Raw genomic sequence first — 67,310 nt, 5'->3', positions numbered from 1 at the left:
AGACGTTTGTTTAGCTTATGGGTCTGCAGGCTGGGAAGTCCAAGTTTGGGCAGCTCATCCAGTGAGGGCACCATGCTTCTTCAAGTCATGGAGCAAGAAAGGGGGAAGCTGAGAATGCACAAAGGAACTGTGAGCCAGAAATAAAATTATACATCCCTCACTGACTAAATGGACCCCCCTCTTGGCCAAGGGGACCTGAAAGAAACCTGAAAAACTAGTTCCGACCATAATGGGAAGGAGAGGTAGGACAGGCCTCATTATACCCTACTCCTTTTGGAGTTTAGGCAAAACTGGACAGCATTAATATTAAAATAGAGATCACAAGACTGAAAAACAGACTCATTGCAGCAATAAGATACCAAATTCCAACCTGACTCTGGAATAGCATCACATGACAGATTGTTAACCCTGAAGGAAATTGAAATATTTTACCCCAAAATACAGTCTTTTGACATATTTTGAAATGGCCCTGCAAAGCTGTCTCTTGTGGGGGAAAATTTGCCTTCTGCAGAGAATCCCTCCACTTATTCAGTCTATTCTGGAGAATCTAACACCTTTTAAATTCCAAAAAGAGACATTTACCATCTATTCTCTCTGAAGCCTGGAGGCTTCATCCATATGACAAGAATCTTGGCTTCTACAACCCCCCCTATCTTAACTCAAGCATTTCTTTTTGCTAACTTCAACTCTTCAGGCAAAGCCTCTTTCAACCAGTCACCAATTAGGAAATTTTTGAATCCACCTGATGTGGTTTGGCTCTGTGTCCCCACTCAAATCTCATCGTGAACTGTACTCCCATAATTCCCACATATTGTGAGAGGGAACCATTGGGAGATAATTGCATCATGGGGGTGGTTTCCCTCATACTATTCTCATGGTAGTGAATAAGTCCCACGAGATCTGATGGTTTTATCAGGGATTTCCGCTTTTGCAGCTTCCTCATTTTTCTCTTGCTGCTGCCATGTAAGAAGTGCCTTTTAGTCCAGGCACAGTGGCTCATGCCTGTAATCCCAGCACTTTTGGAGGCTGAGGCAGTGGATCACCAAAGTCAGAAATTCGAGACCAGCCTGACCAACACGGAAAAACCCCGTCTCTACTAAAAATACAAAATTAGCCAAACATGGTGGCGCATACCTGTAATCCCAGCTACTCAGGAGGCTGAGGCAGGAGAATCGCTTGAAACCAGGAGGCAGACGTTGCAGTGAGCTGAGATCGTGCCATTGCACTCCAGCCTGAGCAACAAGAGCAAAACTCCATCTTGGAAAAAAAAAAAAAAGTGCCTTTTGCCTCCTGCTGTGATTCTGAGGCCTCCCCAGCCATGTGGAACTGTAAGTCCAATTAAACCTCTTTTTCTTCCCATTCTTGGGTATGTCTTTATCAGCAGTGTGAAAACAAACTAATACAGTAAATTGGTACCAGGAGTGGGGTATTGCTAAAAAAGATACCCAAAAATTTGGAAGCAACTTTGGAACTTGGTAACAGGCAGAGGTTGGAACAGTTTGGAGGGCTCAGAAGAAGACATGAAAATGTGGGAAAGTTTGGAACCTCCCAGAGATTTGTTGAATAGCTTTGACAAAAATGCTGATAGTAATATGAACAATAAGGTTCAGGCTGAGGTGGTCTCAGATGGAGATGAGGAACTTTCTGGGAACTGGAGCAAAGGTGGCTCTTGTTATGTTTTAGCAAAGAGATGGCAGCATTTTGCCCCTGCCCCAGAGATTTGTGGAACTCTGAACTTAAGAGAGATGATTTAGGGTATCTCATGGAAGAAATTTCTAAGCAGCAAAGCATTCAAGAGGTAACTTGGGTGTTGTTAAAAGCATTCCGTTTTAAAAGGAAAACAGAGCATAAACGTTCAGAAAATTAGCAGCCTTACAATGCAGTAGAAAAGGAAAACCTATTTTCTGAGGAGAAATTCAAGCTGGCTGCAGAAATTTTCAAAAGTAACAAGAAGCCAAATGTTAATCCCCAAGACAATGGGGAAAATGTTTCTAGGGCATGACACAGGTCTTCATGGCAGCCCCTCCCATCATATATCTGGAAGCCTAGGAGGAAAAAATGGTTTCATGGGTGGGCCCAGGGTCCCCATGGTGTGTGCAGCCTAAGAACTTGGTGCCCTGCATCCCAGTCACTCCAACCATTGCTAAAAGGGGCTACGGTACAGCTCAGTCCATGGCTTCAAAGGGTGCAAGCCCCAAACCTTGGCAGCTTCCACATGGTGTTGAGCCTACAGGTGCACAAAAGTGAAGAACTAAGGTTGGGAACCTCCACCTAGATTTCAGAAATGTATGGAAACTCCTGAATGCCCAGGCAAAAGTTACCTGCGGGGGTGGGGTCCTCATGAAGAACCTCTGCTAGGGCAGTGCGGAAGGGAAATGTCAGAGCCCGCACACAGAGTCCCTACTGGGCACCACCTAGTGGAGCTGTGAGAAGAGGGCCACTGTCCTCCAGACCCCAGAATGGTAGATCCACCGACAGCTTGCACTGTGCACCTGGAAAAGCTGCAGATACTCAATGCCAGCTGTGAAAGCAGCCAGATGGGGGGTGCTATACCCTGCAAAGCCACAGAAGTGGAGCTGCCCAAGACTATGGAAACCTACCTCTTGCATCAATGTGACCTGGATGTGAGGCATGGAGTCAAAGGAGATCATTTTGGAGCTTTAAACTTTGACTACCCAGCTGGATTTTGGACTTGCATGGGTCCTGTAACCCCTTTGTTTTGGCCAATTTCTCCCATTTGGAATGGCTGTATTTACCCATTACCTGCACCCTTATTGTACCTAGGAAGTAACTAGCTTGCTTTGGATTTTATAGGCTTATAGGTAGAAGGGATTTGCCCTGTCTCAGATGAGACTTTGGACTGTGGACTTTTGGGTTAATGCTGAAATGAGTTAAAGCTAGGGGGACTGTTGGGAAGGCATGATTGGTTTTGAAATGTGAGGACATGAGATTTGGAAGGGCCAAGGGCAGAATGATATGGTTTGGCTCTGTGTCCTGACTCAAATCTTATCTTGAATTGTATTCCCATAATTCCCATGTATTGAGGGAGAGATCCAGTGGGAGATAATTGAATCCTGGTGGTAGTTTTCCCCATATTTTTCTTGTGGTAGTGAATAAGTCTCACGAGATATGATGGTTTTATCAGGGGTTTCCACTTTTGCATCTTGCCAATTTTTCTCTTGCCACCACCATGTAAGAAGTGTCTTTTGCTTCTGGCCATGATTCTGAGGCCTCCCTAGCCATGTGGAACTGTTCAGTTAAACCTCTCTTTCTTCCCAGTCTCAGGTGTGTCTTTATCAGCAGCATGAAAACGAACTAATACACCACCTAAGACCTGGAAGCCCCCGTCACTTTGAGAAGTCCTGCCTTTGTGGGCTGAACCAAGGTATATCTTCCATGCATTGACTTATGTCTTTGCCTATAGCTTCTGTCTCCCTAAAATATATAAAACCAAGCTGTAACCCAACCTCGGGCACATGTTCTCAGGGCCTCCTGAGGCTGTGTCACAGGCCGTGGTCCTTAACCTTGGCAAAACTAACCGCTAAATTAATCTGACCTGTCTCGGATACTTTTTGGTTTACTCTGTTAAATCTGCTCTCTTCCTGCCAGAGTGAGAACTCACTCACTCCGTTGAACATCATGAATCTTTCATGAAGGTGGATACCTCAAGACCCAAACTTCTCTCAACACAATCACATTGTCAAGGACAAGTCACATCCAAACCATAGCAGATGAGAAATTATATTCATGGGACTATTACTCTTCTATAACTTCTACAAGACAACTTGTTACAGTAGGTAGCTAGTCAAGCATGAGCAGGGCAGGACAGGGCTCCCCCAACCCACCAGGAATGTCAGGCAACCATCAGGTGATAGTCTGGCAGTTGGCACCCTGCCTCTCTAAAATGATAATTGGCAAGCCCACTTGCCTAATTCCTGAGATCTTATTGGAAGCTGCCAATTACCAATTTCATGTATTTCATCTATTGGCAAACCACCTCTCCCTGGTGCTGGCTGCGACCAGAGCACGTACATTAAGAGGCAAAATGGTAGAGTATGCACTTCCAAGGGCATTCCACCGGAAAGGGGAAGAAAGCCTCAGGTGAGCCTGCATACAACTCCAGTAAACACACCATGCATGCTCACCTACCAAGCACAAGCAGGGCACCACTCTTGCTGGCAGCTCACCCTATGGGAAGAATGAAGGGAAAGGGGAGCAAGATGCCTGAAGTAGGCCAGTATATAAAATCCTAGGTTCAACGTTAAACCAAGCACTTGACCTCCAAGATGCCCACTTGGGTCTCTTCCAAGTATACTTCCCTGCTCTAAAGCTTTTTGATAAACTTCACCTCCTACTCTGAAACTTGCTTTGGTCTCTTTTTTCTGCCTATGTCCCTCTGTCAAATTCTTTCTTCTGAGGAGGCAAGAATTGAGGTTGCCGCAGACCCATATGCATTTGCTGCCAGTAACTGGGATATTTGCCACAGCTAACAAACTGTTAACATATACTTAAAATTTTTCCAGATCAAAATTATGTTACCATGCTTGAGGTTTAGAACTTTAGGGATTCCACCAAACATGTACTGATCTAAAATTACTTATGAAGAAAAGTGTGACTTTGTCTACAGATGCCTTTTTATCCAGGCCACTTAATTTTTGTAATTTTGTAGTTAGATATCAACTCTTCCTCTGCTGAAGTGGATTCCAAAGCACTTAGAATCTTCCGGTGGGCAATATAAGACACTAGCATTTCGCTCTCTCATTAGAGAAGTGTCTCCTTTCTAGCCCCTAGCAAAAGCTAGGCTGGGAACAATGACATTTAGAGAAGACTAAACAGCAAGTAAGCACCCATTTACTCCTCCAAAATCTCTAAATTCATTCCTTCAGTGAAAGTTTGGACACCTAATGGATAAATATTACATTTAATATATTTATCATCTTACTTAGTTATCTTCACTGAGCCACAAGTTGATGTCATTCCCTCAGCTTTTCCTAAGAAACAACCATTTTCATCAGTGATATGTGTTTGATGAAAATTTCAAGTGATTTTCATTCTCTTCCATGAGTAAAAGAATTTTTTTCTAATAAGAGAAGAAGTTTCCAGTCCAAGCATATAAAGAGCTTAGAAGCAGTAACTCCCATCCTCACAAGAAAAAATGCTGAACAAACTGAAAATTAACATTTTTTTTTAGATCCATCAGAAAATGGAGGTCACAGGGCAAGTTGCCACCTCAACAAATGGAGAGACGGGGGATATAGAGAATCATGGCTTACAGGTGCAGAAGCCACTGCTGGAGCCTGTATGGTAGGAACACTTGTCAGAGGCTCAATGTGGACCCACAGGCAAGGTAACCTCTCCCCACCAGGGGAGGGGCAGTTGTAGTGGAGCCCCCACACATTCAGAAGTTTTACCTCCAGAAGCTCCATCAGGTTCTCAGGGTTAAAATCCGAGAAAGTTCCCCTAATGCTTCTGGCAAGGGGAACGGGACATCTAACCCTTTTGAAACAATCCCAGAGCATTCTGTTCTCAACTACAGCCTGCCCTCAAGGGAAACTATTTTATCAGAGCCTAACCAACATGGGTTTTACCAGAGTCTACCAGACCTGGGGAAGGGAAATGCCAAAATCCAGCCCGCTCTTCTTGTCTCACTTAGTGGGGAATGGGAGGAAGCTGAGAAGCCCTTGTGAAGGTCCCAGCCCAGGGACACAGGCTCACTAAGACTGAGACCTAATCTTAGGATCAAAGAATGCTTCTTCTCCCTCCAAATCCTACCACCATGTCAATCAGGCACCTGTCTAGTAACAGCGGCTTACAGATAAAAGAAATGCAAGCCTCAGACTGTATTTAGGAAAGAGTCTACAGAAATCCAAAGATGGCAGTGCAGACAAAAACACAGGCATGAGAGGAAATTTTAGACTCCAACACTACAAGCACAGCAAACAATAAACCCAGCCTAACTCCCAGCCACATATACATGAAACCTCACACTGAAGGCCTATTCATCTCAGTTCCTTTTACCTAATAGATCTAGTCTGGTTTTCAACAAAAAAAATTACAAGGCATGGTAAAGGGCAAAAACAAAAACACACAGTTTGAAAAGATAAAGCAAGCATTAGAACCAGATTCAAACATGGCAGATAGTTGGGAATTATGAAAATTGAGATTTAAAATAACTATGATTAATATGCTTAGAGATCTAATGGAAAAAGTAAACAACAAAGAAGAACAAATGGGTAATGTCAGCAGAGAGATGGAAGTTGGAAGAAAGAGGAAATTCTAGAAATAAAAACTATCATAACAGAAATAAAGAATGTTTTAATGGGCTCATTAGTGGACTGGACACAGCCAAGGAAAGAATCAGTGAACTTGAAGATATGTCAAAAGAAACTTCCCAAACTGAAAATTAAAAAAAAAAAAACAGAAAAGAAAAAAATACCAGAACTACGGGAAAATTACAAAAGGTATAATACACACATAATGGAAATACCAGAAGGAGAAGACAGAAAGAGAGAAACAGAAAAAAATAGCTGAGAATTTCCCGTAATTAGCAATTGACACCAAACCAAACAGATCCAGGAAACTCAGAGAACACCAAGCAGAATAAATATCAAAAAGTTTACACCTAGAAATATCATACCTGTGATGGCTAATTTTATATGTCAACGTGACTAGGCTAAGAGATGCTCAGATAGCTGGTAAAACATTATTTATGGGTGTTCCTGTGAGGGTATTTCTGGAAGAGATTAGTATTTGAATTCGCCCTCACCAACATAGGCAGGTATCACCCAATCCACTAAGGGTCTGAACAGAACAAAAAGTTTTTATTGAGCTGGGTGTCCATCTTCTCTTGCCCTCAGACACTGGTGCTCCTGGTTCTCAGGCCTTCACACTCAGGTTGAATTATAACACCAGCTTTCCTGCCTCTCCAAATTGCAGACAGCACACTATGAGACTCAGCCTCCATAATCACATGAGCCAATTCCCTTCTTCTTCTTTCTTCTTCTTTCTTCTTCTTCCTTCCTTCCTCCTTCTTCTTCTTTCCTTCCTCCTTCTTCTTCTTCTGCTTCTGCTTCTTCTCCTTCTCCTCCTTCTCCTTCTTCTCTCTCTCTCTCCCTCCCTTCCTCCCTCCCTCCTTCCTCCCCTCCCTCCCTCTACTCCCTTTCTATATAGAGATAATACACACATTTTCCAAACTTCTCTCATACAGGTGTGACCATGTAACTGATCCCAACCAATGGAATGTGAATAAAAGAGACATGTGTCACTGTAGGGGCAAGAAAAGGTTGTGCCTTCTTTGTTTTCTCTCCCCTTCACTCTGGCAGATGGAGAAAACCACAGGCCCCAGGTGGCGACAAAGCCAAAAGACAGAAGGAACACGGATCCTAAATCACGGCATCAGGAGTCACCTGTGGCAGAAACACGCTGGACTATTACATCAACCACACTTCTGTTGTGTTTGTGCCTTTATGCATTTGGGGTCTGTTTGTTACAGTAGCTATAATAGTATGACCCTAAGTGTTATAATTCCCTTTCCTCTTCTAAAAAAACCACTGAGTGTTCCTTAACTCTCTGAGGTGCTCTAACAACACACCTCCTCTCCAAGAACTTCTAAGTCCTTCCAAGGAACTGACCAGAGCAGGATTTTCCTTACCATTTTATCAAGATGTCCCAGGAATAACTTCTGGCTTTATTGGGTAATATTTTTGAAAAAAGATAGGGTCTCACTATGTTGCTCAGGCTGGTTTTGAACTCCTGGCCTCAAGCAATCCTCCTACAGCCTCCTGAGTAGCTGGGATTACAGATACAAGCCAGCATGCCTGGCTTCTTATGGGGTAATTTCTAGGGCTAGGGCTCATATCTTGCTCTTCCTCTGAAGTGCCAGAATCCCAGGAAAGAGAAAGATACAGTCAGCAGTGATGCTCCTTCCCCATTTGGTTCTCTCCTCCTTTCCTCCCCATCTAGGATTTCCTTGTCCACATACCTGAGGACATCTACCACAAAATGGTCAATTCTCCTTCTCCTGCTTCAGAGCAACTCCTTGAGGGCCAAGGTTGCCTCTTGTCATCATCTCAATAAGCTACACCCTCAAAATTGCTCTATAACAAGGCACCCCAGAACTCAGTAGCTTAAAACAACAATAATCTCTTCTAATGGTCACTGGTCTTCATATTAGCAAGGATAGCTCTGTAACACATGCCTCCTTCTGATGCCTAAGTTGGAGGGGCAGTGACTACTTAAGCATGCTTTTGTCATAGCAGAGATCAAAAGCTCCCAGAGGTGCAAAGAGAAACTTCTGAGGCCTCTTTGGACTCAGGACTCACACACAGTCACTTCCTCCCACATTCCATTGGCCGAAGCTCACCATAGAAGCAGGCCAAGTGAAGGCGCATTGAAGTACATTCTGCACATGACACTTCAGCAAAGGTGTGGCTTATAACACTACCACAGGGACACAAAGTACCAAGACTATTAATTCAGTCTACAGCAGTCCCCGAGGAACAGACGTATGTGGGCCCGTGGCTATATTGACCCGGCCATGGGGCCTCTGCTGAAGGAAATCAGAAATGTGTATTCACCAGGGAACAGTACAGTTAGAAATGAGTATTTTGTAAAATTTGAGGCTCTTTGGAATTCCTATGGTTTGGGTACTATAATAATTCAATAGGAGGAAGGATGAAGTCAGACCAACAGCATCATTAAAGAACTATTATGTTGATCAAATGGATGTTCGGCTGATATTAGCCACCAACTAAGAGAAACCCATCCTATTGAATTACCAGAGTAATGCACTGTCTCAAAGACTGGCTTCAATCACTCCCCATTCAGACTCAGATAAAGTCTTATGGAGAATGGGAACAATAACAGAGCTGAGAGAATGTTAGGACAATATATGGTTCAACTCTCTTTTTGCAGATGAAACACCAGCAGAGAGAAGCACAATGACTTAGAAAACCACTTAAACATGAGTCTGCAGTGTATTGTGCCTAGGCCAGCACGTTGCTCCTTAAGTCTTGTTAGCAATTACAGACCCGTAAAAAAGTGGATCCTCTAAGATCCTCTAACAGTAATTGAGATCATGGGGCTGTGGGCTCAAAGTCAAGAATTCGGGTGGGTCACTGTTAATTTCTTCCCAGGGACACCTAATCCAAGCCCATGAGAACATTAGGGCTCTCAGAGACTAAAACTCTAACATAGTAGGGTTTTTCGTGTGTGTGTGTGTGTGTGTGTGTGTGTGTATCTCAAAACTGTATTAATTTCTTTTCTAAGATGCTGGGGTGCCAGCAACATCCCTATTACTCTTCTCCCTTCCTAATGTCCTCCTCACTTTCTGTTTGAATCTGCCATTTCCTCAGAAAAATTAAGAGGGCAATGTCAATCAATTCAAACTAAGATGTCACTCCTGTTCTACAAATACTTACTTTTACACAAAAATAATTGTTCATTAAAACAAAAAAATAAATTCTAGCCTCCCTCCCAATATTTGAACGATCTTTTCCACCCACAGATTAGATCTTCTACGGTCTTGGGTTGTCACCGTGATTGCACTTCCAAGATGTGTACGTTATGTCATGCTACATTTTACGTGTTAAGAGCACAGTGCACAGTGACCTCTCCCATGACTGAGAGAAGTAAAATTCACATGTAAGTAGTAGTGGCCACGAAAACTTGGAAAGACAAGTCTTTTCCAACAGATATTCAGGTCTCAGAGACAATCTGAAGAGTTTGACGGACTCTTTCCTTGACCAAAGTTTAATCAGGCTTAAGTCCTCTTCAGCAGGCCTCCACCCTGGTCCCCTGACCACTCACCCCGAACCTTTGGCCTGCCCAGCTCTATTTTAGCAAGAACCCTGCTAAGTTAGGTTAGAGAGAAATCACCACCCTTGATATCTGATCACCCTGGATATCTGATCAAATTTCTCATTCCCCCACCCTTGATATCTGATCGCCCTAGCCTGCCTTCAGCAAGAATCCTGTTAAGTGGGTTCAGCAAGAATCCTTCTAGGTGCTTGATGTCTCGTATCAGTAACTTTCCATCTACTGACCCCTTCGTTCTGCTCCTTGGCTATACATCCCCAGCTGTCCTTACTGTATTCCGTGTTAGACCTCATCTCTCCCCCCAGTGTGATCATCTTTACACCTATAGCAATAACCCTGTATAAAGTCTTCCTTACTGTTTTAACAAGTGTCAGAATAATTTTTTCTTCAACAAGTTCTCAACAAAAACCCATACCCAGAATCTTTTTCTGGAATGAAAAGGGCTTCAGGGCTTCTCGGGTCACTTTTGTTGTATTGTCCACAGAGCTGAGAGTAAACAACTCCTTTGGACATTTTGGAGAAGAAAGGTCCTTCTATACACCCACTTCATCCAAGGCATTACATGCTTGGGATATTAAGCAACAGCTACAAAAATCAGGAAGTTCCTTCTCCATGTATATGACGAAGTTCTGGACAGGAGCCTGCTGCCAGAATACGAATACTCTTCCCCAAAGACCCCTCCTCATGCCCCTACACGCTCTTGCCGGTCTAGCCTTTCATTCCCTGAAGCACGGCGAGAACGCCTGGAGAGCTCGTCCAAGCAAGTGCAACCCGCTGGTGACTGCAAATGAGCACATGGAACTGTGCGCCCACGCTACGCTCGGTTAAAATCAATCTGGGCTCTTCCTGCCTCGTCCACGCCGAGGTCACACGCAGCACTGGAAGCGGCCTGCATCGGGCGGGGCGGGGAAGGCCGAGGGCACGGCTGCCCAGGCCCGCCAGGGACTGCCCGGACGGGCCGGAAGCCGCGCCTAGAGGAGGGCCCCGGAGCTCGCGCGGGCGCCGTCCCCCGGCGCCGCCGAGGCCTGCTGACATCAGCCGCGCTCCTCCCCTCGCCTCCCAACACCCTCAGCTCCGGGCCGGACCCTCCCTCCTCCCACCACGTGTCCTCCCCGCTCCCTCCCGAGGGGCCGCGCGCACGGGAGGACGGAGAGGCGGAAAGGATGGCGCTGTGACAGCCGGGCCGGAGCCCTCGCGTCCCCACCCCGCGCCCTGGCCGCTGGGCCCGGCGGTGAGTGCGCGCGGGCGGGGGCGGCGGCGGCGCGGCCCCTCCCCCGGGTCCCGGGCGGCTGGGCCGCGGCAGAGGCGGGGGCGCCGAGGCTGCGCCGCCGCCGCCGCCGCCTTTGTTGCGGGCCCGCCGGGGAGGCGGGCGGCGCCGGCTCTCGCCGCCCGGCAGGTGCGCTGGGGCCGGGAGGGGGCCAGGTGGGGAGGCGGGCCGGGCGGAGGGGGCAGCGGAAGCGCTCCCGGCGCGGGGCCGCGGAGAAAGGGAAATGGGGCAAGATGGCTGGAGAAATCCGAACGCGCCCGGGGGCGCGGCGGCGGTGGCGCAGGCGGGGCAGGGCGGGCGGCGGCCCTGGTTGCGGCACCTTAGCGCGGGGAGGCGGCCCCTCCCACCTCTGCCCCGGAGCCGGCAGGGAGACCGCGGCCAAGTTCGGGCCCCAGCTGCAGGCATCTGAAGCCTAGACCCATCCATGCCGCGTTCGCCTATCTTTTTTGGAAATATCGAAGGAACCGACTTTGAACTCCAGAGGGATCTTTTCTTTGGAGGTCCCCCGATGCAGCCCTCAAGATGCATCCGCACTCCACACCTAGGAATTGCCCGCGCCCATAGAGGGCAGGAGCGCGGCCCTTTGTACTGGCCAAGAATCAGCGAATGGAGAATTTGCAGCCCAGAGGCAATGGGTTATTTCCCTGTCGGGGTGGGCCCCAGCCGATTTCTGCACCTTTTTGGGTATCCAGGCATAACCCTCACTATGTTTCACTGACTCCTGGGTTTGCAAAGTCCCTTAAGGTAGAATGACCCTATTTTCTGAACCAGCTCGTGGACAGAACCTTTGAATTTGGAAAATCCAGGCAATGGGCCTACTGAGCCAACCGCTCCGCCCATGCTTAACTGGCTTCTAGCACCCATTCCAGTTGAGTAAGTGTCCAATCTGTGTTCAGACACCTTCACTGATAGGAAATCAGCACCTTTCCCCTGCCTCTGATTCCTGTTTGGGTGGCACTGGCTGTGAGAAAGTACTGCCTTTCTCACTGCTTAAAACCTTTTCCAGGAGTATTAACCCACTGGCCGGCCTCTGTTCTGCCGTCCAGTCTCTACAAACCAGTCTGGGTTCTCTTCCCCAGATAGCTTTTTAAATATTTGAAGGCAGCCAGATACGTTATCTACCCACAGCCTCTCTTATCATAATTAAACATGTCACCCTGTAGCTTCCTGGCCGACTCTTGTTTCCTTACTTCCCTCCAGCGGGAACAGTGCTTGGGGCTAAAGAGGTTTGTATGTGGCTCAGCCTCCCCCATCATAGGCTTTGGGGAGGTCACAGTGACACCTGGTTTTTCTGAACCTGAATCTTGCTTGCAGAGATGGAGTCCACAGCCTACCCTCTCAATTTGAGCCTGAAAGAAGAGGAAGAGGAAGAAGAGATTCAGAGCCGGGAACTAGAGGACGGCCCGGCAGACATGCAGAAAGTACGAATCTGCTCTGAGGGCGGATGGGTAAGTAAGAAGGTGTGGAGTCCACACAGCCAGCAGATGCAGGCCTGAGAGCCCAGCTTGCTTTAAGTCTCCTCCTCAGACAGACGTGGGAAGTAAAAATAGCCCAGCCCGGTGTGTTTGCATTCCTGAGAAAACAGCTCTGTGGCTTTAAAAGGCAGCGCAAAGAATGGAGGAGGTGGTTATGGAAACAGTCCCTCAGCCATGTAGCTTGTCATCGTTCAATTGGAAGTCCTAGAAGCCAGGACCTTGTCTCTCTCGTTCACCCACTTATCCTGCACTGCGTTTGATGCCAGGCACATTGTAGGCACCAAGTAAATGTTTGTTGACTTACTGCTGGTTGAAGGGAACCATTTTAAATAAGACTCGAGTCATTGGGTTGACATGAGAGGTTAGGCTAGTTGGTTCTGTGTGAGCACCTCTTACCACAGTTGACACAGGAGAGCTGCCTGTCCAGCTGACCTGGATAGAAATGGTGGGCAGCAGGGAATACAGAGATTCAGGGTATACACGCAGAATAGTATGATAGAGGTCAGTTTATACAAATGCAAATGCAGTAGATACTTATAGTTACAGATAGTTATTCACCGTAGTTACTGGACTTCGTGGTAATTAGGCATGAATAGTAAACATTTTAAATAAGCAACAAATTGACATTCCTTTTCTCTGCTTATTTTCCGTTGTGTATAAACATTGTCAGTATACATAGTATCCTTTGCTTCCATGAAGAGCCCCTATCCATACAAGCATGGTACTTCTAAATTGTTCCCTACCAGAGGAGAGAACTGGGATGCAGAAAGATTATCTGCCTTGCCCTAAGGTTACACATGAACACTGACATTTGTTCTTCAAAACAGGTCTCCTGAGCTGCACCCTTAAAAGTAATGCATTTTACCATATGTATGCTATACCTTAATTTAAAAAAAAAAAAAAAACAGTGCAACCACAGGCTCTCAGTTTGCCAGTCTAGCTGTGGACACTGCGCTGCCTTTGTCTCATCAGTGTTCTTTGCCCACCACATCCTTCTTCCCAATTGTGATCCAAGCAGGCGTCAGGTCTATTTAGCCTGGAACAAGAACTCAAGGCAGTCAAAACTCAGGGCTTTGAGGCTAAATTGGTCAACCCAGAACATCTAAATGGAGAGCCTTGGAGAACAGGTGCAATGAAAGTGAATGTGTTGGGACAGTGAGGAAGGAGCAAGATGAAGACCAACCATGCTTAGGTGGGAAAAGAAGGAAGTAACCAGAAGGGCTGGAGGAGGGAGTCCAGCAGCTGGTGGTGCTGGGGATTGGGCATTTGTGGCCTCCAGGCAATCAGCCATCCATCCACAGTTACCAAGCACAGTGCTGGGCGTAAAGAGAGACTCTTTTCCTCATGGAATTTCCAGTCTTGTGAGCAAGGCAGGAAAGTAAACATAAGTAATAGTAAGCACAGTGTGCAGAGTGCAGTGGTGGAAGTCTGCAAGGATGCACCAGGAGCCAAGATGAGGGGATGCCTCATTCAGGCTGAGAACTCCGGGGCTTCCTGGACAAGGCCTAATCTTGAGCAGTGAGCAATTTTGCCCCCACCCCTGGACATTTGGCAACATGTAGAAACACTACCCCCTTTCCCCACCCCTGGATATTTGGCAATATCTGGAAACACTTTTGTTGGTCTGACTTGGTGGGGGTGCGTTGGGGACTGGGAGATCCTCCTGGCATCTAGTGGATAGAAGCCAGGGGAGCTGCTAGGTATCTACAGTGCACAGGATGCCCCCCCACCGCCACACACACACACACACATACACACACAACAAAGAAGTAACTGGCCCAAAATGTCAGTTGTGCTGAGGTTGAGAAACCCTGCTCTAGAGCATTAGAAGAAAAGAATCTGTTTTTAAAATATGTATTTTGGTTATAGAGAATTATGTTAGGGTGATCAGTGAAAGCTTTTCAAGCATAAGAACTATGATAATATATTAGGATAAAATTCCATAGAATTGAAATAGAAATACAATTTTAAGTAGAAAAAATAAAAAATGTGCTTTGAACTGAGTCTTAGTCATTATGGAATCAGCCAAGGGAAGGGAAGCGGGTTGCATTCCAGGCAAGAGGACAGCACAGGCAAAAGCACTGAGGAGAAGAGCTTGGGTGCAGAGTTAGGAGCAGCTCCTGCAGCTAGAACCTGAAACTCATGGCAGGGAGTGGAAGGGGATCAGGTATAGGAGGCCAGGCCAGGGGCCAGAGCCAGCCAGGAGGACATGCAGTGCTACGCCAGCGAGTTTGAGCTTTCTCCTTAGCTCTGTGGAATGAGGCCTTAGCCCATCTTTCTAAGGGAGGCCTCAGGCTCTCTACAGCCACCATGCTAAGGCCTGAGTGGCCTGCTAAGAAAGCAAAGCTTTGGCATCAGACTTTCTAGCTCTGTGACCTTGGACAAGTTACTTAACCACTCTGTTTCCTTACCTATAAAAGTGAGGTAGTGATCCCCATGTCCCTAGTTTAGCAGATTCGGTGAGAGAATATATTTATATGATTGAGTGTCCTATACAGTGCTTGGCACATAGCAGGCACTCCATCAGTGGATCAGTACAAACTACCCCAACCTCTTCCCCCGAGATCCCTGCGTCTTTGCTGGGTGGCTGCAAGGCTTTAGCGAGGCTGTGCAAGGTGTAAGCACTTTACAACATTTACCCTTTGAGGATAGCATTGGAATGCCAACTTCCTGAGCAGAGCAAGGCAGTGCACACAAGCTAGAGGAAGAACACTTATCCAGTGAGCCCTTGATCTTCTGAGGAAAGGGAGGAGGGCAGGGATTGAGGGTCCCTACCTGCAAGGCCAAGAAGGGGTGTCTGGAGGTGGTACACAGACTGCCTGATTTCTCAGTTTTGCCCGGGGCCGGCCCTGTTTACCTTCTGCTATGTTGAGCCAGATAAAAGGCCTCTGTGGAGCGAGGGGAGGCCTGCGCGGCAGGGCCTGGCTGAAGGATCGCTCCATTCTCACAGAGGCTTGCTGTGAGGAGAATGTCTAAGCCACTACACTGTGCCTCTGGAGCATAATGTGGGCTTGTTTGAAGATCCTCCGTGGCTCAGTCATTAATAGGAGGAGATGAATCCTGCACCAGCCCCCAGCTTTCTTCCTGCAGCTTCAGGGCTCCTGGTACCTGATGTTTTTACCAGGCCTAGAATATGTTACCCCCTCTAAGAGTATTGATGGCCCCTCTGAAATGACAGGCATAGACAGTCCTGTTCCCATTTTATCAGCAAAGGGAAAGGGACTATAAATAGGTATGACCTAGATCTGGAACTTCCCAGGGAGAAAAAAAGGCCAAAGAGACAGTTCTTTAAAAGCCTGGGAATTGGGAAAGGAGTAGGGTGGAAAATTCCTGGGCTGACTGGCTTTCCAGGGTGAGGAAGTCTGAGGAAAGCCTGAAGACGAATCCATTTTACCTCCTCATATTTCACACTTAGGGATGTTTGTCCATTCTTACTCCAAAGAGTAGGTTTGGTTTTATGACAGATAAAATTTAATGATTCTTTGAAACAGTTCCAAGTAGAACAAGAGAAGGGAAATCCAGAGATTTGCCTAGATCGTATATTCAAAAGCACATTTTTCAGTGACTACTAGCTACAGGAAGTGTCCTAGGCTTAGGGAAGCAAAAAGGAGTAAGTACAGGTCCTGCTTTCAACAAGCTCAGATTCTAGTGGAGGGAGCAGACAAGTCAACCAAAAGAATTCTGCAGTGTGATGAGTGCCCCGGGAGTGTGGAGCCCAGGACATTTCAGGGGCATGTGGGTGTGCTCACAGCGTGGCACAGAGTGGGCTTCCTCGGGAGCAGGGATTTTGGGCTGAGTCCTGGAAGATGGGTGGGTGTCAGCCAGACCAAGAAAGGGGAGGCCCTCCAAGGCCAGGGGAGAATATGGGCCAAGGTGTGGGGGCGTCGGGGAATGGTTGTTCAGGGAACTGCACACAGCTGAGTACAAGTGGAGCACAGAGCTGGGGAGAGTTGAGGGTTAGTCATCAGGGAGGCAGCTGTGCTCGGTATTGCTGGATCCTTGGGGTCAGGCAGTGGTGGCCCCAAAACGCAACCCCACCATTTATTGGCTATGACATTAGCCTGGAAATGAGACCTCTCCAAGCCCATATTCTCCTTGATTAAGTAGGGGCATGGTGGCTTGTGCCTCTAATCCCAGCTACTAGGGAGGCTGAGGCAGGAGAATGGCTTGAACTCAGGAGGCAGAGGTTGCAGTGAGCCAAGATCGTGCCACTGCACTCCAGCCTGGGCAACAGAGCAAGACTCCATCTCAAAAAAAAAAAAAAAAAAAATAGGCGTATCTACTCCTCCACAGGCCCATTGCGGGGAATAAATGAAGCAGTTACAGGCCCTTTCCTAGTACTTGCTTCCTATGTATGAGGTGCTGTGGAGGTGGGGAGAGAACAAGGGGGCTTCCTTGGGTCAGGGAGGAAAGGCCAATGTATGTAAGTGACTGTTGGCCTGACCCCTGAAGTGGCTGCAGGCTATATAGCATATGGACACTAATTTTCTAAGCTGAGGAAAAACAGTATCATAATCAACCAGACCCAAGATACAGCTTTGGGAAATAGCTTCGAAGGCAAGAATACAAAATAACCAGCCTGAAACAAGCCATCCAGTGCCTTCTTATCACTAAATAGGATGAGCTTTGGAGTAGGATTTTTAATGACTGTAATAAGAAATACAGTTAAAAACAAAAAGAGGAGGTTGGTTTGGGTGGCTTGGCTGCCTTGGGCTACTGAGGAGCCCCCTGGTGCTGGGCCAGGAAGCAGAGGAACAGGGGAGGGATGCGGTCCTTTGGGCTTTCTGCCTACCTGGTCCAGGATCAAAGTGAATGAGTTTGCTCTGGCATCTCATTACATATATTAAGCTGTAATTAGCCCTTCTTTCTTCCTCTTCATGCTCTTGTGGATTGGAAAGGCCAAGTAGGGCCCCTTCTCTCAGTGGCTCCTCCCTGGGCAGCTGTGGGTTCCAAGTCTAACACTTTGGTTAGTACCCTTGGAAATGCAGTGCCCTGGAAACCCACAAAGATCCCACGGAGGGCAGTGATCCTATTCAGATTTACAAACCCAACTCACCCCGCCCGGGGCCGAGGGTCTTTTTCTGGGGTGGGAGGGAATTGGGGGTGCTTGTGTTGGTGGGACACTTTGTCTGGGTGTGGGTGGCTTAAGTCTTGGGTCAGAGGTGAGCCGTGAGCAGCTCTCACCACAGTGCATGAGGTACGATGTCCCAGTGTCCTCCAACCGGTGATCATGGTAGGGAGTTAGTTTTCTTCTCAAAGTGCTGCTTACCTTATCTGAACTGAGGGTGGCAGCCGCTGTGGTGGGCACAGAAGGACTGTGCTCTTGCCCTTGTTGGCTTCCAGCAGCTGTATGAATGTGGACAGTCCGTTTTCCCCTGGGTCAGGGTCCCTCACCTGACCTGTGAGAGGACAGGCTGTGCTGGGCTGTCTGTAAGGTCCTGTCCGCTCTGAAAGTCTGTCTGCATATGCCTGTTTGTCATTGTGAAAGGGCTGTTCACTCTTCCAGGTACCGGCCCTATTTGATGAGGTGGCCATATATTTTTCCGATGAGGAATGGGAAGTTTTGACGGAGCAACAAAAGGCCCTCTACCGGGAAGTCATGAGGATGAATTATGAAACTGTCCTGTCCCTGGGTAAAGCTGTGTTTTCCTTTGTCTCCTGGAAGCTCTGAGCCCAGAGAATTGTTTCCATGCCTCTCTTCTCTGGTATATCCAATGTCCCTCTCTCCTGAACTTAGACTCTGCCTCCTCAATGTCCGTGCCCATTTATTCCAATTTTTGATTTGGGCAGTATATCAATATTGTGTCACCCTACTCGGCAATCCGTGCTGCCTCAGAACTGCCCCCATTCAACCCAGGCATTCACATTTAAGGATAAAAACCATGTAACCTTAGAAATGTCACCATGGATCTGGGCCTGTGCCTCACTGTTCCTTACGAGAGAAGGCAGGCGTTAATGTTACCCTGTCAGCCTCAGAAGTTTGGGGACATACCCTCCCAAAGACTGTTTGCTCCTCTCCCCAACTTCCACCCCAAATTGATATCACACATCTTATCAGCAGAATGTAATCATTTCAAGAGATTTCCCAGTTTGCTTATACAGGTACCAAAATGTTAATTGGATCAGCAGCTGCATTCACCCTTCTCCCTGCTAAATGCAGTTCTTTTATTGTTGGTGCCAATACCATCCCTCATTAGGAGAGATCTACCCATTCCTTTAGACAGACCTATTTTCCATTATCTTTTTTCTTTAAGTATCCCTGAGCCTCTTTCCCCTTGTTTTTCACAAAGAAGGGGAGAGTGGCTCTTAAGTATTTTGAAGTACTTATTTTGGTAGTGCTCCAGGACAGTAACACACAGCTGTTACCTATTTTATTTCCTATAAACAGAATTCCCATTCCCTAAGCCAGACATGATCACCCGTTTGGAAGGGGAGGAGGAGTCTCAGAATTCTGACGAGTGGCAGCTCCAAGGAGGCACCTCTGCAGGTACTACAAGTAAAGCAGTTCAGCGTCCATCCAGCTGGGAACATTGTGGAGTGGGATTTTCAGTGTACATTCCACGGGGTATTTAAGAGGTAGAAGGATTATGGGTTTTGGAGTTTTGAAATCTCCCTCTTTGCAGTGCTAAATGTGTGACAGTGTGTGACAGGCAACTGCTTTTACCTCAGAGCTTCCATTCTTCCTCTATCAGCTCTGAGTAACAAGACTGGTGTATGACCTTGTTTGTGGATGAAGCAAAATGAGGCTTGTGCAGCATTTGGTCTAGTGCACCTTCTGGCTGAACAGGGCTCCCTCAGTGGCGTACCATGTGCCTCTGCAAACTAAGAATAGTGAGAGGAAGCACACTTCCTGAGTTACCTGGCTCCCTGTCCATCTCATACTGGATAGAAAAAGCAATAGCAGTCATAGCATACATTTGAGCAAATGTATCTAAGAAGTACCTAGTCCTTTGTCAAGAAAAATGGTTATTGAGGCCACAGTTGAATAAATATAGCATTGCCTCCAGACGGCCAAAATAGTTTTGTCTTTTCTCCGGAAGTAAGAGTTTAAAATGCCATATTTCACTGACTCTGAGACATGTTTTTCTCCCATTGCTTTACTGTCTCTGAAATTGAGAATGCCTCTTAAAATCAGTGGCATGTCATAGCTTAATTAGTAGTGTTTTCTTTCTTAATGGCACATAATGATGCATCCTACAACTGATGACATTTTAGTTTGGGTGAGATAGGGTAATTTCCCCAAATCATATTCAACTTCTGTGACCACCTTCTAAATATAAAGTGAAACCTGTTTGCACCATTAATGTGCAAGAACTAATTTTCTGCCTTATAAGCTTAACTTTGCTAAGTGTGGTTTTTGCTGTAGGTTTTCTTGGTTCTAAAGGGATATGATTCAGCCCTTGATGCATCTCTGTAATATTATATGGTAGTATGGTTAACATTTGGCTTCTCATTCACATAAAAAGTATTTTGATGCAAACATGGCCCCCAAATTATTTGGTCCAAGCTTGGTTCCTCTGTTGAGTTCCCAGCTCTGCCACTTTCTGGCTTGGCTACCTTGGTGCATTATGTAACCTCTGTAGCCTCCCCTTCTTCATCTGCAAAGAAGGAACAGTGATTAAACTTAGAGTTATTAAGAGAACTAGGTGTGGGTAGTCCACATAAATTGGCATATGGATAAGGACTTAGGCAATGTTACCTGTTATTAAAGTTACTACTTTTGGTGAACTTCAGATTAAGGTATTCTTAGCATTTCAACCCCCCAAAATCAGGGTATAAGCCATTTTACTTACTGCCATTATTTTTGCCCCTCACTATTTGTCTCCCAGAAAATGAAGAATCTGACGTAAAGCCTCCAGACTGGCCAAACCCAATGAATGCTACCTCCCAGTTTCCTCAGCCTCAGCACTTTGACAGCTTTGGCCTCCGTCTGCCTCGGGATATCACAGAGCTGCCCGAGTGGAGTGAGGGGTACCCCTTCTACATGGCCATGGGCTTCCCAGGGTATGACCTCTCGGCTGATGACATAGCTGGGAAGTTTCAGTTCAGCCGGGGCATGCGCCGCAGTTACGACGCAGGGTTCAAGCTGATGGTAGTGGAATATGCTGAGAGCACCAACAACTGCCAGGCTGCCAAGCAGTTTGGAGTATTGGAAAAAAACGTTCGAGACTGGCGCAAAGTGAAGCCACAGCTTCAAAACGCCCACGCCATGCGGCGGGCATTCCGAGGCCCCAAGAATGGGAGATTTGCTCTGGTGGACCAGCGTGTGGCTGAATATGTCAGATACATGCAGGCCAAAGGGGACCCCATCACCCGGGAGGCGATGCAGCTGAAAGCTCTCGAAATCGCCCAGGAAATGAACATTCCAGAGAAAGGGTTCAAGGCAAGCTTGGGTTGGTGTCGAAGAATGATGAGAAGGTATGACCTGTCTCTGAGGCATAAAGTGCCCGTGCCCCAGCACCTGCCGGAAGACCTGACTGAGAAACTCGTCACTTACCAGCGCAGTGTCCTGGCTCTGCGCAGGGCTCATGACTATGAGGTAGCTCAGATGGGGAATGCAGATGAGACGCCCATTTGTTTAGAGGTGCCATCACGGGTAACTGTTGATAACCAGGGCGAAAAGCCTGTCTTGGTCAAGACACCAGGCAGGGAAAAACTGAAAATCACAGCAATGCTTGGTGTCTTGGCTGATGGGAGGAAGTTACCACCGTACATCATTTTGAGGGGAACATATATCCCCCCGGGGAAGTTTCCCAGTGGGATGGAAATCCGCTGCCACCGGTATGGGTGGATGACTGAAGACTTGATGCAGGACTGGTTGGAAGTGGTGTGGAGACGGAGGACAGGAGCAGTGCCCAAGCAGCGAGGGATGCTGATCTTGAATGGCTTCCGGGGCCATGCCACAGATTCCGTGAAGAACTCCATGGAAAGCATGAACACTGACATGGTGATCATCCCAGGGGGTCTGACCTCACAGCTTCAGGTGCTGGATGTCGTGGTCTACAAGCCACTGAATGACAGTGTGCGGGCCCAGTACTCCAACTGGCTTCTGGCTGGGAACCTGGCGCTGAGCCCAACCGGGAATGCTAAGAAGCCACCGCTGGGCCTCTTTCTGGAGTGGGTCATGGTCGCGTGGAATAGCATCTCAAGTGAGTCCATCGTCCAAGGGTTCAAGAAGTGCCATATCTCCAGCAACTTGGAGGAGGAAGACGATGTCCTGTGGGAAATCGAGAGTGAGTTGCCAGGAGGAGGAGAACCACCAAAAGATTGTGACACCGAAAGCATGGCTGAGGGCAACTGAAGGGAAAGGGAAAGGTAACCACTCAGGAGTAGATACTCAGTGCCTTTGCTGACATGTCTGTGTTCTACAAACACCTTCTCTCCATTATTTTTCTGTTTTTAAGTTCCCTTAGAGCCTACAGTGCAGTAGTGTAGATCAGGGGTCCCCAACCCCCAGGTCACGGACCATACTGGCCCATGGCCTGTCAGGAACTGGGCTGCACAGCAGGAGGTGAGTGGCAGGTGAGCAAGCATTACCACCTGAGCTCCACCCGCTGTCACAGCAGCGGCATTAGATTCTCATAGGAGCACGAACCCTGTTGTGAACTGCACATGTGAGGGATCTAGGTTGCAGGCTCCTCAATGCCTGAGGATCTGAGGCGGAACCGTTTCATCCCAAAGCCATCCTACTGCCCACTACCCCGCACTTCCTGGGTCCCTGCAAAAATCGTCTTCCATGAAACCAGTCCCTGGTGCCAAAAAAGTTGGGGACTGCTGGTATAGATAACAGACCATTAGCATTTTCTCCTTTATATGAAACATTTATTATTTGATTTATGTGTGTCTATTTTGCTCTGTGGCTTGGACCCAGAAACACTTGTATAATAGGTGAAATGAACAAAGAATGAGCTGCCAGAACATCTGAGAGCTGTAAAGTTGAAATTATTTGGACCCAAAGAAGCATAGTCTGACATTGTTCAGTTCACACAAAATTTTGTCTGAAAAGCCAACTTTTTTCTTTCCCTTTTAAATTATGCTGAACATTTAGGGCCAGTATGTGTAACTGACATGCTGGGACAGTTGTACTCACTTTTGCTGGCCTGTAGGACTGTGACATAGGGAGAGCACTAAGTGTGCCTTCAGTACAGTGTCCTCCGGGCCTCGGGTCTCAGTCCTGGAGCTATCTACAGTATGCTACCAGCGAGCTTTTCCCTACAGAGTTCAGGAGTTTTAAAACGTCATCTTAGTCTCATTATGACCTTCACATGGGCTATGACAATAATTTCCTGTAGTCAGCAGATGTCTGAAGGAAGATATTTTTTAACTGAATCTTTACACCAAAAAAAGAAAATAAAACGGTGCGTATCTAGGACTCTAGTGAGGGCTGAGGACAATAGGCCTGGAATTTTCTGGGTTGAGTACACAAGAAGAACAGCTTTCAAAGGAAAGTAGGAATGGAGGCCTAACTGAGACAACACTAGTGAAATGACCCCACCCACCTACACCTCCAGAGAGGAGGAGGATGAGCATGTACAGCAGGGGGGACACCCACAAAGAACAAACAATTCATTTACCTGTTCATTCTCATCTCCCTAATTATAAATTAAATTGATCCTCCAGACAGTGTTTTATATGAAGGAAGAAGCCACCTCTTTTACAGAGGACCTGAAACCGTCAACCATCTTCACACATTCTTTTTCTTTCTTTTAAAGTATAATTAGGTATTTCCATCTTCCTTGCTTTTTTCTCCAAATGAAATGCTAATGGGAGCCTTATTTTACCCACTTCAGCTATATAAGTCCATCTGTGTTTCAAAGAGTGACTTATGTCTCCTGCCTTGCTTCCAAATTAAATTGTACTCATATTGCTGAATCCCATTGTAATTCTGGGATCCCTGGAATTACAATGGAGCAAGAAGTTCTTACTATTACATTCAAAATCACCAAAATTGCTTTTTTTTCCCCCTTGGGTCCTCCTTGCTTTGAGAAACCCCATGAATCCAGCCTCCCTTTTCTGCTGACCCTTATATTGCCTGCGTTGGATATCAAACTGAATTACATTGAGTTTCCATCTTTTCTTCATTTACCTTTTGCTTTTCCCTCTCCTTGTTAGATAACATTTTTGTGCACTTTTAATTTCCTAAGCTCCTTACCACCTCAGGGACATGATTAAAAACTTCCAGAAGAGGAAAGGAGAAAAAGCTATGCTAAGTTGCATTTATGAATGTTGGCCTGCAATATTGGTCATGAGCTTTTGCTCTTCTAGACTGCCACAATTCTCTCTGCAGCTCCTGAGGAAGTGATGGGAGTAGACAGATTCACAGTGAACAAGAGATTTGGGAGACCAAGTGGGCGTAAAACTACGTCTTGGCCTCTATTTGGAAATCTGAATGATGGAATTATTATGTTTGTTAAAAGTTATACCAAAAAGCCAAGGGTTAATTCATTTAGGTTCTCTCTGTTTTCCAGCCAATGGAACTCTGATTTAAACAGCTGGGGATGAAATTCCTCAAGATGATTATTCCTGAAAGTGTGGATGCGCTGGATGCGCAGGGAACATCAGGAAAAGGCCACGGGGCTCTGAACAGCCCCGGTCCAGACAGCAGCCTGTACATCCATCCCAGGACACAGCCCAGCCCCTCCCCACACCATACAAGGTATCAGAAAAGTCTAGGACCTATCATTTCATCAGAGACATGATCAGAAAAGAAACTGCTTCTGCCCCATTTCTTGTCTTGGAGATTACTCCATCTGTCCATCAAAAGAAACCTGTAAATATGAAAGAACAAAGGTTATTTCCTGGAGAAAAGACAATTTATTCAACACCAACAAGGGACTCATCATATGGGCACAACTCTGGTGTCCTTCTATGGAGAAAACCTCAAGTAAAGTTTTATTCTGCCTTTGAAAATGCTTCCAAAAGTAGACCCTGTCCCCACACAGGTCAAGACTACAGAGAAGGCTTTGTAGAAATGTGTCACCTATGTACACCTGCTACTTACACATTTCCTCTTTTGGAAAAATGAGATACTTAGAATAACAAGAAAATTAAGACATACTGGCCTGGTGCCAGCAGATGGCTTTTCTATAGACAAACTAGGTTAGTGTGGAAGATATAGGTTAAAATAAACTATGCTGTTTTATTTATCTTCCCAACCTGATTGGCAGCTAGACTTTTTTAGGGTCTCATTTAATGGCCCTGTTTTTTTCATTATTATATTTAATGATAGGGCAGGATTTCGTATGCAAGCTCTTGTTTCTCAGGCTGCCTGCAGAAGAAGTCGCTATAAATTATCTGTTGTCTACATGGTACAAGGCCCATTGACTCATCTGATGCTTGTTTTGTTAATTTCTTTAATATTTTTATCACGGGGCAGTGGGAGGGCTTGGGCTTTTAGCCACAGCTGTTTTAAGACTTCTGATCTCCTGCCCTGCAGGAATAGGTGGGAAGTCATTGAATTTTTACACTATAGTAATTTGCATTCCCACATAAGTTTGAGTGTTACGAAAACATTCCTTTAAAGGGATCTGTGCTACACAAAATATGCCAGGACCTCACAGACAAAGCCATTGCTAGAAATGTCATTCCAATGATCAAATCTGGAAACAGGCTGCCATAACCACTTTTCCTTCTTGTAGACTCAGCTCACCTGTATATTTAAACTGTTCTTGGCATCTTGAAACACCTATTTCTACTCAGGTACTCATTGTCCTGTTACTGATTCACCTTTCTGATCCTTTTCAACCAGTTTTCCCCCAAGGGGGGAAATTTTACTTAACCTCTAGTATTTGAACAACTCAATATTTGAATTGTTGCCCCATTTGCTTTTACCTGTACTGTATTCTTGGTCATCTCAAATGGCGTCTAAACCCAGCTACTTTGCATTCCAGAAGTTTCCATTCCCTCCAATTCCACCTAATTTTTCATCTGTCCTAGTTACTGGCTCTTTCTTCATGTCTTATTTCTCTTGCTTTGGGAGCTTAAAAGATTTTACAAGACCTAATTTTGGGTTCCTTCCTTGGAGCCATAGTTACCCTGCCAAGAAGAGTAGAAAATGGGTTCAACTCCTGTTTCGCTCCACCAACACCTCCGTGAGTCTCATCATCAGCTGAGCGATGATGCCTTACAGGTTGCATAGCACTGGAACTTTCCTAGAGTAACGGCTCTGCTGCCAGGGTTTCTCTGGGCTCATTCTTCCACTGACTTAATTATGATCTATGCCTAACAGAGCCCCAGTACAACTATTTTGCAGAATGGCTGTTACCCTAGAATTACTATAGCACATATTGAGATATAGTTGTACTCCCTAGTAGATAGGAACTGACCCCAACAATAAACTTTGATAATAAAGACAATAGGCTATGGTGGTTTTATTTCTTTACCTATTAGCATTGTGAAAAGTTACATTCAAGGTATTGGCTACACCTTATTCTCCATCCGGTTTGGTACCAATATATTACATCTTTCAGTCAAAAAGTGTTCATGAGATGCAGTGTAAGTAATATTGGTATCTGTGAAGACACAGGGAAGAACGTGTGCAGTGGGGCAAGTTTGACATAAATAGCTTTTTTCCTCAGTCATGTTTTGTATGCTCTCAGCAGTGGCACATTACCAAAATCACATGAAAGAAATCCCATAAAGGGATCTGAATTTTAAATGAAAGTATGATGAACCCGCAAGTCTTAATTATGCACTTTTAATAAAATTAGTCCTGACAATTTACAGTGCCCATAAAGTAGTAGTCGATTCTCCAGGAATAATCTGGCAGTGTTATTTTTCCTTTTCAACCCATCAGCATTAAATGCTGAGCCACTCTCCAAGTCTGACCCCTAGACTAAGCTTCCTTACTGTTACTCTTCCTCCCAGAGGCATTTTGGAATGAGTCAAAGGCATGGTAGGACACGGCATTTACCTGTGGTCATCACTTCAGGCAACAGAAAGGAAAAGTGTTTGTCCTTGGTTGATCAGAGAAGTGGGTGATAAGAACGTGCTGAATAACAAACCTGCACACTTGTACCTCTGAACCTAAAATGTTTTTTTTTTAATTCAGAACAACAAAAGAACATGCTAAGCGAGTCCTCCCACCTGCCTGGTAAAATACAGCCGGCTTTATCACACCTGGTTTTGCACAGTGATAAATTCCTGCAGGAAAAAATAAGTTTTATTCTAAGTCTGAAATTATATGGTTTCCAACAGCTTTTTCCCTCGTTAAAATAATTATTTTTCTACATGATGCTTGATAATAAGCATTTGTTTCTTAACCTAATTAGAGAAGCGATTGCACTCAAGAGTCCCCACAGCTGGCAGTGGTGTTACAGATGGAACCAGCCTTTGGTGGACAGAGTTCAGATGTTTCAGGGGCTCTTGTGAAAATGCTAAGTATTACTGTTTCTACCTTACTGCCCTGCACTTTACCCCATCATCTCCCCTCTTTAGAAAATGATTTCATAGGAAAATTGGCACGGAGAGCAGATAGTAGAGTGTAGACCTGAAATACATGAGGCAAAGGCAGCCTTCCAGCATTCTATGGTCCCACCAGGTGGGTAGGTGACTAGGAATTCAGGCCAGGTCCTAGAGAGTAGTGAGAAGTTTTCCAGTTTGCAGTTTCCTCCGTGCTGTACGTACAGCCATACAGCCTATGGAACCTGACATTGCAATGGGCAGCAGGACATGGTCAAGACTCCTAGCTGCCTCTCCATCTATGGAACTATGAAATTTCACACATATTCCCTAGGCAGCATTAAGGCCCAGGTATATTGAGTAGTCCAAACCAAAACTATATTCGAGTATCAGTTCAAATTCTTCCAAGCCCTAAAAATTCTTACGTAGTTTCTCACCTAAAACTAATGGCTTGTGCCAAGAACTGAAACTAAGCTATTGATTTTTTTTTTTAAGAAGTCTTAATCTATACATAAGAAATTACATACCTGGCCAGGTGCAGTAGTTCAGGCCTGTAATCCTAACACTCTGGGAGGCCAAGGTGGGCAGACTGCTTGAGCTCAGGAGTTCATTACCAGTCTGGACAACATGATAAAACCGTGTCTTTACAAAAAAAAAATTTTTTAATTAGCCGGGCATGGTGGTGTGAATCTGTAGTCCCAGCTCCTTAGGAGGTTGCGATGGGAGAATCACCTGAGCCCAGAGGTCCAGTCTGCAGTGAGCCATGATCACACCACAGCACTCCAGCTGGGGTGACAGAGTGAGACCCTATCTCAAAAAGAAAAGAAAAAAAAAAAAAAAAGAAATGGCATACCTTAGTTGGAATCTGCTTTTTAATCTTTCTCATCTAGTACATTATTTTGAGAAGTCTCTGCCAAGCCCTCATAGAGCAGGCAATTTTTGTATTTCTGTAGAAGGCAATATTCCTTATAATGTTTAATAAACAACAACGTTTTCTCCCAAAAGGTTTATTTGTCACATTTAAAGTACAAAATCAAATACACAGATCCAGATATGTGAACCATATATACATATCTATACAGCCATTATTTAGACTTTCACAAACCTATCTATACATTCTAATTTATCTATCAACACTATCCCTTAAGTAAAAAGCAACATATCTCTTAAGAAAAGTAGGTTTGTTATCAGTAACACTATCGAATGTAAATTATTTTCACTTCATCACTTGAAACGGTAGAAATAGGTACCTCCTAGAAACTGGGGAATTACCAAGCATATATCCAATTTGTATAGATTTCTTAAAATACATTCTATAGGAATAATTAACTGAAGAAACTGCCAATCAAAGTTTTTGGGCATATTTAACAAAACTTGAGTCATGGGAAGACATAAAGTTAATTAATTGCATTACAAGAGTTTTGTTTTGACTTTGGTTTTAAATGCAAAGAGGGGCTTTATTTTGTTTAGTACACAGAGCACTTCCAAGTCGTATTTCCTGTGGAGTTATAGTGATAAATTTCTCAGGGGCTACCTATCGCTATTAAAATTTGAACTGGTCACTAAAGGAGGTATCTGATTTTTAACACTGTGTAGGTTATTTCAACCAAAATGCAAGAACACATTCTTTAGGAGAAAGGCAGAAATTTTAGACTTCTAGATACAGAATGTATGATGTCACTGAACACACAGATATCCTGCTGATCAGGGGGATTAAGTTAAAACAGCTTCTTTGTTCTAGGATGTCATCTATCTTACATGCAGACCACAGGACACTAAGCCTCAGGTACCTAAATATCTCCATTCCAGGCACAGGATTTCATTAGTGCCTGCTCCCACAACTGGGAACACATAGAGATATGGGTCATTACCAAAGATTTATATTAATGGCTTCACAATAGCAACACAAAATGTACTCAATGTCACATTTCCATAGGAAAGGTTATATATACACTATACACTTCAGCCTTGAAATGTGGACCCAAAAAACATTCAATTTTCAGTAATCAATGAATTTGGTGAGGGTCCCACACCCTCAAATCCTAATTTAGCACAGCAAAAGCCCCTCCTTGGCTGCCAAGCGCTGGCGGTGAACTTTGTCTTGCTGCAGCTCTTCATGATTTGGATGCCAGAGTTTCGTGATGATCCTTTCAATGTTAAGAGCATAGACAGTATGTGTAGGGATGACTTCCCTGTGCACCTGGGATTAAAAAATTAACGCATGTCCAATTATACTTCAGTAGACTTATTTTTCTGACATATAAAAGGGTTTACATCAACAAAACATACACACAATCTATGAACTTTCAGTCATACACTAAAATGAATCACCAATTGGATAATAATAAGATAAGGAAATAACAAGCTTCTGAAACAGGAATAGCAGAACAAGGGATTTTTTTTCTTTTCTTTCTTTATTGGGGAGATAGAAGATGGGCTCAGGATTTGAAAAATGAGGCTAGTATTAATAACGGCTTTTATAACAGACAAAACTGAAAAACACAAAGCCAAGAAGTAGAAAAAACCAGTGAATACCTTTGTAGACTTAAAGAATCTCTTAACCTACCCATAAACCTAGGTAAACTTTAAGGAGCCAAGACTTACCTGCAAAGCTTCAAAGAGATCGTACATGTTCACCGGAGGCAAAGATGCAGGTAGAGTGTCTCCGGAGCATGCCAGCAGGAGTGCAGCCTGCTGCTCAGCATCATCAGGGGGTGGGTGAGAAGCTGGATTCTGACCAGCACAGGGAGCAGTAAAAGCTGGAGGGCTGAAAATAAAAATTTCAGAAATAGTCCCAGCACAGAGACAACTGAGCAACAAGGACAGGAGTGGCCTGCTAGAATCTTATTTTAAAAATCTTTAATTGAATTAGAAATCCATTCAATGTCTACTCCTGTAGACATGAATAATCTGTAATTTTAATTTTTAAAGGCTGGAAATAAAACGTAATGCAACTATATTTACCCTCCTTCTTCCACAATGTTAAAATATTTACCTAGCTCAGGATACTGAACTTCCAGTTGAAAAAACTAATAGACCTTAACTACAGGAATATAACATTCAAAACAAATAACTTAAAGAGGGAGGTGAATGGTACTGGAAACAACTGGTTCTAAAATAAATTAGAAGAAAAGAAGACATAGCACAGAAGCAACAGGCAAAAATGGAGAGTGGGGAAAATTAATCCAGAACCTGCCAATTTCCCAAAATAGAGCTAGATACAAACTGAGAAGTCAGACATAGTTTTTACTTCATAACCCAGTAGGAGATAACCTACACAATGCTGAGGACATATCTAGAGGTAAAACAAAAGAGTAAAGCAGTAACTCAGAGGAAAGCACAGTGGAACGTTAGCGTGGGACTGAAGCATCAGACAAAAGCAGCCCTGTTAGAGTAACAAGTGGCCAATAGAGAGGCAAAAGCCCTCAGAGACTGGCCAGCAGGGCAGAGAGGGCTTGGGAGTCCCGCCAGGGCCAGAAGCTGCTCCCAACATCACCCGCTACAAGGAGCCACTTTTGGGGATTTGTTTTTTTCTAGAGAAGAATGATCCCAAACAGATACGCCTGAATGGGATTCAGACAATAAATCACCACATAGGGCAATCTAAACAGTAAACCCAATTTAAGATGGGTTAAAATAGGCCCATGACCCCTGTAAAGGTCTTCAGAGTCATGAAATGGGCACTGGCACAAACTCCCACATGTGGTATCAACACTCTCTCTATCCAACTCTCTTAGCTTTCCCACCTACACCTCCTGCCTTCCCTTCCTGTTACTTTACCAATCACCCTGCCACCCTTCCCAGTCATACATACTTTTTTCTCTGAACTTGCAAGTCCCAGTTATCTCTTTACCTCTCTTCTCCCAAACTAACCAGATATGCAAAGTCCAGCAAATCACAAGAAATTCAAGTCACTTCAGTAACCATAAAGAAAATTACATTACTACTTTTTTTTTCCTTTCCCAAAGGCTTAAAATTCAGACTAAATTCCCTTTGGGGGAAGTGGAGGACAAAGGGAGATGGAAGGATAAGAAAGACAACACAGGGATGAAAGTAATCTAGGTTGTTTCATAAAGGGGCGACTCAGGACATAGAGACATCCTGAAGCCCTCAATGGGAAGAGGACACAGGAATCCCAGAGGTGAGCTGAGAGACCATGTCTGCACAGCAGGAGGCCAAAAGCAAGTGATGACACCAGGCACAGACCACTATCTTGAGCTATGCCTACAAGAGCCAGATGAGGGCCTGGAGAAACATCTACCACTCCTCCTCCTCCCACCTCCAAGACACCCAGCTGTGACCCAACAATCCCAGGCCCTGCCTCTAACTGAAAGCAGGCTCACTTCCCCACTGGGCAGGTGATGCCCCTCAGGAGCCCTCAGGATGCACCACCTATGCACTACTCCACCGCACCTAAGAAAGTCGGGGCGGGGGGACAAGCACATTAAACCCGCATGCAGAAGCCAAACTCTCATAAAAGGAGTACCAAAATAATTCACTAGATCTCAGGCAAGTATAGGACTTTAAAAAATAAAATTGTACTCCTATTAAAGGTACTTTAAACCTATGAAAACACAATCAATTATTTAACAATGGTCTATTACATAAGAGGAGTATAAACAACTAGCAAAAGATGGAACAAAATCACGAGAAACTTCATTTACCTTTCTATTAAGTTGTTGTAAGCTACTACACTATTCTTCAGGTATGGCTGCGGGGTCACGTTACTGCCAAAGGCATATTTAAAATGACCATCTCGTAACCGATAAGCTTTCCTTCTTGACACAACTGACGTCAGTATATCTTTAAGGTGATTCTGTAAAAATACAAAAAGAAAAATAGCATGATATCCTCTTTAAAAGCAAATCATAGAACTTCCATTGACCAAAAAACATTTATTGGCATTTAGATGGAGATGCAGAATAGGTTAGTACATGCTAGAACCAAATGAATGTTCACATGAAGAGCCACGGAGCCACACCAAAGGAGTAGGAGGGTATGGGAAAGAGGGGGACATGCTTATTTTCATGTATTAATAGTTCTCTTTAAGAGGGGCTTGCTATACATGAAATTTGAAAAGTCTTTACATCTCTAAATTGGCTCCTCTCTCTCAAAAATGAGTTTTAGATGGCTTTAAAAGAAGTACACAAAAATGACTTTTTTTTTGAGATGGATTCTTGCTCTATTGCCCAGGCTGGAGTGCAATAGCACGATCTCAGCTCACTGCAACCTCCGTCTCCCAGGTTCAAGCGATTCTCCTGCCTCAGCCTCCCAAGTAGTTGGGATTACAGGTGCCCACCACCAAGCCTGGCTAATTTTTTATTTTTAGTAGAGGCGAGGTTTCACCATGTTGGCCAGGCTGGTCTCGAACTCCTGACCTCAGGTGACCCGCCCACCTCAGCCTCCCAAAGTGCTGGGATTACAGGCATGAGCAAAAATGACTTTTTAAAAAGAGACAAACTATGCTGAAACTTTGTTTAAAATAGGACAAAAAGTTTTAAGATCTGATATTATTGGAACCAAAATCCTTGCGTGAAAAGAACCTTGGCTCTCTCAAAAGCCACATAAACAACAGATATATAGGAAATAAGCACAAAATAAATTAGGTGCTTGATTTCTCTTCACTTTCATGAGAGCCAAGTATATAAGAAAAGGTTGAGGAAGCCTGTGAAAATAGAGTGACAGAACTCGTCCCAGGCTACCATTATTAGTAGGGGAGCCAGCATCAGGCAGGGTGTTTCAATTATACCAAGGAAAATCCACTTATATCAAGACATTATTGTACTATTTAAATTGGTTTGCACGCAGAATTCATTTAATGTTTATAACTTCATGGGACAACTGTTATTATTTTTGAGGTACAGATGAAGAAAATAGGGCTCAGAGAATTGAAAATCCAATGTCACCTGACCATACTCGTGCATTATAGACCCCATCAAATTAGTTTTGTCAAGTAACTAAATGAATAAAATGAATGGACAAATGAAATCATGAGCAGAGACAAGAATTCTGCTGTTCAGATGCCAAGACTAATACTCTTCAGTGCTGTACCACAGCAAAAACAAGTGACTTTAATCTATAGGATTCTCAATTTCATTTCTTTCCTTAAAAACCGTTCCCCTGTTGACAAAACATCAGATCAACCAGAAGAGTTATGGCATAAATAACCTTTCTGAAAAGCTTAGTCTATTAACTAAAGACAACTATTTGGATTATAATGAGTTTCTCCTCTTAAAAGAAAACAACTTTTAGCCAGGTGCTATGGCTCACACATGTAAATCCCAGCACCTTGGGAGGCCAAGGCGGGAAGATCACTTGAGCCCATGAATTCGAGACCAGTTAGGCAAGACAGAGAGACCCCCATCCCTACAAAAAAAATTTTTTTTTAAATTAGCTGAGTATGGTGGCGCACGTCTATACTCCCAGCTCTTGAGAGGCTGAGGCAGGAGGATCACTTGAGCCCAGGATTTCCAGGTTGCAGTGAGCCATGATCGTGCCACTGCACTCCAGCCTGGGAGACAAAGTGATGCTGTCTCAAAAAAAAACAGAAAACAACTTCAACAATGACAATTCTGTGAAATCAGAGTGACATTTGGATTCTTTTCTTGCAATACCAACTTTAAACAACACACAAGCCTATCACATTCAACCTGTAAGATTATTTCTGCCAACAGCAAACCAACCTCCACAGCATAGACAACAGCTGAAACAGCCTCCTCGGTGACATTGTCCAGCCCATGCTCATAAGCAGTCACTATCATTCTCCCTTCAAGCTGGCCTCGAGTGGGAAGCATCATTGTGTGGGAACAAAGTTTCAAGTCGTCATCATCTTGGGGATCCTTTGCCACAAATTGCTGGGCTCCTGAGAGAGGATTTTGAGGCTGGAATCTATGCTATGAGTAAGAAAAACTTTTTTAAATTACTCATTACAGTAGCAAACAAGACACAAAAGTAAACTCCTGTACTAAAGTTGAGATCCTCCAAATTAATGCCACCAAAACTATACCACAGGGGTTAAGGAAAAAAAGAGTTAATTCATGCACAAATAATCACAGATTCACATCCAATACAAGGTAATAATGAAGACATGGATTAAGGGGAATAATGGTAGTTTGCGTAGTAGTTTATTCTATTCAATTGATACCTTGGTGATCACAGAATGTATGGCACTGTGTTAAAAATAACTGAAGGAGAAGTATTGAACTATATTCAAACAAGTCAGAGCATTTTAAATCGAACCGTAAGTAGGTTCTAAAAGTATAAACATATAATGAATGATTCAATTAAATCTTAAAAAGCCTAGCTAACCAATATGGCAGATCTAGTAACAAATATTCCAAGATAATGCTATGTAGTGTAACTATTTAATTTGCTGTTATTTTCTACTTAGAATTCTCAACACAGAACCTAAGATACAGGCATGACTATTTTTCTCAGTCTTTTTCATTCATAAAATCTCAGCCTTCCCCAGGGAGATTCTGATAGCCCATTCATGTTCTCCATCACCACCTGGAGTTATGCCCCAGTACCTTTTGCTTAAGGCTAATATAAAAGATTTTGTAGTGAAGATGGTTTGTCCCTGTTTGAAATTGATATTATGAAAACAACATGGTTATTTTTCCATTTTCCAAGTACAAAACTACTTTATATTGAACATCTCTTTTTAATTCAGACATGTCTCTCTAGAGATCCCGATGGCCTCTACATTCTTACTGATATAAAGCATATAGTCAAGGTGAAAATAAATAATTGTTTATTGATGTTAATCAATAAAGCTATCAATACCCCACAAACCTATAAAAGGGTTACTTCAGGGAAGCTTTTTTCCCTAAATATACACTGAAAAAAGCAATTTGTTTTAAAATGCTTACAAATTTTATAGCCAAATGCCTTCATGACATCTCTACTAGTCCTCAAAAGGCTCAGGGCCCAGCTGGGCATCACCAGGACCCCATCAAAGGCCTCCAGGCTGCCTGAGCCCTTGAGACAGATGTCTTCATCCAAGAAACATTATTCATTCAAGAAAAATACTTAACAGGAGAGACAAAGGCATTGTTTTGAATAACTGAAAAATCATTAGGTACTAATGATAACATTACTATTTAAGCAGTAACAAACAAGAACTATAAAAATTCAGACACCTAGAACTCACAATCCTTGAAACCCTTTTCTTCCCAAATCATACTCCCTTTTTTTCAACTCTACTACCAGTATTTTAATATTCATTTAAAAACTACAGCTAGTCCCAACATGCTACTACTTCAATCAGTCATTATCAAGACCTATTAAAGAACAACCTACATCAAATTTCTGACGAACAGAAGAAAGCTTTTTCTTTCCCTTGGGTTTTCCAGGTTTTGCTGCGGAACCCCCTGGCCAGGGCAAAGATCCAGCACCATCTAGGAGACAGAAATATATAACCATAAGTAAAAATAATGACAACTGATAACTGCTAAGTTTGTTTTCATTTGGGGTAAAAAGCATGGAATGCTCATGAAATGCAAATAACTAATGAATGCTTAAATCAAAACCTTCTCTTTCTACTTCTCTAAATAAAATTATCGATCCTCTCAAATCACATTTTTTTCCTAGCTGCAACTAAAATTTTTTAGGAAGACAAATTTTTTTATATTTTCAATTAATGTTTATTGGGTGTTTTGTTTATTAGCAGTAGTATTATTATAGATGTAGGACAGAATTTGCTGGTCTGAGATGATGAACTGAGCACATGTATTTATCTCCTCTCCCAAGACGCTACAAAATATGAAAGTAAGGAAGGTAAATGGCACACTTGCACAACAGAGGTTAAAAAGGAAAATGAGTGGCAGACACGATGAGATGTCAACAAATTTCTAGGATGGACTAAAAGGGTGCAGACTCGTGAAGCAGACCCATGGAAGCTGTAACCTAGGCTAGGCAAGGAAGGTGGCAAGTGAGGCAGAAGCACGTCAACCTGCCTGGAAGAAACCCACAACCTGGATTGGGAGAATGTGAGTAAGTGGAAACCAGGAGGGATCTGTAAGGCTAAAAACAAAATTAATGGAATGTCTATATCCTTAAATCATCCACACAGACCCATTCACTCACCCCCAAAAGTGGGTTCAGTACAAAATCAAAGTGCTGGGCCTCGTGTTTAAAAATTAAGAATTTCAAGATAATGATGGTACAAACCAAGTGCAGGGCCCTTCTGTGCAATGCAGGTCACAGGCCCAGGAAGGCTCATTCCCATGCACAGAATGACACAGAGCAGGGTATTTATAATAGCTAAGGCAGGGGGTTAGAAGGAAGGTGGGGAGGGAATAAGGACTCTTCTCTAGTTAAACCAAACACAATTTCTGGGATTTACTAAGGTAGCTGGTATGGATGTTGGTACCCTACAGCAAAGCTCTCTGTATATGGGAATTTGGGAGACCCCCAGTTCAACAGTAGGCTTCCTGTCAGCTTACTCTAAAGCAAAGTCTCTAGGCAGTTTTATGCTTCATTCTTAAACATGAAAAGGACAATAATTAATCACCAGATATTTGACAATATTCTTTCACATGACAAGAAAGAGCAAGCTAAAAAAATAAAGATAAAAAAAAAGAGGTCCTAGACAGGAAATGCAAAAGAATTCTGATAAATTTCCAAAAGGTATCCACAGAAAACTTTCAGAACATGTTTATTCATGAAACAAGATGCTATTAAAATTGCTGAATTAAAGAATGCATTCAACAGAAAGGCCCAAAGAGTTCAGGAAATCTCAAACACAGAGCAATAAGACAGAGATGTTAAAATCAGTTAATCCAGAAACAGATTTAAGCAACTATGAGGGCTAAAGAGGTCCCACCAGAAGAACAAAAAACAAAAAGTAGTTGCCTTTGGGAATAGGTCTAGGGGTAGGAACAAGCTTTTATCATAAAACCTTCTGTGCTATTGATATTTTTTTAACCATGAACATATATTGTTTAATGTTAAAAAAAAAAAAAAAGTAATACAACCTCACTATAGTACACTTAAAAAGAAAACTCAAGGCCGGGTGCGGTGGCTCAAGCCTGTAATCCTGACACTTTGGGAGTCCAAGGCGGGCAGATCACGAGGTCAGGAGATCAAGACCATCCTGGCTAACATGGTGAAACCCTGTCTCTACTAAAAATACAAAAAAAAAAATTAGCCAGGCATGGTGGTGGGCACCTGTAGTCCCAGCTACTCGGGAGGCTGAGGCAGGAGAATGGTGTGAACCTGGGAGGCGGAGCTTGCAGTGAGCCAAGAAAGCACCACCGCACTCCAGCATGGGCGACAGAGTGAGACTCCGCCTCCAAAAAGAAAACTCAAAAAAATTTTTAAGAAAGAAAAAAATCACCCATAATCATAGTAAAATGTTCCTACAATTTTGATATTTTTGGAAAGAAACGTTTTTAACGCTTTGGAAAAAAAAAATATTCCAGATTCCTCAGTTTAAAAAGAACTGTTTGGGAAGTCAGATTCCTCTTATCTTTGGCATGTACAGATCTCACTTGATAAGGTCAGCCAATCTTAGATGATTTTCCCAAGAAATCCCTTCCTGATAAATGAAACTGGATGCTAAGTGATGACAGGAAAGTAGGCTGGACATGCAGACGATGATGCAAAGGAGCAGGCCTGCAAACTCAGAGCTTACCAGCTGCTGCTGTGTGGCCAAGCAAAGCATGCTAAGGCCTAACCCTGACAAAATGGAAGGCTTTTTAGTAGCACTTAGATTTCAGTTTTGATCCAACACATCCAATTACTAGCTGGATAAGGCCTAAGGCAAGTTTTTCTTTTGTTTTGTTTTCTCTTCTCTTAATTTTATTTCCTTATCTATAAAAACAGGCTAACACCTACCCTGCAGAATTGTTGTGAGGATTAAAGATAATGCATATAAAGTGTCTAGTATGCTATACTCAACAATTATTATTATTAAAATCATCTTTCCTGACTAGCTTAGAAAACTAGAATACAACCCATCCAAAATTGTGAGGTACAAAGAACTATATTTTACTTTTAATAGAAATCTTCTCTTTGTTGCTAACAAATATTAATTTCATTTTGAGAAATTTGGGGTGTTCAACGGAAGAATACATTCTCAAAATCCAAATGCTTCTTCATTTATTTTAAAATAACTATTAACAACCATTCAGAATATCAAAGGTTTTTATCTAATTAAAATCAGCCACCTGTACTTACGAATACCACTTCAACATTTGTTTGGCAATTTTTTCTATTATTATTATTTTTTTTTGAGACAGGGTATTAGTCTATCACCCAGGCTGGAGTGCAGTGGCGCAATCTCGGCTCACTGCAACCTTCGCCTCCCAGGTTCAAGCGATTCTCCTGCCTCAGCCTCCCTAGTACCCGGGATTACAGGTGCCTACCACCACGCCTGGCTAATTTTTGTACTTTTAGTAGAGATGGGGTTTCACCATGTTGGCCAGGCTGGTCTTGAACTCCTGACTTCAGGTGATCCACCCACCTTCGCCTCCCAAAGCGCTGGGATTACAGACATGAGCCACTGTGTCTGGCTGGCATTTTTTTATTTTTAAAATCACTTTTTTATAAGTTCTTTCATCTGTTTTGTCATAATCCTACGGGGTAGATATTGCTGTACTTATTTTATAAATTTGAAAGCCCAAGTAACTATATTATGTAAGGTAGTGGCAAAACCTACACTTGAACCTAAGTCTCTTGACTCTTATCAACCAGGGTTTTTACCTCTGATCACTCCATTTATCTTTGGCGTATGTGGCAATTTACAATATGCTTCCCTAAAAAGTAAGATTCACAATATTGGCTTTTCTGATCAAATTAAATTTTATATAACAAAATAGATTATGATTTAACTTTGGACATAAAAGAAGAATGGCTAAAGTCTACTTGTATATAAATTAAATAGCACATCAAAAATCTGACACAGTGTAAGAATGTGCAGTGATGAGTGTGGTGAGGGGAGGGAGGCAGTCACTGCTCTCTAAAACAACCCCACAAGCAGGTGCTCACAGTTTACTACACATTAACAACGACTTCTTTGAGGGTCAAAGAACGAGGTGTTAGGAGATCTTATGTGAATTCTTTTTTTTTTTTTTTTTTTAAACACAGTTTCACTCTGTCGCCCAGGCTGAAGTGCCGTGGCACAATCTCTGCTCACTGTAACCTCTACCTCCCAGGTTCAAGCGATTCTCATGCCTCAGCCTCCTGAGTAGCTGGGACTACAGATGTGCGCCACCACGCCCGGCTAATTTTCTTTTTTGTATTATTAGTAGAGTAGGGGTTTCACCATGTTGGCCGGGCTGGTCTCGAACTCCTGACCTCAAGTGATCCGCCCGCCTCAGCCTCCCAAAGTGCTGGGAATACAGGCGTGAGCCACCACGCCCTGGCTGTGAGTTCTTTATCATACAGTAGAAGTAAACAGAGAGAGAGGATTAAAAAATACCAGCCATTTATAGATAAAACATGAGCTTTAGATATATGATCATCAGAATCACCCTAAGCCCTTAAAAAATTTCAATTTAGATCCCCTCTCCCTCTCCCTCTCGGTCTCCCTCTCCCCACCGTCTCCCTCTCCCTCTCTTTCCACGGTCTCCCTCTGATGCCGAGCCAAAGCTGGACTGTACTGCTGCCATCTCGGCTCACTGCAACCTCCCTGCCTGATTCTCCTGCCTCAGCCTGCCGAGTGCCTGCGATTGCAGGCGCGCACCGCCACGCCTGACTGGTTTTCGTATTTTTTTGGTGGAGACGGGGTTTCGCTGTGTTGGCCGGGCTGGTCTCCAGCTCCTAACCGCGAGTGATCCACCAGCCTCGGCCTCCCGAGGTGCTGGGATTGCAGACGGAGTCTCGTTCACTCAGTGCTCAATGGTGCCCAGGCTGGAGTGCAGTGGCGTGATCTCGGCTCGCTACAACCACCTCCCAGCCGCCTGCCTTGGCCTCCCAAAGAGCCGAGATTGCAGCCTCTGCCCGGCCGCCACCCCGTCTGGGAAGTGAGGAGCGTCTCTGCCTGGCCGCCCATCGTCTGGGATCTGAGGAGCCCCTCTGCCTGGCTGCCCAGTCTGGAAAGTGAGGAGCATCTCTGCCTGGCCGCCATCCCATCTAGGAAGTGAGGAGCGTCTCTGCCCGGCCGCCCACCATCTGGGATGTGGGGAGCGCCTCTGCCCCGTCGCCCCATCTGGGATGTGAGGAGCGCCTCTGCCCGGCCGCGACCCCGTCTGGGAGGTGAGGAGCGTCTCTGCCCGGCCGCGACCCCGTCTGGGAGGTGAGGAGTGTCTCTGCCCGGCCGCCCTGTCTGAGAAGTGAGGAGACCCTCTGCCTGGCAACCGCCCTGTCTGAGAAGTGAGGAGCCCCTCCGTCTGGCAGCCACCCCGTCTGGGAAGTGAGGAGCGTTTCCACCCAGCAGCCACCCTGTCCGGGAGGGAGGTGGGGGTCAGCCCCCGCCAGGCCAGCCGCCCCGTCCGGGAGGGAGGTGGGGGGGTCAGCCCCCCGCCCGGCCAGCCGCCCCACCCGGGAGGGAGGTGGGGGGGGTCAGCCCCCCGCCCGGCCAGCCACCCGGTCCGGGAGGGAGGTCGGGGGGTCAGCACCCCGCCCGGCCAGCCGCCCCGTCCGGGAGGTGAGGGGCGCCTCTGCCCGGCCGCCCCTACTGGGAATTGAGGAGCCCCTCTGCCCGGCCAACCGCCCCGTCCGGGAGGGAGGCGGGGGGGGGGGTCGGCCAGCCACCCCGTCCGGGAGGGAGGTGGGGGGGGTCAGCCCCCCGCCCAGCCAGCCGCCCCGTCCGGGAGGTGAGGGGCGCCTCTGCCCGGCCACCCCTACTGGGAAGTGAGGAGCCCCTCTGCCCGGCCAACCGCCCCGTCCGGGAGGGAGGCGGGGGGGGGGGTCGGCCAGCCACCCCGTCCGGGAGGGAGGTGGGGGGGGTCAGCCCCCCGCCCAGCCAGCCGCCCCGTCCGGGAGGTGAGGGGCGCCTCTGCCCGGCCACCCCTACTGGGAAGTGAGGAGCCCCTCTGCCCGGCCAGCCGCCCCGTCCGCAAGGGAGGTGGGGGGGTCGGCCAGCCACCCCGTCTGGGAGGGAGGTGGGGGGGTCAGCCCCCTGCCCGGCCAGCCGCCCCGTCTGGCAGGGAGGTGGGGGGGTCAGCCCCCCGCCCGGCCAGCCGCCCCGTCCGGGAGGTGAGGGGCGCCTCTGCCCGGCCACCCCTACTGGGAAGTGAGGAGCCCCTCTGCCCAGCCAGCCGCCCCGTCCGAGAGGGAGGCGGGGGGGTCAGCCAGCCACCCCGTCCGGGAGGGAGGTTGGGGGGGTCAGCCCCCCACCTGGCAAGCCGCCCCGTCCGGGAGGTGAGGGGCGCCTCTGCCCGGCCGCCCCTACTGGGAATTGAGGAGCCCCTCTGCCCGGCCAGCTGCCCTGGCCAGGAGGGAGGTGGGGGGGGTCAGCCCCCCGCCCGGCCAGCCGCCCCATCCGGGAGGTGAGGGGCGCTTCTGCCCGGCTGCCCCTACTGGGATGTGAGGAGCCCCTCTGCCCGGCCATGACCCCGTCTGGGAGGTGTACCCAACAGCTCATTGAGAACAGGCCATGATGACAATGGCGGTTTTGTGGAATAGAAAGGCGGGAAAGGTGGGGAAAAGATTGAGAAATCAAATGATTGCCGTGTCTGTGTAGAGAGAAGTAGACATGGGAGACTTTTCATTTTGTTCTGTACTAAGAAAAATTCTTCTGCCTTGGGATCCTATTGATCTGTGACCTTACCCCCAACCCTGTGCTCTCCGAAACATGTGCTGTGTCCACTCAGGGTTAAATGGATTAAGGGCGGTGCAAGATGCGCTTTGTTAAACAGATGCTTGAAGGCAGCATGCTCGTTAAGAGTCATCACCACTCCCTAATCTTAAGTACCCAGGGACACAAACACTGCGGAAGGCCGCAGGGTCCTCTGCCTAGGAAAACCAAGACTTTTGTTCACTTGTTTATCTGCTGACATTCCCTCCACTATTGTCCTATGACCCTGCCAAATCCCCCTCTGTGAGAAACACCCAAGAATGATCAATAAAAAAATAAATAAAATAAAAAATTTAAAAAAAAATTTCAATTTAATCTACAACAGGAGTTGGTAAGCACAATTGTAATGGTAACTTTTGTAGTCTTATGAATAGATATAAATTGCAATTTAGAAACATAAAAACTACTGAATAAATCATTTGGCTTAATTTTTTTTTAAAAGTCCAGTATGACTTTTATCATGAGGAAAGTTTTCAATGTATTTAATTACTTGTTTTTGACTGATTAAAATAAGATGGTTGAGGTGACTTATAGCTTAATCTTCTCTTCAGGTTAAAGTGACAGTTTCGTTTCCACCTACCCCCTCAACATGCTACTATCCCCTACCTCTTGTTATCTACCAATAACCTGCTGAAACACAGGTGCTGAAGCTTGACCTTTCAGGTGCTATCTTACCTAAGAACATAGTGGAAGTCCAGGTTCCCAACATATGCTGGGTTCCCCCACCTCCCCACTACGGACACCTTTCAAGTTAGGTATCCCTTAGGTACAGGACACCTAACACCAACTACCCTCTCTTCATCTCCCTTACCTTCTTCATCCTGATCTCCCACCCTCTTCCTCACTTCTCATTTACTTAAGTAATCTAAAATGTAGCTGAGTGGGGACTCAATATCAAAAGGTAATGTAAGTACAGGGACATAACCTGCTTTACAAGGCTCCGTAGATTTGGGCAGTCCCTGCTGCGGTGCTCACCCTGCGCCCTCTTGTTCCCGGGCTATCTCCTCGCTTGCCTTCTGGCTCTCTCAAGCCCTATTCTGAGGGACACCACTATTTCCCCCATTGAGCAAACTGGCCTGTGGGGGAGGGTGGCACACAGAGCAGCCTTGCCCAGCTCTCCCAGCATAACACGCCCGGACCAAGGGGTCCACGGGGGCTAGGACTTGGACATGCCTAGGATTACACAATACCACCTAGGGAGAAAGCACTTGTGAAAACAAACATTCAGATAGTCCTTCCTTCTGGGTGTTAGAAAAGAGTAGTGCCACATCTGGCTTGGCTGAAAAACACTTTACTGATGTAGGAGCTGGCATCATAAGATGAAGATTATAGAGGAAATGTTGGTGTTGTACAATTCAATTTTGGCAAAGAAAAGTTTGGTGTCAAAAATGGTGATCAAATTGCATAGCTCATTTGTGAAGAGACTTTTTCTCCAGAAACAGAAATTCAAACTTTGGATGACACTGAAAGGGGTTCAGGAGGTTTGGGTTCCACTGGAAAGAATTAAAATGTATGCCAAGAACTGAAAATGAGAAATCATACCTTTTTCTTAAAAATAAAGAGTTTTTGCTTTAAAAAAAAAAAGATTCTGTAAAAGAATTTGTATCTACCTAATAAAACTTTTCTTCTGAGTAGTTCAAAAACATCTGCTTTACAAACACTAGCTGTGTGTATTAGAGAAAGCTAAAGTTTAGTGCTTTGCTGACTTACACACACTGGAAGTATTTCCACTCCCTTACCTGGTGTAGAAACCAAAATCTGACAACGCGTGAGAATGGCCAGGAGGAAATCATTGTGAGAATGGACTGAAAAAGGAAAGATAGTGACAATCAAATTCAAAACATTTTCAACATAAGGAAACCACAACTTTGGTCTAGCTTCTCAAGATTTTGGATATCCCCTATTCTGCCATGCTTTATACTTAATTTTAAGTATCCACATTATTAAGATAACCTTATACACCACAAAACCAAAATTTTACTTTTTAAAAAGGAAAAAGACTTTACTACAAATCTAGGAAAACTACAGAATAGTAAAATAACTCTGCAGATAATTATTTTACCATTATCCTGTGTGAGAAGTCTATGAGCTTCAAGGTCAAACTCCTCTTTGCTGATCTTCTGCTTGAACCACAGCTTTAGGTTAGCCCAGTATCTGCAGAGGCAGAAACAATACTAAGAACCACAGATTTGGCTGCTTCTAGTTTTTTTTGTTTGTTTTGTTTTTTTAAAGAGACGGGGTTTTTATTCTGTCACTCAGGCTGGAGTGCAGGGGAACAATCAGAGCTCTGAACTTCTGGCTTTAAGCTACCCTCCCACCTCAGCCCCCTGAGTAGCTGGGGCTACAGCATGAACACATTTTGCTTCTTCCCCAAGTTCAGCATACATGCTCCAACTCCGAGGAAAGGAAATTTTGCATTCCCTGGCTCTATGGGCTGAATTGTGTCCCCCCACAAAAGTCCTGTGTTAAAGCCTTAACCCTAGTACTTCAGAATATGACTCTATTTGGAGATTGGGCCTTTAAATAGTAATTAAGATGAGGCCATTAGGGTGAGCCCTAATCCAGTATGATTGGTGTCCTTATAAGAAGAGGCAATTAGGACACAGATACATTCACAAAGAAATAACCATGTGAATACACAACAAGAAGGCTGTCATCTATAGGAGAGAGGCCTCCTGCCAACATCTTGATCACAGACTTCCAGCCTTCAGAACTGTGAGAAAATAAATTTCTGTTGTTTAAGCGAACCAGTCTGTGGTACTTTGTTATGGCAGCCCTAGCAAACTAATACACCTAGGAATCAGAATACCAACAAAGAAAGGAAAATCCTCCCTAAAAGGGGACTGGCCGGTGCAGTGGCTCATGCCTGTAGTCCCAGCACTTTGGGAGGTCAAGGCAGGCAGACCGCTTGAACCCAGGAGTTCGAGATTAGCCTGGGCAACATGGCAGGACCTCCCTGTCTACAAAAAATACAAAACTTAGCTGTGCATGTTGGTGCATGCCTGTAGTCCCTGCTACCTGGGAGGCTGAAGTGGAGGGACTGATTGAGCCCAGGAGGTCAGGGCTGCGGCGAGCCATGATCACACTACACTCCAGCCTGGGTGACAGAGCAAGACCTTGTCTCAGAACAAATAAAAGGGAATTGGCAGGTAGTCACAGAATTGGACTCATGATTCACTTAGCCCAAAACTATTATAGCTATACCCTTGTTTCTTGCTGTCACCTTTCTAATAGACCTACTCTCCAGAATCCTGCATTTAAGATTTATATTTTAAAGTGTGTGTGTTTAACGGAGAGGGGAGTAGTCATTTATATTTGTTTTAGGTGACATCCTTCCCTTCAGATAAACTCAACTTTCAATCTAACTGGCTGAAAAAAAAAAAATGGGTTTCTAAACATCTCAGCACAAAGAAAATGCCTGGGGATATGAGAAACTTGGTAGTTTTTAAAGTGAAAATCAACACCTAATAATAAAAATTACTTGGTAACTGGTAGAAAAAAAATGACTTAACCTTTTACACTTTAACAACAGTGTTAGGAATTAGAGTAAAATAATGTCACTTTTCACACCACATCCACAACCCTGGTTTTGGTACTTAAGGAAGCTGCTTCTTATTTATGGAATGGGATGAAAAAATTACTCAATACTTTTCCTAACAGGAAAAAAAAAATCAGATTTCTCAACGGGATGATTTAATATTTTCACTGCCATATAATGCCCATGGCAGATCTCCCTCTGTGTGTGGATTAGCTTCAAGTCATCTTAGTATCTCTATATGTAATTGACTATGATCATATGTAGTTGCATGCAAAGCTTTGGGTTCATGTTTGTTGTTGTTGTTGTTGTTTTTCAGGAGAAAACCCATAGCTTTTATGGGGTCTTAAGTGGCCCAAAACCCACGACACTGCCATCTTTCAGGCCCATTTCACTTAACAACAGAACACATGCAGCTCTAGAGCTTGGTACCCTTTCCACTTGATAGCTGCACATTCATTAGTCAATAGGTCAACAGTAACTTTCCAACAGTGGACACTTTTATACATTTTTTTAAAGGACAGGAATAATAATGAAAGAAATAAAATAAAGCTCCACAGGAAACCAAAGGTCTTTTCCTATCCCATTCTATCCAACAACAACAACAACAACAACAACAACAAAATAGTAACCTGGAGAAAAACTCTATTATTTAAAAGTCCTATGTCAGTATTTTATAAGAAGCAAATGTATATTTGGAAAGAGTGAATTTGTTCCAGAACTAAAACAAGGCTCTACCAGGAAGCTCTGTCAAAATAACGCAAACTATTTTCTCCAGTGGCAAAAGTTTTAGCCCAAAGAGCTAGAACTAGCTACCAAGAGTTAAAAGACTTGCTCTCCAATCCTGGTCCCTCTGTTAACTCACTGTATAGCTACAGACAAATGACTGTTTCCCTCAACAATACTGCTATAGTTTGGATATTTGACCAAACCTCATGATGACATTTAATCCTCAATGGTGGAGGTGGAGCCCAATGGGAGGTGTTTGGGTTATGGGAGAGGATTCCTCACCAATGGCTTGGCGTTATCTTTCCTGGTGGTAATGAGTGACAGCTCGCTCACTCTGTGAGTTCCTGCAAGAGATTCTCCAAGAGCTGGTTGTTTAAAAAGAGCCTGGCACCTTCCCCATTTCTTGTTTCCTTTCACAAAGTGATCTGCAGGCCGGGCGTGGTGGCTCATGCCTATAATCTCAGGACTTTAGCAGGCCAAGGCGGGCGGATCACCTGAGGTCAGGAGTTTGAGACCAGCCTGACCAATATGAGGAAACCCTGTCTCTACTAAAAATACAAAAATTAGCCAGGTGTGGTGGAATGCACCTGTAATCCCAGCTACCTGGGAGACTGAGACGGGAGAATCGCTTGAACCCAGGAGGCAGAGGTTGCAGTGAGCCGAGATAGTGCCATTGCACTCCAGCCTGGGCAACAAGAGCAAAACTCTGTCTCCAAAAAAAAAAACCAAAGTGATCTGCACATGCAGGTTCCCTTCACCTTCCACCATGAGTGAAGCCACCTGAGGCCCTCACCAGAAGATGCTGGTGCCATGCTTTTGGTACAGTCTGCAGACCTGTGAGCCAAACTAACTTCTTTATAAATTACCCAGCCTCAACTATTCCTTTATAGCAACACAAACAGACTAAGGACAAATACCAAAAACAAAGTCAATCAATCCCTGTGAAGGTCAGGACAATGGGTAGAAGTGTAAGTGGGTCAGACTACGAAGCACTGGATATACCTAAAGAATATTAAATAACATATGATCATGGCCGGACGCAGTGACTCACGCTTGTAAGCCCGGCATTTTGGGAGCCCAAGGGGGATTTGGATCACTTGAGGTCAGGAGTTCAAGACCAGCCTGGCCAACATGGCGAAACCCCGTCTCTACTAAAAATACAAAAATGAGTCGGACATGGTGGCGGGCGCCTGTAATCCCAGCTACTCAGGAGGCTGATGCAGGACAATCACTTGAGCCCAGGAGGTGGAGGTTGCAGTGAGCCGAGATCGCACCACTGCACTCCAGCCTGGGTGACAAAGTGAGACTCTCTCTCAAAATAAATAAATAAATGCATAAATAAATAACATATGATCAAATCCTCAAAAGAAATCAGGCACCTATTTGAACATGGCATTCTACTGGCTACTATACAAAGTGAGTTGCCTAGCAAAGCCCATGTCTTCCTGGAAGCAGCTTGGGCACACAACCCAACCAGTCAGACATGAAGGATGTTCAGACCACTGGATAAATAGCAAATAACTCATATCCAGCCTCCGTGCATAACCCTGTATGTTTTGCCTACCACCGAGGACCACACTTAAATAGGTTGTGCAAACCAAAGCAAACTGCTGATGGAGGAAATATAAGAAATGACTGTACAGTACAAGAGTATTACTGACTATTTAACCCAGAGGTACTTTTTAAGGAGAAGGGAAAAGAACAATGAGAGAATGGAAAAACAAATTTAGAACTATATGTTACCATTAACTGTTTCTGGCATAAAAATCTCTTTTGATTGCATTTTAGTGGGGGATTCACACTCCAGATGCACCAAATTTTGCTTCAGCATCAGTATTTGACCAACATCAGACAGTCGGCTTTGGCCTTTAAAAACTAAATAAGGAATGCTAACTTCAAAAACACTTTTGGCAGCCCTGAACCTGTAACTGATGAGTATGGGATGACAGAGGTCACCATTGCATCTAATCAGGGTTAAAGGCAATCATACACAAGCCAGGTCCTTCAGATTTATTTTGGTATATAAATGTTTGCTTTCAAATATTTGTAAGCATTCTAGATGGAACAGAGTGAAATGCCCCTTATGTGCTTAAAAATGTAAATTTTGGCTGGGCGCGGTGGCTCACGTCGGTAATCCCAGCACTTTGGGAGGCGAAGGCGGGTGGCTCACGAGGTCAGGAGTTCAAGACCAGCCTGGCCAAGATGGTGAAACCCCATTTCTACTAAAAATACAAAAATTAGCCGGGCGTGGTGGCGGGTGCCTGTAATCCCAGCTACTCAGGAGGCTGAGGCAGAGAAGTGCTTGAACCCAGGAGGTGGAGGCTGCAGTGAGCGGAGATCATGCCACTGCACCCCAGCCTGGACGACAGAGCAAGACTCCATCTCAAAAAAAAAAAAAAAAGGTAAATTTTATCAGTCGGTATTACAAAAGTAAAAAGCTACAGTAATTAGGGTGAAAGCTGTCAATTTTACCTATTAAAATAAGTAAGAATATTTAATTCAATAAGCACAGTGAACATCAATATTGAAAGACAATTTTCGGTGGTACATTATAGTCGGGTGTGGTGGCTCATGCCTGTAATCCCAGAACTTTGGGAGGCCAATGCGGAAGGATTGCTTGAGGCCAGGATTTGAGATCAGCCTGGGCAACACAGCAAGACTTTGTCTCTGAAAAAAAAAAACTTTAGCCAGGATTAGCGGGGCGTGCCTACAGTCCCAGTTATAGGCTCACAGCAGGGGAGGACCTCTTGAGCTCAGGAGATCAAGGTTGCTGTGAACTGTGTGATCAGGCCACTGTACTTCGGCCTCTGCCACAGAGCAAGACCCCAACCCCCAAAAACAAAGTGAAACATATCTCTGGGCGTAAATAAATGTTCACCAAAAATTAAATAATTATGCTAAAATAACAGTTTAGATTTTAATTTTAATCTTTTTATAGTTTCCGTTATTATCTTGTTAGGATGAAAAGGAGACTGTCAACTCTGCCACCCCAAAATTTCACATGAAGGAAAAACTCCAAAATTCATGTATGACATCCAAGCTAAGTAATTTCAATCCAGTAATAATAAAGAACAGAGAAGGATGAAAAGAAGGTATTGGAGAAAAATTAAGTATTCCCAAATTGCTCCTCCACCAACATCATTTAAAAGTATGCATCCATTGAGTAATACAAATGTGTAGAATACCAGAGAAGCCATCTAGCAGCAACAACACAGGCACTATAATTTTAAACGTTTACATTTGCTTCCTATATTTTTGAAAAATAAAGTTGTAATAACAACGTTTTGAAAATTTCCAAACTCTTCCTTGTATCCCAGAGGTTCCTTTTTTGCTGTTTGGCTTTGGCTTTGGCTGGCTACTGATTTTACCCTTGGCCATTCTGCACCTAACCTGACTGTGCACTAGGTCCCCTGCCATAACCTGGATGAAGGTCTGGCTGAGCGTCTCTGGGATCCTTTACAGCCCCTCTAATACATCAGTCGGGAATCAAAAGCGTGGGTCCCAACTCTGACTGACTTTTGAAGAGTTACTTGTCCGCACTAGGTCTCAGTCTTCTCATCTGTCAAATGGGAATAACAACTGTACCTATCTCACATCTGTTGTAAGGATTAGATAATATATTTAGAGAGCTTAATATGTTTAAAATGTCCGCTACTGCTATCATCACTATAATTGTAGTGTTCAATGACTGTGATTTCACCAGAGGGTCCATCTGCCTTACAAAATTGCTGTCAAAAGAGCTTACCAATAATCCCTAGCAGATCACACCAGCTCAACAGGCCTCCACCTCCAGGAAGCCCTCCAGGGGCGGGCCGCCCTGCGCTATGCCCTCTGGCTGGGCGCGTAGGGCTCCGGCTCACTCGGCCCAAGTCAGCCTCCCGCATCCCGCACGCCCGCGCTGGGGCCCGCACCTGCTCAGCAGACCCTTGGGTGCGAAGTGCGCTTCTCCCGCCCCACCCAGGGCAGAGAGTCCCGAGCAACGGCGCCCGCCGATGTCTCCCGGGCGCCCAGGAGGCCCGGTCTCTCCAGGGCGGTGAGTTCAGGTGGCCCGCCCCGCCCCGGCCGGAGAAACCCCGAAGCCCCGCCGCCGCGGACTCCAGGCTGCACAGGCCCCCGGGCGACGCGGGCGTCTCCGGGGCGGGCTGGCAGCCCGAGGCCAGGAGAGCACCCGCGTGTTGGCCTGGACGCTGTGCTGGGGCAGCTCTTACTGTTTCACGTTGTCCCCCAGGGCCTCGCTCAAGTTCTTCTTGGCCGCCTCCAGCTCGCTCACAAAGGTCGCCATTGCTCCGCGTGTCTCAGCCCGACCGCAGACCGCCCGGCCACCGCGACCAACAACCCAAAAACCAACTCGGCGGAAGGCCTTGGCTCTGGAAGCTAAGCCGGCCGCCGTCAGTCCCGCCCCCAGTCTCTCAGAAGTCGTTTGTTTGGTTTTCGGCTCCGCCCGCCTTTTTGCAGGGAAGGTGCCCGGCCAAACTCTGCTCTCTTCCTCCCGCCCCTCGAGTCACGTGATCCGCTTCACCTTGTCGCGCGCCCATCCTAAACCCGAGCGCCCCGCCTCGGCTGCAACGTAGCTGACAGGCTGGCGTGTCCCAAGCTCTTTCATTCTGTTACCGCTGGGGCAATTCCGAATTCACCCTGCTGTTCTTCTGCCTGGAGGAGTACCTTACCCCTCCATTTCAAAAAGTAAATGCAGTATCAGTTTTACTCTTTCCTTGCCTTATTTTTCCCCGAGCACTAATCGTCTCATATGACATTTAGTTGATTTATCTTGTAAATGTTATGGCTCGAGGACAGGAGTTGTGTTTTATTCACTGTTACCCGCAATTCTCTAGAGCAGCGCCTGGCACATAGTGGATGCTTAATAAGTATTTGAGTAAATGAGGTAACTATGTAAAATTTGGAAAATACACAGAAAGATAAAGATAAAAAGAAGGAAAAAGTGTTTTACCACTCCCGGACAAACACTTAACTGAGAGAGATTTCTCCTTCACTTCGCACACTCCCATGACTTAAAATACTCTATGTTCAGTTTTGCACGTTTTTAAACTTAAGGATTTATCTGTAGTATTACGTTGTCTTTAGAATAATTTTAATGACAACATATTAAATACCCCCACAGATAGAAGGTACACAACTTGTTTCCCAATTGTTAGACTGTGTCCATTTCTTCTCTATTAAAAAGCAATACTGTAATATTGCTTTTGAAGCATATAGCATAATGAAGCAAAACTTGTTTATGCATAAAACTTTTCCTCCTTTAGGATTATTACTTTAGCATAGAGTCCCACAAATAGAATTACTGGATCATATGATGGGAATATTTATAAATGCCTTGGTGTATATTGTCAAATTGCCTCCCAAAGTTTTTTAAATAATCCTAGATAGCTTTTAAATCTTGTGTAATTTCTCCAAAGATGTCCCCTTAAGTTCATTCATTCAACTTCCTCACTGCCCAACCTAAACCCACAAGCCCTGTCCTGGCTGCAATGCCAGCCGGGCACCTTCTCTTCACTTGAATTCATACAGTGAGCTCCTATTATGTGTCTGGAACTCTTTGAGTACTGGAGATATACAGGTGAAAGGAGATACAAAGGTCAGGCAAAGTCTTCCTCTCTGTGTCAAAACTCTGGGTAAGTTTTGACACATTTAAAAAATATCCACTTAAGTTTTCCATGGCTCCCCACGCTCTGCTGAACAAATTCCAGACTCCAGCATTCAAATGTTCTCATGATCTGAACTCACCCTACCTGTGTACCTCACACACCACTGGCCTTCCCACATAACCCCACACTTGCACTCAGCATTCTAATTAACTTGACTTTAACAAATAACATGGCTCTTCCCCTTTACGCATATTTCCTCTCTGCTGGTTTTGAGACTTATGGTTGGCTACCTCCATTTTTTTTGAATCAGGTTCAAACATATATATGAATCTATTCAAGGATCAAGTCAACAGGACTAGGAAAGGCTACAGATAGTTGGGTACATCTTCCAGGAAGAATCCCTGTTTCTCATTTGTCTCTAGCCACGAAGAAAGATAGGCCTCAAAGATTTTCTTTTTGACCCATGCTTGACAATATTCATACGTCTAGCTCAATTAAATATTCCTCTCTCTCAGCACTTATACACCTATTAACACTAATTTTACTACAGTTTTTCAGTTAAATGTCCATTTAAACTGTAATGTTAGACAATATAATATACATAAATGGACATCTGACCAAACAATGTAATATTGAGAGGTGAAGCCGCCTGAGCTTCTGGGCTGGGTGGGGACTTGGAGAACTTTTCTGACTAAAGGATTGTAAACGCACCAATCAGCGCTCTGTGTCTAGCTAAAGGTTTGTAAACGCACCAATCAGCACTCTGTAAAAACACACCAATCAGCATCCTGTGTCTAGCTAAAGGTTTGTAAACGCACCAGTCAGCACTCTGTAAAAACGCACCAATCAGCACTCTGTGTCTAGCTAAATGTTTGTAAACGCACCAGTCAGCACTCTGTAAAAACGCACCAATCAGCACTCTGTGTCTAGCTAAAGGTTTGTAAACGCACCAGTCAGCGCTCTGTAAAAACGCACCAATCAGCGCTCTGTGTCTAGCTAAAGGTTTGTAAATGCACCAATCAGCACTCTGTAAAATGGACCAATCAGTAGGATGTGGGTGGGGCCAAATAAGGGAATAAAAGCTGGGCACCTGAGCCAGCAGCGGGAATCCAGTCCGGTCGCCTTCCTTGCTGTGGGTGCTGTGTTCTTTCGCTCTTCACGATAAATCTTGCTGCTGCTCACTCTTTGGGTCTGCACTACCTTTACGAGCTGTAACACTCACTGTGAAGGTCTGCGGCTTCACTTCTGAAGTCAGCGAGACCACGAACCCACCGGAAGGAAGAAACTCAGGACACATATGAACATCTGAAGGAACAAACTCCGGACACACCATCTTTAAGGACTGTAACACCGCGAGGGTCCACAGCTTCATCTTGAAGTCAGCGAGACCAAGAACCCACTGGAAGGAACCAATTCCGGACACAGTATTATAAATGAATACCAAGCCAGGGGTGATGGCACATGCCTGTAGTCCCACCTACTGGGGAGGCTGAAGTGAGAGGATTTCTTGGGCCCAGGAGTTCAAGTCTGCAGTGAGCTATGAGAGCACCACTGCACTCCAGCTTAGGCAACAGAGTGAGACCTCAACTTTAAAAAACAAATTTTTTTGAAAGGAAATGAATATTAAAACCACTTGTAATTTGGAAGGTTACTTTTAAAGGAACTAATTCTAAATCTTTTATTATAGCAATATTTGTACAATGCATAGTGCAACTAATAAATAGTTTCAGAGAATGTGTGTCAAAATGCTTTATAAAGAGCAAGAAACTTGACAAATGTTTAGTCTAGTTTTTTTTTTTTTTTGGATCATCCAGCTGGTTACAAGCTGGTTTGAGAGTAACTAGTAGAGTCAACTCAATAAGTTGCTGAGAACAGACATCTGAGGATCCAACCTTACCTGACATCTAAGTATTTATGAATTTTTCTCCAAGTATATGGATTATGTGTGTAAATATGTATATGTATTCTCCACTTAAATAAAATTTCCTTTATATTATCCATATCTTTTTCCATTTCATTAGATAGATAACTGAAGGTTGGTGGTATTATTCATATACACTGCCTGTTTCTATACAACTTTTTTCCTTCATAAATATAATTCTGTACAAACAAAGGAAAACCCTCTAAAAAGTGTATTCTCATAGCTAGTTTACTTACATATTTATGAGAGCCTGGGCTGTACCTCCTTAATTTTTCCCATTCCTATTCTGTATTTTATTAAGCACTGGTCTTTTAACATTAGGATTTCTTTTTTTTATTGTGGTTAGAACACATAATACGTGATCTTCCCTTTTAACAATTTTTTTTTTTTTTGAGACAGAGTCTTGCTCTGTCACCCAAGCTGGAGTGCAATGGCATGATCTCGGCTCACTACAACCTCTGCCTCCTGGGTTCAAGAGATTCTCCTGCCTCAGCCTCCCGAGTAGCTGAGATTACAGGCACGGACCACCACGCCGCGCTAATTTTTTTTGTATTTTCAGTAGAGATGGGGTTTCACCGTATTAGCCAGGATGGTCTTGATCTCCTGACCTCATGATCTGCCCACCTCAGCCTCCCAAAGTGCTGGGATTACAGGCGTGAGCCACCACACAGAGCCCCCCTTTTAACAAATTTTTAAGTGCACAATACATTATTATTGACTACAGGTACAGTGTTGCACAGCAGATCTCTAGAGTCTATTCATGTTGCTTGACTAAAAGTTTATGATTAGTGACTCCTCATTTCCCCTCTCACCAGTTTCTGTTAACCATCATCCCACTCTTTGAGTCTATAAATTTGACTATTTTAGATACCCATATAAGTGGAGTCATGCAGCAGTATTTGTCTTTCTGAGACTAGCTTATTTCATTTAGCATAATGTTCTCAAGGTTCATCCATGTTGTCACATATTGCAGAATTTCCTTCCTTTTTAAGGCTAATAGTATTCCATTGTGTATACACACACACACACCTCCCACATTTTCTTTATCCATTCATCTGTCAATGAACATTTTGGTTATTTCCACATCTTGGCTATTGTGAATAGTGCTGCAATGAACATAGGAATGCTAATATTTCTTTTGAGATCCTAATTTTAATTCTTTTTGATAAATACCTAGAAGTGGGATTGCTAGATCATATGGTAATTCTATTTTTAATTTTTTGAGGAACCTCTACACTGTTTTCCATAGTGGCTGCATCATTTTGCATTTCTGTCAACAGTGTACAAGGATTTCAATTTCTCCCCATCATTGCCAACACTTGTCTTTTGGATTGACATTAGGATTTGATGTTGAAGGAGTTCTGAGATGTTCCAGCTCCGAAGATTATATAGTTATTATTCTGTCTTTATCCATTATATGATATTTAGATTTAGTTTAATTTTTTTAATAAATCATAGACTCCTTCTTTACAGTCGCCAGGGCCTAGCATAGCAAAAATATTTGATTGACTTTCTTACTCCACTTACCCATTACCACTGACTCATTAGCCTTCTCGAAGCACTGTCAGCAAATGTGCGAGTTGTTTCCATTTCAGACATCAGCAGCTCTGCTTTACTAGGACTCTTACAGTTCAGCTTTAAAATATTATTAATCATATATTCAATTTTCTTGTTGAACTTATAACATTGGCTGTAATTTGTAATACTTATATGTATGCTGTGGTACATAAGGTACACGCATATGGTAACTATACATATGGTACCTATACATATGGTTATACTATGGTACATGGTGGCTCAAACTCAACATAAATGTGTGCTGGAATTAAATATTTTAGAAAATTCTATGTAATGTTTTCCTCCTCTATATCTGCATCAGTCTACAGATTTTAATATAGTTAAAGGTTATAAACATGGAATATATTAGGCCCTAGTAAAATTTATGGTTGAAAATAAGTTGAGAGTCATCTTGCCCTGATACTATATCTATTTATTTTATGCCTGATGGAAGGAGGTAAAGAGGTTCTTAATCCTCTTTCTTTCAATGCCATGGATCTCACTGCCAGTCTGGTGATACCTTTGGAGTCCTTCTAAGAATAATGTTTTAATGCATAAATAACGTAGGATTACATTTAAAACAATTTTATTGAACACAGTTCTATCATGGGCCTTTTTGGGGCCCATGGGCCCCAGCTTAAGACCCTCTTAAGTTTTATAGGTACTTGCCTTAGTCCATTCAGACATCTACAACAAAATACCACAGTTTAGGTGGCTTAAACAATTGAAACATTATCTCACAGTTGTGGAGGCTAGAAGTTTCATGTTTGGAAAGGTTTGGAAAAGAACCCCTTCAGACTTCTGTAACCACGTAGCCAAATAAAATTTGGAAATTTTGAAGCCTTTGATCACTACTCAGAATGTGGATAAGAGCTTCTCTACAGTGCTAAAAAATATACGTTTGTATAGTGACGAAGGTAAAGCATTGGAGAAATCTTTGGCACTCTCGGCAGGTAGAGATTCCAAACTGATGCACTGTCACTGAAGTTGCTACTAACATAGCAAGACTACGCTCGATGAAGACTAGGCTACTGACATCACCCTCTGGAAGAAGGGAAAGCCACAAGTGCTGATCCAGAAAGATGAATTGCTGTCTGGTGTCGCCCTGAAAAATCTGACCCCAGGGAAGGAACTTGATAAATGAATTTCAGAAGAGTTGGCCAGATTTGTTGGTGGAAATGTAGGAGGTGGTTCACTGTCTGGAATTACAGCCACAATTATACCAAACAGCATTCTCTATCCTTGAGAGCCAGGACTTCCCCAAAGTAAGGCGTTCAGTCTTGCATCTTTTGGAGATTTATGCCTAATTTCTTTTACAAATGTTGTTCTCGTGAAGAGATTTTTTTTTTTTTAAAGGCAAGGTCTAAGTCTGTCATCCAGGTTGGAATGCAGTAGTGCAGTCTCAGCTCACTGCAACCTCCTTCTCCCAGGCTCAAGTGATCCTCCCACTTCAGCCTCCATCCAGCATAGCTGGAACTACAGGTGTGCACCAGCGCGCTCAGCCAATTTTTAAATTATTTTGTTGAGATGAGGTTTCCCTATACTGCCCAGGATAGTCTTGAACACCTAGGCTCAAACGATCCTCCCACCTCGGGCTCCCTAAGTGGTGGGATTACAGGCATAAGCCACAATGCCCAGCCTCCTATTACGTTGTCTAATTTGGTTTGTTGGGACTTCGGAATCCAATGGAGGCAAAATAGCATGGTGTTAAAGTGCAAACTACAGAGCTAGTTTGCCTGAGGCTTGAATCCTGGCTTCTTCTAATTTAGCTGTGTGACTCTGAGCAAGTTACTTAATCACTCTGCCTCAGTTTCCACATCTACAGCGTAGGAATAGTAATGCTACTTCAGGGTTCTTGTAAAAATTAAATTATTGTAACATGTAAGAGTGCATGAAAGCCTTGGCATAGTGCCAGATGTGTAGTAACAGTCAATATGTCATAGCTATTATTATGCCTATCTTGTGTATACTGACATTGCTAAACTCCTTTATTATTTCTAATAGTTTACCGGCAGATTTTTCTTAGATATTCTATCTGGGCAATCATATTGTCTACAGATTAGGAAAAGCTTGCCTTTTTCTTTCCAACCCTTAGGCCTCTTTTTTCATTTCTTCATTTTTGCGTTGGCTAGACCAGCTTTGTCCAATAGAACTTTCTACAATGATAGAAATGTCCTAGAGCTGGGTTCTCCAATACGGCAGCCATGTATGGCTATTTAGCACTTGAGATACAGTTAGTGAGACTCAGGAATTGAATTTTTAATTCAATTTAAATTTAAATAACCACCTGTGACTAGTGGCAACAGTATTCAACAGCTCAAGACTAGAACTTCCATTGCAGTGCAGAGCATTGGTACTCACGGTGGGCCTCTTGGCAGAGCACCTGGCTTTCATGGCACTCCTTCTCACATTTCACCAGGAAGTATTATATTTGTTGTACATTTGGAAAGTCACCCTCTATTCCCAGTTTGCCAAGAAACAGAACCAATAGAAAAAAAGTGTGTGTGTGTTTATTATCGCTCATGAGATTATGGAAGCTAAGAAGTCCCACCATCTGCCATCTGCAAGCTAGAGAATCAGGAAAGCTGGTGGTATAATTCAGTCCTAGTCCAAAGGCCCGAGGAATGGAGGCGACTGCGGGAAGGTGAAGACACGGCTATAGGTCCTGCACTCCTAAGGCTAAGGAGCAGGAAGCCCCAGACCATGGGCAGTGAGCAGGAGACGATGTCTCAGCTCAAGAGAGAGAATTGGCCTTTCCTCTTTCTTTTTGTTCTAGTCAAGCCCTCAACAGATTGGATAATGCCCACTCACACAGGACAGGAAGGACATCGCGCACTTTCAGGCCGGCTGGTTCGGTCTTGGCCTCGTTGACTTATGTTGACTCTCAAGGGCCACCACCCAGGCACCTGCCCAGGTGCGTCCTAGGTTCTCTCAAGTTCAGGAACTCACCGGCTCTGGCGGCGCGGGCGGCGCGGGTGGCCCTTGTCCCTCAGGAAGGACTCTCCCTGTGGTCACCCAACTCTAGGCGCTCACGGCCTCTCAGCTTGAAAACCCCGCCTCCTGCAGAAAGTGGGTGTGGGAGGGTTAGTTGGCTTTGGGGTCGGGATGGGCGGGCGGCACGGTGCTGCTCTTAGCACTAAAGCGGCTGTTGTCCGAGAAACGAAGCGAGAATGCAGAGCTGGCCCCCGGCGCGAGCGAAATGTCTCTGCAGCAGGACCGCCTGCCTTCGCTAGAGGAAGAAGAGACGGCCCTGCGCGCAGCACCACTTCGGCCGGTTGGAGTCTGCCCGGCTGCCGCCAGGGGGTGATGCGCCCTCACCTTTCCTCCAGGATGCCCGGGATCCCAAGGAGGGTCGTGGGTCTCCACGTCCCAACCTGGAGCCTTGGCCCGGGATGATACCCTTGGCCACCGGCAGCAGGTCTCTGGTGGCCACCTGACGCTTGCGCATTCCTTCTACGGACCCTGGGAAGTCCTACCCCTTGGACTCATAAAACATCTTGGTTGTCCAAAGGTGCGACTTTCAGACCCTCCAATAACGGCAGGGATAGACTCAAAATCATTGACATATTACAGGCAGGGTTGTTACCTACAGGAAGAAATTGACGAATTGTCACATTTGGGGACAACCTGGGAGCTGCGGACCAAAGGGGCCTGAGAGCAGTTGAGTGTAAAGGCAGGGCATACAGAGGCCACCTGTAGAGTTTACCCTCTCCCCCGCCCTACCACCCACCTTGGGTCCTGAATGAGGAAGAGAGTAGAGTGCAACCCATTGTGAGCTCTTTCTCATCAGGCTCTAGGAAATAACAACAGCTGATATGTACGAACTCCCTGCTAGGAAGTGGGTCTACTACATTACCTCCTTTAGCCCAAACCATAATCCAGTGAGGTTTGAATTGCTGCTATCCCCAGGCCATAAGTGAGGGAACTGAGACTCAGGAAAGTTCAGTTGCTCTAGGTTACACAGGAAGTGGCAGAGTTAAGACTGGAACCTAGATCTCACTGACACCAGAGTCCATTTTGCCACAATAACCGCAAAAATATGTTAACTCCAGTGAGCACTTAATATCCGCCAAGCATTGTACTGAATATGTTTTTTGGCAATGATTTAAAATCCTTGCCACAACCCCCCACAAGGTAGGTACTACTATTGTTATTCCCATTTTACAGGGAGATAAACTAAGTCATAGAGAGTTAAGAAACTTGCCCACAGTTACACATCTAGTAACATCTAGTAGAACTGGACATAAGCCCAGTAAGCCCCATTCCAGAACTCATACTCTAGCTACCATGTTCTACTGCTTACTCTAGTGTGAGTGCCCCTGTCCATTTCTTCCCAAAGATTTCATCTGAGACAAGCTGGAATGGTCTGAAAACTCCCTGATGCCCTCCAGCCAATGTAGCTGATGCCATCCTTTCAACCATCCACATTCTACTACACCTCCCTGCAGCTCCATGATTTCTACACACTGTGGGGATGGAGCTCACGCATGCCCTGCACCCACATTTTGAGAGACTCCCCCTCTACAGGCTGCACTGTCCTCACTAGATGCACATCAGATAGGTAAGAGATTTAGGCAGAATAATCTTTTTTGTTTTCTTTTTCTTCCTCTCCCTCCTTCCCCTCCTCCTCCTTCTCCTCTTGCTCTGTCACCTGGTTAATTTTATTTTTTATAGAGATGGATTTTTTTTTTTGGAGACAGGGTCTTGCTCTGTTGCCCAGCCTGGAGTACAATGGCACAATCATGGCTCACTGCAGCCCTTGATCTCCTGGGCTCAAGTGATCCTCTCACCTCAGCCTCCCAAGCCGCTGGGACTACAGGTGTGTACCACCATGCCCAGTTCTTTTTTTTTCTTTTGTAGAGATGAGGGGACTTTCTGTATTGCCCAGGGTAGTCTTGAACTGCTAGGCTCAAGCAATTGGCCAATCTCAGCCTCCTAAAGCGCTGGGATTACAGGTGTAAGCCACTGTACCCAGTCCTGTCTTTTTTAATTACAAATATATGACACCTGAGTTTATTGCTTTCCCCAAGTTACCAATTGTTTTGTAGAGTACAAACCTAGAAAATAGTATCTGAATGGTTGACTCCAGTTCAGGAAGATGAGGCAGGTCTCACCCACATGAAACTAGGACTACTGCAATTTCCATATGTTATTTAAAATGGACTTTGTGGAACTGTACCTTTATGGTAGATCCTAACCCAGCTGGCTTTGCTCTGTTTCCTAGTAGGATTTGCGGGGCTTGCAACTTCAAACAAAAAATTCCAGAAGTGTGCCCTTTGCTACTTCTGCATTATTAGAATCTGTTGGAAGCCTGTGATGTTCCATTTGCCTGTGAAGAGGGTGACAGCTGGTGTAAACCAGGGTCATGAAATTTGGCTGCTTCCATGGCAGTGATTTCAACCTGAGGGATGACTACCCAATACAAAATAGTAATGGCGGTCACTTCTAGATATAACGGACTCCTGGGTAGCCTCAAACCTCAAAGTACTTGTATTGCTTTAGGCCTGCATGGCAGGTTTTTGCAGAATGCCAATAATAGGAGCCTCAACCTTTTCCACTATGTGCAGAAAAGAGGACACTGGAAAGAAGGAACTGTCTGTGTATGTTCTAATGCCAAGCAGAGCCAGCTTCTCAACAGATAATAATAATGTTAGGAGACATTTATGAAACACTTAACATGTCCACATAAATTAATGTCTAGTCTATTCCAACAATTTCCATGTTATGTAGGGGATACTGTGGAACCAACCAGGCCAGGGCAATGGAATCCATTCTATCTGGTTGCTATGGAGAGCCCAAGGGGGACTACAGAAAACATGCAGTGTCTGCCCATCATTTCTGGAGCCTGATATAACCAAAGGAGATTACTGGACTTTGCTTGCTTGAACAGATTATTTCTACTTAATTCACCCTACAATAGCTTTCATAAGAGCAGTGGTTCTCAACTTCGGTGTTAGAATCACTTGGGAGAATTTTTAGAAATTCCATGCTCTGGCCGTTCCCCAGAACGATTAAATTAGAATGTCTGGGGAATGGAATCCAGGTATCACTATTTTTCAAAGCCCTCCAGAGATTCTAATGCGCAACCATTCCTCATAGTTTTCCCCCTAAACCTTATTTAATAAGCAATAGGGCACCTATGTGACAGGCTGATAGATGCAGGACACCTACCACATCAGCCAGGGCAGAGGACCCCTGTGGGCTGGGAACCCCAAACATTCCTGGAGAGCCTAAACATTAAGTACACTGAATTAAAGGAGGCAAATTCCAAGATGTTTGCTATGGCTCAAATCAGAAACCAATTTTACAGAATCATTTTATAAAAAGTTATAGATTCTTGTTGAGGGCATTCCAGGATGGAGATAAACTGGCCTCACTCACATGGAGGTGGTTGAGCCTGGGCCTTGTTCCCCAAAGCAGTCTCATTTGGTAACCAGCTATGAGTTTCCCTTTGGCTATCCCGACGCTTTAAGAAAATTCACACCTGGCTAGGTGCCGTGGCTCACACCTGTAATCCCACCACTTTGGGAGGCCGAGGCAGGTGGATCACAAGGTCAAGAGTTCGAGAACAGCCTGACCAACATGGTGAAACCCCGTCTCTATTAAAAAAAAAAAAATTAGCCAGGCATGGTGGCGCATGCCTGCAATCCCAGCTACTCAGGAGGCTGAGTCAGGTGGATCGCTTGAACCAGGGAGGCAGAGGTTGCAGTGAGCAGAGATCACGCCACTGCACTCCAGCCTGGCCTGGGCGACAGAGTGAGACTCCACTTCAAAAAAAAAAAAAAAAAAAAAAAGAAAAGAAAAGAAAAGAAAAAGAAAATTCACACCTAATATGTGAATCTACTTTCAGTTGTGCGTAGGGAATTAGGGAAGAGCCTAAAGGTGAACAGATAAAAGAGAAGCAGTCACTTTGTTTAGGCCTACATGGTGGCTGGACACTGCAGGACAGGGTTGGCAGTGGCGTGAGCAGTGACCAGAGCCAGGCAGTGGCAGAAACACAGTGCTGTTACAGACTGGCCTAAAGCCTGTGTGAACCCCTTCAGCTGCCACGACTGCTGAAGTTCTCAGTGCCCCTGAAAGTGAGGCTGGAAGTTCTGTGTGCAGACAGAGGGGCAAAGAGACATTATTATTTGGACATAATGATGAATGCAACCTCAGCTGTACTCATTAAGCAAGTCACGTTTGCCACATATTGGCAATAATCAAATAATTCAATCCCTAATCAAATTCCCCATTAAAACCAAGTTTCACTCCCAAATATGTGTGTTTCTCTTGGGCTATAAGTGTTGGACAGAGGTCTTCATGGTTGCTGCAGGGAAGAAACGTATGAGTAGTCTCTCCAAACAACCAAGCAGCCTGGGGATCAGAGGTCCAGGACACTGGGCCGCATATGTGATGTGTGTTATATTGGATGCTAACATCTTTGAATGAAAGGCTGTTCCTATCTGGTGCAGTCATGAGCAGAAATGACCAAATAAAGCTTGTGCTTGTCTTAATCTATGTTATTTGTGAATTATTTTGTCTCTAGTCTCCCCAAACAGAACAGTGGGAAAAACCAAGGCACTAACTTCAATTTGGCAAGTAATAGTGTCATTTTGAAACATCTGTAACATACCTGTTTACCTTTTTCAAAATTTTCACTGACAAAATCACACTATCCCTCTAGTCATAATCTGAAGCACTGTGTCTCCATAGTGATGATTCAGGCTCCCGTTGCCATGGTGATCATTCTATGGGCTAAAACACTTCCATCAGTTCTTCCCCTCATTCTCATTACCATTGTCCGTTTCTCAATCCAGGCCCTTATTATGTCTTTGGGATCTAGCACTGGGCCTGACAAATAATAGGTGGTCAATGTATTGAATGAATAGCCCAACTGAGATGATTAAAATACCTCTTACCTCGTCTTTCTGTCTCTAGGCTTTGTCCTGTGGGTTATTATGCCTTATCTTTTCATTTCATTCATCTGTTTTCATTTACTGGCACTTTTACAGAAGGAACACTTGCTCATTTTAGAAAACTCAAACAATTTTAGATACCTACAAAGTTAAAAGTAAACATTCCTCTCCACCAAAATAAATTCCAGCTGGATCAATGATTTAAACATAAAAAAATGATAAAAGTTCCAAAAGAATTTATAATCTGTGGTGAGAAAGGCTGCTTTAAATAAGAACAAAATCCGGAAGCCAAAAAGAAACAAAATTGACATGTTCAACCATATAAACATTTCAAAACTCTGTATGAGAAAAAAATGTCATAAACAGTCAAAAGATTAATAGCAAACTGGAAAAATGTGTTTGCAGAACAAATGGTAAAAAGTTAAACTTCCTCAATTATCAAAGGGCTTTTACAAGTCAGTATGAAAAAGATGACCAAACCAGGAGGAAAACGGTCAAAGGTTATTAATGTTTTTAGAAAAAGGAACACAACTGGTCACAAAACAAATGACAAATTAGTCTCTCAGAATTAAATAAATACAAATAAACAACAATTAATAAATAAGATTCTTTTCACCTCTTTTTTTTTTTTTTTTTTTTTTTTTTGAGACGGAGTCTCGCTCTGTCGCCCAGGCTGGAGTGCAGTGGCCGATCTCGGCTCACTGCAAGCTCCGCCTCCCGGGTTCACGCCATTCTCCTGCCTCAGCCTCCCGAGTAGCTGGGACTACAGGCGCCCGCTACCACGCCCGGCTAATTTTTTGTATTTTTAGTAGAGACGGGGTTTCACCGTGTTAGCCAGGATGGTCTCGATCTCCTGACCTCGTGATCCGCCCGCCTCGGCCTCCCAAAGTGCTGGGATTACAGGCGTGAGCCACCGCGCCCAGCCTCTTTTCACCTCTTTCGCAAATATAGATGTTTAATGACACGTAATGCGACAAACCTAAAGGCAAAATGAACACTTTCCTGAGTCATTGGTGGAAATGTGCATTGGTGTGTTCTTTCTGGAGGATAATTTGACAATATCTTTCAGAATTTAAAATGCACATCTCCTTTCACTGGTAATCCCTCTGCCAGAAATTTACACAATAGATATAGTTGCAAATGTTTAGCAAAATATATGTACAAGAATATTTATTGCTACATTGTTTTGCCACAGCAAAAGACTGGAAACACCCAGTATTCATAAGTGGGGGCAAGTTAACTAAATAACAGTAAACCTGTATGATGGAATAAGGATGCCTCTGTGAAAAGACTGAGGTAGTTCTGTGACCTCAAGAGTCAAAAGAACCAGTTGCAGTACCACATGTAACATTTTTATAAGAACAGACAGATACATATATGGTGTGAACATATGCATTAAAAGAGTTTTTAGAATAAATTACAAAATTAGTTTTCTGTGGTATGGAGACTGGTATGAAGACAAGGAAAAAACCTTTTACTTTCATTTTGTATCTTTTGCTCATCAAATTTTTCATCTTAAAGGGAGTCAAGCTATGAGGATGCAAAGGCATAAGAATGATACAATGGACTTTGGGGACTTGGGAATGGGAAGTGGGGGAGGTGGGTGACGGATAAAAGATCATGCATTGGGTACAGTGTATACTGTTAGGGTGATGGGTGCAGCAAAATCTCAGAAAACCCCACTAAAGAACTTATTTATGTAACCAAACACCACCTGCTCCCCAAAAACCTATTGAAATAAAAATTTCTTTTTTTCATCTGATACATGTTTCATGTATGACATTTAAAAGAACTATTAGCAGGGGTTTCCTTTACTTCCCTCAACTGCAATGCCCAAAGATATATTTTACATTCAGTTTTTTCTATATGTATATAAGAAAGATGCAAATATGTATCTTTGAATATGCATAATTATCATCTCTGTTGTTAAAAAATGGGGATTATATATAGTTCTGAAATTTGCTTTTCCAAATTTTTATATTATTCACATCTTTCCATTTAAGGACATACTGCATAAAATTCTACAGTAAGAATATGCTGTAACTTATTTACCCATTCTTATATTGTAATGTTATTTCTATTTTTTTGGCCTTTACAATTAATTCTGCAGTGACCATAATTTTACATAATTAATTTTTGTATGCATGTATTTTTGTAGGACTGATTCCCTAAAGTGGAATTCTAAGTAAAAGCAGAGACGACTGAGGCACAGGAGGTCACAAGAAACCTCCTGCATGCAGGTCATTTAAAATATCTGCTATTATCATTGTCTCTTAACCTTCCATTGGACAACACGAGTCACGGAGGTGGTGAATTACACTCTGCCCACAATGTAGCAACAGCAAGGACAGAGACAGAAGGAAGATTTAGGGATATATAATAAAGTTTGCCACATTGCCAGGATGTGTGTATTTTTGGTTTTGTCTTTTTCTTTAATGACATAAATTTCTTGAGCAGCTGCTGCCAGTGTCCCACTTATATCCCCCTCACATTCACCTCTATAAGCCAATGCTGTCACCATGAATATCCAAAAGTTCTGCCTGAGGACTTTTCTTCAGCCCGGCAAAAAGGATAAGCCAGAAGTTCTGGAGAGTCATGCCCTCAGAAGCAGTTCTCAACCGAAGATGGGCAAGGAGTTGAGGAATAACTAGTCCAGATTCCTCACTTCTCAACTCAGGTGAAGGAGACATTCCTATATAGCCTCCCACATTCATCCACCTGGATTGAGCTCCAGTTGCAGGAAATGATAACTGCCTTAACGATGTATTCTTTATTGACGTCCTTCCTTTCCCTGTCTCACTTTCCCAATAAACTCTCTACAATAAACTACTTTCCTCAAATCCTTATTTCAGGGTATGCCTTTTGGGGAACACAAACCAAGACTGTCTTACTCCAAATATTCATAAATTAATCCCTTGTGTGTTAAGAGTTTGGTGTAAAGATATGTAGAACATATCTATGGATTCTAACTTAGTATATCAATATTAAAGTACAAAATCAAGAGCTTTTTTAAAAATCCTAGATAATTCTTATATATTAGACCTATTTTTTTGATATGACATTAAATTCAGAGTCTTTACCTCACAATGACTGTTACTTCTTATTTTCCCACTAAATTCTAACAAGTGAACTCTGAGAAATGCTCAGAAAAAGTGAATCAAATATAAGATGATTCTTCTTCAAAGAAAAATATAAAATTCACTCTATCTTCCTGCCTAGCTTCATCTTTATGAACTCTATGTCCAGGCTCACTTTCACTTTTTGTCAGTTATTTTCCAGGAATACAAATTTATTCTTATGCTGTTATTATTATTATTATTATCATTTTTGAGATGGAGTCTCGCTCTGTCACCCAGGCTGGAGTGCAATGGCGTGATCTGGGCTCACTGCAACCTCTGCCTCCCAGGTTCAAGTGATTCTCCTGCCTCAGGCTCCTGAGTAGCTGGGATTACAGGCATGCACCACCATGCCTGGCTAATTTTTGTATTTTTAGTAGAGATGAGGTTTCACCATGTTGGTCAGGCTGCTCTCAAACTCCTGACCTCAGGTGATCCACCGCCTTGGCCTCCCAAATTGCTGGGATTACAGGCATGAGCCACTGCACCCAGCCTATTATTTTTGACTAGAAGCATGCTTAACAATTTAATCTCTTATCACAGGGTCTCTGTGACACTCAGAGTCTAGCTTATAAAGGGAAACTATTACTATTCCTAGGGCAAAAGGGACAAAGAGAAGAATGTTACTCATGAGAATTGAATTATGGAAGATATATCACTCCTCTAGATGTCTCTGCTTTCATCAGAGATATGACATCAGGACAGATGTAGTAGGTTAAATTGTGGCCCCCAAAAGATATGTCCAAGTCCTTATCCTTGGTACCTGTAAATTTCACCTTATTTGGAAATAGGGTCTTTGCAAATATATTTAAGGATTTCAAGATGAGATCATCCCGGATTTAGGATGGGCTTAACGGGTCCTCCTGCATTTAGGGTGGACACCAACTACTTGTGTCCTTATAAGAGAAAGGAGGAGATTTGAGACTCAGAAAGATACAAGGTGAAAAGTCATGTGAACATAAAGGCAGAGATTGGAGTAATGTGTCTACAAACCACGGAATGCCAAGGATTGCCAGCAGCCATGAGAAGCTAGGGAAGAGGTGTGCGAGGGATGGTCTCTAAGAGCCTTTAAGAGGAGCTAGCCCTGTTGGCACCTGGATTTTGGACTTCTGGTCGCCAAAACTGTGTGAGAGAATAAATTTCAGTTACTTTAAGCTACCCAGTTCACGGCAATTTGTTATGACAGTCCCAGGAAACTAGTACGGCAGGGAAGGAATGGAGAAGAAATGCCCTGGCCTCTCTCTCCCCCT

At 44.2% G+C, this 67,310-nt stretch overlaps 2 protein-coding genes across 7 annotated transcripts; one reads left to right on the top strand and one right to left on the bottom strand.

The window, feature by feature from the left end:
* The first annotated feature begins 10,761 nt into the window (after positions 1-10,761).
* Positions 10,762-25,913, top strand: POGK (pogo transposable element derived with KRAB domain). Of its 6 annotated transcripts, none has more exons than XM_001156550.7 (6): positions 10,762-11,047; positions 12,398-12,531; positions 18,065-18,191; positions 18,947-19,045; positions 20,388-21,873; positions 24,027-25,913. In XM_001156550.7, exons 2-5 carry the CDS (start codon positions 12,400-12,402, stop codon positions 21,857-21,859), a joined length of 1,830 nt encoding a protein of 609 aa, XP_001156550.2. In that variant the 5' UTR covers positions 10,762-11,047; positions 12,398-12,399; the 3' UTR covers positions 21,860-21,873; positions 24,027-25,913. The 6 variants fall into 6 exon arrangements, with proteins under 6 accessions (XP_001156550.2, XP_009435316.1, XP_063651694.1 ...); XM_063795624.1 differs by having other exon boundaries at positions 10,936-11,047; positions 18,065-18,263; XM_009437029.5 differs by lacking the exon at positions 10,762-11,047 and adding an exon at positions 11,098-11,212.
* A 2,036-nt stretch (positions 25,914-27,949) lies between these two features.
* Positions 27,950-50,503, bottom strand: TADA1 (transcriptional adaptor 1). The gene is made up of 8 exons (XM_513967.6): positions 50,174-50,503; positions 43,764-43,855; positions 43,441-43,506; positions 35,260-35,357; positions 33,642-33,851; positions 31,623-31,774; positions 29,563-29,725; positions 27,950-29,158 (listed from the first exon to the last, which is right to left on the bottom strand). The coding sequence occupies exons 1-8, from the start codon at positions 50,245-50,247 to the stop codon at positions 29,006-29,008; spliced, it is 1,008 nt and encodes a 335-aa protein (XP_513967.1). The 5' UTR covers positions 50,248-50,503; the 3' UTR covers positions 27,950-29,005.
* Positions 50,504-67,310: the final 16,807 nt, after the last annotated feature.

The sequence above is a fragment of the Pan troglodytes genome, chromosome 1 (genome assembly GCF_028858775.2).
Source record: "Pan troglodytes isolate AG18354 chromosome 1, NHGRI_mPanTro3-v2.0_pri, whole genome shotgun sequence".
In the NCBI taxonomy this organism is placed as follows: Eukaryota; Metazoa; Chordata; class Mammalia; order Primates; family Hominidae; genus Pan; species Pan troglodytes.
Note: the sequence above shows the minus strand (reverse complement) of the source record. Positions and strands in the feature narration are given on the sequence as shown.

Bases quoted from the DNA above. Each gene is read 5' to 3' on its own strand.
- POGK (XM_001156550.7), top strand. From the start codon at position 12,400: ATGGAGTCCACAGCCTACCCTCTCAATTTGAGCCTGAAAGAAGAGGAA. The intron at 12,532-18,064 runs GTAAGTAAGAAG...TCACTCTTCCAG, and splicing joins TCTGCTCTGAGGGCGGATGG to GTACCGGCCCTATTTGATGA. The intron at 19,046-20,387 runs GTACTACAAGTA...TTTGTCTCCCAG, and splicing joins CCAAGGAGGCACCTCTGCAG to AAAATGAAGAATCTGACGTA.
- TADA1 (XM_513967.6), bottom strand. From the start codon at position 50,247: ATGGCGACCTTTGTGAGCGAGCTGGAGGCGGCCAAGAAGAACTTGAGC. The intron at 35,358-43,440 runs GTAAGGGAGTGG...TCTGTCTCCTAG, and splicing joins GATTTTGGTTTCTACACCAG to ATGGTGCTGGATCTTTGCCC. The intron at 29,726-31,622 runs GTAAATGAAGTT...TTTTATTTTCAG, and splicing joins TACAACAACTTAATAGAAAG to CCCTCCAGCTTTTACTGCTC.